Source organism: Magnolia sinica, chromosome 15 (genome assembly GCF_029962835.1).
Source record: "Magnolia sinica isolate HGM2019 chromosome 15, MsV1, whole genome shotgun sequence".
NCBI lineage: Eukaryota > Viridiplantae > Streptophyta > Magnoliopsida > Magnoliales > Magnoliaceae > Magnolia > Magnolia sinica.
The window spans coordinates 58,606,925-58,679,013 of record NC_080587.1 but is presented as its reverse complement, the minus strand read 5'-3'; the positions used below and the strand labels follow the sequence as shown (position 1 = coordinate 58,679,013).

The 72,089-nt window shown below is 40.2% G+C and overlaps 3 protein-coding genes and 1 long non-coding RNA gene across 8 annotated transcripts; 2 read left to right on the top strand and 2 right to left on the bottom strand.

Annotated features, from left to right (window-relative positions):
* Positions 1–6,689: 6,689 nt before the first annotated feature.
* LOC131227849 (CST complex subunit STN1) lies at positions 6,690–7,819 on the bottom strand. The gene is made up of 2 exons (XM_058223675.1): positions 7,427–7,819; positions 6,690–7,049 (listed from the first exon to the last, which is right to left on the bottom strand). Exons 1-2 carry the CDS (start codon positions 7,767–7,769, stop codon positions 7,015–7,017), a joined length of 378 nt encoding a protein of 125 aa, XP_058079658.1. The 5' UTR covers positions 7,770–7,819; the 3' UTR covers positions 6,690–7,014.
* Positions 7,820–10,003: 2,184 nt separating this feature from the next.
* LOC131226725 (DNA repair protein RAD4) lies at positions 10,004–28,156 on the bottom strand. Of its 3 annotated transcripts, none has more exons than XM_058222396.1 (14): positions 28,007–28,156; positions 24,546–24,617; positions 24,296–24,423; positions 23,821–24,117; positions 23,615–23,707; positions 21,252–21,344; positions 21,031–21,132; positions 19,763–19,812; positions 17,127–17,903; positions 14,571–14,973; positions 13,777–13,971; positions 13,471–13,617; positions 11,563–11,772; positions 10,004–10,581 (listed from the first exon to the last, which is right to left on the bottom strand). In XM_058222396.1, the coding sequence occupies exons 1-14, from the start codon at positions 28,047–28,049 to the stop codon at positions 10,171–10,173; spliced, it is 3,021 nt and encodes a 1,006-aa protein (XP_058078379.1). In that variant the 5' UTR covers positions 28,050–28,156; the 3' UTR covers positions 10,004–10,170. The 3 variants fall into 3 exon arrangements, with proteins under 3 accessions (XP_058078379.1, XP_058078380.1, XP_058078381.1); XM_058222397.1 differs by lacking the exon at positions 28,007–28,156 and adding an exon at positions 27,801–27,995; XM_058222398.1 differs by lacking the exon at positions 17,127–17,903.
* A 22,674-nt stretch (positions 28,157–50,830) lies between these two features.
* Positions 50,831–54,516, top strand: LOC131226617 (splicing factor-like protein 1). Of its 2 annotated transcripts, none has more exons than XM_058222199.1 (2): positions 50,831–53,537; positions 54,225–54,516. In XM_058222199.1, exon 1 carries the CDS (start codon positions 50,886–50,888, stop codon positions 53,499–53,501), a length of 2,616 nt encoding a protein of 871 aa, XP_058078182.1. In that variant the 5' UTR covers positions 50,831–50,885; the 3' UTR covers positions 53,502–53,537; positions 54,225–54,516. The 2 variants fall into 2 exon arrangements, with proteins under 2 accessions (XP_058078182.1, XP_058078180.1); XM_058222197.1 differs by having other exon boundaries at positions 50,832–53,537; positions 54,108–54,516.
* A 191-nt stretch (positions 54,517–54,707) lies between these two features.
* LOC131226618 (uncharacterized) lies at positions 54,708–66,761 on the top strand. Of its 2 annotated transcripts, none has more exons than XR_009161947.1 (2): positions 54,708–55,749; positions 66,038–66,761. It is a non-coding gene; the product is annotated as an uncharacterized LOC131226618 (long non-coding RNA). The 2 variants fall into 2 exon arrangements; XR_009161948.1 differs by lacking the exon at positions 66,038–66,761 and adding an exon at positions 55,884–56,966.
* Positions 66,762–72,089: the final 5,328 nt, after the last annotated feature.

Below are 72,089 nucleotides of genomic sequence, written 5' to 3'. Positions count from 1 at the left end.
GCATCCGGGCATGCGGATAAACCAAAACCCACGCGTGCCACACATGCCGATGTGTTACACGTGTGTGAGATCTGGAACCTCCATCATGCAGGCCCTTTGGTGAATGTGTCCTGGCCTAAATCAGGTCATCCCACTATCAGGTGGGCCGCAGATTTAGTTGAATGTGTCCTTTTCATGGACAGTAATTTTTTTATGCAGGTGTCGCTCGCGTGACATGTGAATCAGCGCCATTTTCATCTAAACCGTGAAGCCCACCTGATGAAAGGCTCAGATCTATCACATGTGTGCCACTTTAGAAGATGTAGGTGGCCTGAATTTCATACGTCCAGATGCATAGCTCCAAGAAGCCATCTCCTTCTGTACATCAAGTGGTTGTGTTCAACAATGTAGAAATGATCACGTGCAACATTGTATGTGAAATTCCACATGCGGCTCTCTATTTCCCGCCAACTTTTGGGCCCCACCATCAATATGATTTGGGGCGAAAGTGGGACCAATCTACTCATTAGTTGGGCCCCACGACTACATTGAGTTAGGCCATCGGTAGTCATTTGATTTCAAATGTTGTAGCTGCGTGATCCGAAGACCATCCTGGTGTCTCTTTCTTTATTGTGTGGCCCACCTTTTGCATCGGCTCCAACGTTCTACAAAAGTGACAAATTGGCTGGAAAGAAAGTGTTGTACAGGAAAGTTCACGTCCGCTGTTATATTTCTGAAAATTTTCTGAAGGTCATATTTCATTATATAAGGGCTGTTATTGAGAAAATAACAGCCTCTACTTATATAATGGGCATCAACATAGATGGGTTATATTAAGGAGACCTATCATATTCAAATGAAAAGAGCGAAATGATCCAAAGATTGAAATATCCCAATCTAAGAGTTTTCAACTTTTACTTTTCCCTATCCACAATGGGTCCCACCAAATAAACGGTTTGCAACTTTGCATCATTAAAAGAAAAGCCCAAATGCGAAGGCTGAAGTCGCAACATATCGTATTGTAATAAAATACTGGACAAAGTCGAGGAAATCAGTAGCTAGCCAGCCAAGGTAGCTTAACGAGAAAAAAATTTTAAAAAAATGACGTCCCATTTAACATAGGCTTTATTCTTTAAATGTAACAATGTAACTAAATAGTTATATATATTTGGAAATGAAATAAAATCTCATTTTTAGATTGTTCTCACATCTTATTTGCAATGTTGTTTATCATGGTTAAGGGGAAACACTACTGAACCAATCATTAAAGAAAAAAAAAAAATCCAAGTCACGTCCTAAGAGCGGAGTCCGAGGCCCAGGCTATGCTTTTAGGGCGTAATAAACTTTGGTCAAAAGAAAACAAGCTAGAAAGTTCAATTTAACATCTAGCATGCACTATAATTTCTAATAGCCATAACTTTGTGACTGATTATCCGTTTTATGCATATAATTTATTGTTGGAAAGCCTTCGGTCTCTGTGTTGGCAAATGCCAATAGCAAATAACTCACAAATGATTTTTAAAAAATAGGTCGTTTTAGGAGTTAATTTTAAGTTTTAAGTTAAAATTTGTTATTTTTAACAAGTTACAGGTATTTTTTATTATTAATTGTTTTAAGATTTCAAGAGTTCGATAATTACTTAAAATTCTTTGGGTTATGTGAGAGAGTTTGAGCTAATTTAGAAATTGATTATTTTTTGTAATAGACTAATTATTTTCAAAAAATTTACTATTTTGAGTAACAAATTTGGAATTTAGATATTATATAAGACAAATGAAAGGGCTTTGTAAATAGACTTCCATTAACAATATCAATTTTATTTCTCGTTTTTAGAGATTTCTCTTTCCTTGTGAATTCGAGAATTACGTTTGAGGAGAAGATAGTGATTTCTTCTCTTTATCCACAACCTACTACATTATTTGGTAATAGAGCGAGACCTTTCCTCGAGTCGATGGCTTCTAGTAGCGGATCGAGCAACAAGAATCCCATGGGTGTTGCTCCAAGGAATCAACCATTAATGAGCACAAAGTCTGAAGCGTTTTATCGAAAATTCTATTATTCAAATAAAGAGATACCAGCAAGGATTAAGATTGAGGCCATGGATTGCAAACATATTCAACAAATGACTATGATCACTAAAGAGGCTCGGCGGTCAATCAGTTTGTGGCCAAATGCTTTTCAACCAATCAGATATTGAAGAAGAAGAAGAGTGAACTTACATAGTTCAAGGAGTGCCTCTTGGCGAATATTAACGAGGAAGAAGAGTGGACCAATAAAAATGAAAGAGTGCCTCTTGACGATTCCACTGTTGAATTACTTGACGAATCGGTTGATAGATTCATGGTTGGATAAGAAAGGGTTTCAATAGATTCATGGTTGGATAAGAGTGGACCAAGGCAATGGACACTTTCATGATCAAGCACATCAAAGCTCTATGAAAACCGGCATTGTTATACCTTCTCAACAACAGACAAAGTGTATAGATCAAAAGTCAATAGTAACGATGATAATAATTTGATCAATTGATGTTGAGAGGCAAATGTCAACACTCAGGCAATCCATGATCATAAATCCATTGTTGCAAAAGAGGAGATCAACACACCAAACATTGAGGAATGAAAGGAAACGGAAGTTGAGAATGCATTTTATATCTATTTTGTAAATAAAATCCCTATTGGATATGTAGGCTTTCACCATCGGTTGATGCAAGAGCCAAAGAAGATGTGCTACAAAGGCGGATCTTCATAAGATACTGCTATTAGTCTAAACTTGACGACAAGTATAATTTTTCAAGTGGAGGGGTCTAATGTACGATAAAATCAAGGAAAAACTCAATGGCAGCCAAGATCAAAAGAAAACAGGCCAGAATTTTCAATTAAGAGTATAGCAGGCATTATAGCTTCCGAGTGTCATAACTTTGCAACCGATAATCCATTTTGCGCATATATTATGTTGTTGGAAAGCTATCAATAAAATCTACATGTTCGCCAATGCCCATTTGGCCTCCAAACGGTTTTTTAAGGTTATTTTAAAAAGTTAAATTTGAATTTTAAGATAAATTTTACTATTTTTAGTAAGTTACATATTTTCGCTATTCTAAGATGTTTTAGGGTTTCAAGAGTCTTACAACACTTAAAGTCCTTTGAGTCATGTGAAAGACTTTGAGTCAATTTAGTTGTTTACTATTTGTAATAAACTTACTATTTTATAAAAGTTCACTATTTTGGATAAATTATAAATTTAGGGTTTGTGGCTTCTCTAAGTCATATTAAAGGGCTTTGTAAATAAATTTCATCAATAATATCATTTTTTTAGAGAGTTTTATCTTTTCTTAGCGATTCAAGGGCTATGCTTGAGAAGAATAAAGTGATTCTTTGCTTCATCCACGCACCATCTACATTACAATACGTCTGGATGTAAACTAGAATACCTCTTCCAAATCAGTTTGTCCTCTTTTTTTTTCTGGTTACACACTTGGTATTAAAAAAGGTTAAATGATCGTTACGATCACGTAACAGAAATGGTGGGAACCGTTTTGCAGCACAGGGATACAGCGCCCTTTTTAAATAAAATAAAATAAAATAAAAAGGCCCATAACGGTCCAAAATACATGGCCAATACATTTTCTGCCCTTGAGAAAAGCTTTCACTGTTATAAGACTGTAATGGCCATTATGGGGACCGTAGCGGCTGTTACGGCTCCTATCATAATGGCCATAAGGCTGGCTGTTACAACCACCATTACCATTATTGAATACCTCGGTTACACAGTAGATATTACTGTTATTAACTGGAATGCCAGTCACTGTTCTAAGTCAAAATGCCATTTTGCGTACTTGTTAACACGTAGTTGTCATAGCATGAGTGTGTTTTAGAACCACGTCCAAATGCTACAGGTTGGCAGCTAGCATGAAACTTTTACCATAATTTTCATAACGAAACTTAACAATATGACATTCCAGACTGTTAGAGTGGAATAGCATAACAGGATTCGCATAACCAACCTCAATTAGTTGGGATTAGGCTTAGATGATGGTGTCTAAATGCTACGCTCAAATAAACTAGCTAATTTATCAAAAATCAGGTTTGCTACCATTGCTAGCTATAGATGGTTGCTCACCCATCTCCAGTATCACCACAATCGAAATGCAGCCCCAACATAGAGAAGTGATGGTAATTCGGAGTCCCAAGATACTGTGCTTTTGCATTTTTCTTAATTTCCATGGAATCTAACAAAGGGGGCAAAAACAGAGAGAGGGGGAGGGGGGGGTCGATAGATTTGAAAGTAAAATTTTCGACAGGTTATGGTTAGACTACATTTTGATATCCTAAACTACAACCAAAACTTGAAAAAGTATACTAGCTTGACCATCACCCTCAGATGCTTCAAGAGGATGCAAAACTATAGATCTGTTTACCCATTCCGCATCATGGAACATGAACCATTTCTTTCTTTCAATCGATTATTTCCATGTGCATCTAGCATTTTTGAAATTTTCTTGAGATTTATAATGTGTTGGGATTACAGATGATTAATGGAAGTCAGGTCCCCTTGCACACCTTTGTAGATTACAGGCCTAGGTATAGTAGAGGAAGAGAGATGATTTCTTCCTTAATTAACAGATGGTATGTATCCTAGGCTGTGTTTGGATACAGAGGTGAATCGAATAGCAGACATTCAAGTCCAATCAAAAGGAAATTGCATAAACTAGCAATGTTCCGTAATGTTCAAAACAACAAGTAGACCTCAAATTGCTGTTATGTTTCTTTAACACCAACATGCAAGCAACATGGTTTTAATCCAGAGTCCAAACTCGACCACCATCGTCGTCGTCGTCGTCGTCTAAGCCTTATTCCAACTAACTAGCATTAGCTACACGAATCCTGTTCCACCATTCCACTCTATCAAGGGCCATAACAGATGCCCTAGCACGAGTCTGGGATGTCATATTGTCAGGATTCATGATGAATGTTATGGCATAAGTTTCACGTCAGATGCCAAACTGACATAACCACCCTCTTTTATCTGGGCTGGGGACCATCAATGAGAGAACATAACTCCCATAGGTGCTATGTAATAGTCTATTACATAGGTTGATTAAAAACAACGAGTTGTGAACATATGGTGCTTTTTTTATTTTATTGGAGCCCTGAATTGAAATACAATTCAGAAATTCATTGAATGGAAAATAGAAATCAGCTCATTTGTACAATTATGTCAGCAAAATAGTGAAATATCAATGACCCAACATTGTTTGAACTCATTTCTATTGCTCGGCACCTTGTGGCATCATAAAATGGTCCATCATAGTTGGAGCCCATACACGCCATAAGTCTCATCAATAAGCGATTCTACACGACGAGAACGATTGTTTAAGTACCAAAAAATGGTCTAATCAATGACACGTTGAACGGAAGAGCAAAGATCATGCATATGTCATCATGAATCACAATCTAGTTGTAATTGATCTATTCACTTCTCGTAAAAATTTGAAATCACAAGAAGACATTATCGCGGATATCAGATACAAAAAGGATGTGCTTGGATGCATGAATGAATTGGATTGCGAACATTCAGTTCAATCAAATGGGGAAATGGCAATCAACAATGTCACAGCAAGGAACAAGCCCCCACTTCTGGCCTACTTTAAGCCAATCAAGAACAGCAGAAATCATTAGAGAATGATTTCATGTTAGGATGCATTTGGATCCACCACTAAATCAAATTGCAATTAATAGTCTAATGAACTGGAAATAACCAAGTTTTGATTTCACACCATTATATTCATATGTGTTGCACTCCAAATTGCAATTGGGTTAGTTCCAAGTTTAACATGAAAGAAATGAAACTGCAATTTCTGGGCTATTTTGTATTTTGAGAGCCATCCTCTCTTCTTTTTTTCCCCCAATCTCTGGTTGATTTTACCAAGCATTAACAATTCAATTGTATTGCACATCCAAACACATAACATGAAAGAAATGAAACTGCAATTTCTGGGTTACTTGTATCTTGAGAGGCATCCTTTTTGTAGCTTGAATTACACGACTTGGGTCTTGAACAAGATCACTTCTTCCGTTGTAACTTGTACTTTCATTACTTGAAATGATTTGAAGTAGTTTTTCGTTCTTGACTTGAAGCAAAGTGTTTAGAGAAGTGATGCAATGTCTTGAACATATATACCAATGAGCTACACAAGACATAGATTGAGGTTTTGGCACCACAAAATTTGACAACCAAAGGAGCATAAAATCATAGCACTTACACAAATGCAGCCTAAAATTTCGAACAGCTACAAAACAGCACATTCCTATGGTTTAGGGCTCAATCCTCATTCTATACATCGGTAATATCTTTTTATTCTTTCTTTGTCCTTTCCATTCAGCTTGATTAAACCAAGCTTTTGCAATTCTATTCACTTGTCCATCCAAACAGAGCCTAAACTTTCAAACAACTGCAGAATGGCAAAATTCTGAAAGCTTAGGGTTAATTCCTCATCCTGTATACTGTACCCTGAGAACCAGTCTTCTATCATTTCCTCTTTTGTCTAAACCAAGCATTCACAATTCAATTCACTTGCACATCCAAACACAGCTAAAATTTTCAAACAGCTTTCCTATGGTATAAGACTAATTCCTCATTGGGAATTATCATTTTCTTTTCTTCTTTTTTTCATTTTCCTTGCCATTCAGCTTGATTAAACCGAGCATTTGCAATTCTATTCACTTGTCCATCCAAACAGAGCCAAACTTTTGAACTACTACAGAACGGCAAATTTCTGAAAGTTTAGGGCTAATTCCTCAATCTGCATACTGTACGCTGGGAAACATGCTTCTACCATTTCCTCTCTAACTAAACTAAGCATTCACAATTCAATTCACTTGCACATCCAAACACGGCCTAAAATTTCAAACAGCACATTCTTATGGTTTAGGGCTAATTCCTCATTCTGTACATTTGGAATTATCAATTTCTTTCTTCATCTTCTTTTATTTTTTTGCCATTCGGCTGGATTAAACCAAGCTTTTGCAATTATTTTCACTTGTCCATCCAATCAAAAACCTTTTGAAGAACTGCAGAACAGCAAAATTCTGAAAGTTTAGGGCTAATTCCTCATTCTGTATTCTGTACACTGAGAATCATTCTTCTATCATTACCTCTTTGACTAAACCAAGCATTACAATTTCACAATCCAATTCACTAGTGCATCCAAACACGCTCTAAAATTTCAAACGACTACAAAATGGAAATTTCTTAAATTCCTCATTCTGTTTACTGAAAACTTCTACATCTTAAAAATTCCAAATCACAAACGAAACGGAAAGATACTAAAATCCAAATCTATCGTCATAAAACTCTTTAGCTAACCTAATGCAATCCAACCAATGCAAGATCTCCGCATTCGGATCTCGCTCCGCAATCACATCCCTAACAGTAATCTGAGCCGTACCTCTGTAAGCGGTGATCCGACCACGGACCCTGGCGAGGGCTCCCAATCGGACGGCTGAGGCGTGACGGGCAGCAGCGTCGGCGAGGAGACGGACGTCGGAGGGGGAGTGGCGGGAGAAGTAAGGGGACTCGAGGTGGTTGAGCCAAAGGATGCAGGGAATGCAGCCGGTGCCGTCATCGATGAGGAAATTGAGGAAGTGGGGTCTGCGATTGACGGCTACGACGATGCCGACGAACTCGGCGCGGGAGATGAGAGGTGGAGATGAGGGTTGCTTGGTGAGAGAGATGAATTGGAAGGCCAGGATTTTGACGTGGGAGGTGGTGTTGGTGGAGAGGGTATCCATTCTGAGAACAAGCTGAAGGGGAGGGAAAGATAGGTCCCAGATTTTGAATTTATATGATCATGGGCTTTTTTGTTTTTGGCTAGTGGGGCCCACGGTTGGGGCCTCTCAAACTTGGAAATTGCATGTGTGTCCCACCGGTTGCTTAATCTGTACCGTCTAAGTCGTGGGTCCCCATTTAGATAGATGGATCATAAACGAAAAAGACTCTGATTTTGCTTTTTTAACTGGCTCATTGGTGGACATTTAATGGACGGTCAGAATGAAAGGAAAAAAAATAGTAACAAACAGCTGATCATTAATCAGAGGATTAGAACCGTTCAAGATGACTTTTGGATGGTTATATATGGAAGCTGATCGCGTCCTGCCCCCGCCTGGACAGTAATCCGTCTAGGCAGAGGTTATGTAGGGCCCACTGTGATGTACGGGTTTTATCCACACCGTCCATACATTTTTACTGATCATTTTAGGGTCTGAGATCAAAAACGAGGTAGATCCAAAGCTCAAGTGCACCACAACACAGGAAGTAGCGGTGGTAATGACAGCCACCGTTGAAACCTTCCTAAGGGACACCGTGATGTTTATTTGCCATCCAACCTATTCATAAGGTCATATAGACCTGGATGAAGGGACAACACAAATATCAGCTTGATCCAAAACTTCTGAGGTTCCCAAGAAGTATTTAATGGTGAGCGTTCAATCCCCACTGTGTGGTCCACTTGAGCCTTGGACCTACTTCATTTTTGGGTTCGCATCCTAAAATGATCTTTAAAAATGGATGAACGGCGTGGATAAAACCCGTACATCACGGTGGGCCCCGTAGAACCCTGCCTGGACGGATTAAGGTGGAGGCAGGGGCGTACGCAATCCGCTTCCGTCCATCTATCTACAACGGTGCATCCCACTAAAGAATGACGGTTTAGTTTGAGTTGTTACAGTTAATGAGTTCCAGTGTATCAACCATGGAACTGCCTGTGTATCTAATAACTCAACCACCATAAGTCAATCTATGAGTTCCTGTGTACAGGCTTGACTTTGGATTGGCTGTGGCACAAATTTCCTACTTCGGACAATCCTGACCGTCCAATTGAAGCTTTAATTCCTAATCCGCCATCGTGGCCAGAAATTTCAATGGTTAGCATCAACTGAATGTTGCAACTTGTGGGTAATGGTATTGAAGGGTCCTAGCTGATTTTGAATATCTGCGACCAACCGACCTCCAAATGGCCAGCCACATTGAGATGTGGACAACAATCCAGGCCGTCCATCCAGTGTGCCCTGAAGTGGGGGCCAATACTATAATTCGTATATCCTATGAAGCGAAAGCATTTCATAACTCCACACGATTTGGTTGAGATAGGAGCATTGTTTTGAGTCAAATGCCGTCTGAGTCAAGTCAGGCTCGGTCGGATCAACGAGTCACCTGGACGATTCATCTGAGTCGACTCTAACTCGGTTAGACTTGTCGCAGTTCAGTCACCTGAACGATTCATCTGAGTAGACTCTGACTTGGTCAGACGATGCAGTTCATGCTGAGTCACCTGGAGGAGTCAACCTGATTCAGCCAAGCCAGGCTATTCACCCCTGACTCGGGCAGTCACAACTCATCTCAAGACTGGATGAATTGGTCCAAGTCTTTTAGCCATGGATACAAGTGAGATGAGCCAACCGCCTCAGCCAAGTCAGGTCGGATTCACGACTGACTCGGGTCAGTCAGTCTATATCTTTTAACCATCGATACAAGTGGACCATGACTCAACCAAGACGTGGGCGAGTCACCATTCAACTCAAGACTGGATGAGTATGGGGCAGGTCATGCCAGACTCAGCCAAGTCAGGCTAATTCACCTCTGACTCGATCATGTCACGACTCAACTCAAGACCATATGAATCAATCCAAGCCTTTTAACAATGGATACAAGTGAGACGAGTAAAGCTGGACACAGCCGAGTCAAGCCAATTCACCCCTGACTCAAGCGAGTTACAATTCAACTCGAGACCTGATGAGTTGATCCCAATGCAAGTGTCACCGCCAATGTGACAATTATAGATCATCACAAATCTAGAGCCGCCACAAGGTATCATAAAACAATCCAATTCAGATGCCACATCACGCTGCTCTTACCCAGAAACGTTGCTCTTACTATCTGTTGTTTCACTCACCAACTAAAAAAACCTGATATGGTTTCACATTCTCCGGCCCAAAATCTCATCATCATCCGATCCGTGATCAGACAGTGATCGAAAGTGGCAGTAGACCGTCCATTCAATGGCCGAATTTAAATATTTTCAAACCTTTGCTTACTTATATTACACAACCCAACATCATTAATTCAAGACAAGATTACGAGAAAACCAAAATCTCTCTCTTCCCTTCAGAAAGCCAAAGCAAAAGAACCAAAATGCTACATCTCCTCCACTTGGATTGAAAATCCACATGGGCACCACTTGGTCCGTACACTGCTCTCTTCGTCAAAACTCTGGTTTTCTACCGGAAATACATGTTCATGGTCACTAGCAAATGCTGCTGCTGGCCGATAATCCAACGCAGACCCTCCATGGTCCTGTACGTATTCCTGGTGGAATTCACCTGAAAGGTCACTCCCACGATGATCACAGATCTGGGCCATACATTGATCGTCCTTCTGGTGGAGAAGGTTGTGGTGGGCCTGTGAAGTCGAACCGACCTCGTAAGAGTTTTTCAACCTTCGCCGTGTTACCATGTTTGAAATAAGCTGATACCACCTAGAAAGAGCTTGAGATTCGTTCCATTTCTTCTCCTGTGCTTGTCTCCTCTCTTCTTCTTCTGCATATGCCTGGCACATAAGAACAACAATTAATCATCTGCATCAACCATTGACTTGAATAACTCTGACAGAATCGATCACCTACAACCGCTCTTAGTACTCTATGGCCCACTATCACAAGCATTTCGCCCTTGAAAAGGGAAAAAGTAGACCAAACAAAAACATTCAGAAGGCAGAAGAAAAAAGGCCACAGCCTCCATCGGTCATGTAGATGAAAAGATATCTAACTTTGTTGGTAGAAAGGAAAAGGTCCTTCAACAGGATGTGATATATAGAGTTTGGCCTCCACAACCCCTGTATTTCTTTGGGCCAGCATTCTGGACAGGTTAGGTGCACCTTTCAGAGATTCAGATCATCCATCTGGTGGGCGATGAACTAATCTTATCCATCAAACAAGCCCAGTCTTTCTATTGTTAAGACTTCTCCCACTGCATACGGAACACTAGGATTCAACAACAGGGGAGGTTTTGGTAATCCCCCATCCACCATTAGGGAACCAATGAACAGTTTGAATGATGAAAGGTGGGCTCCACCTCTACTGACTTCTGGCCAAAATAAAAAACACCTTTGTTTAGTCGAACTCTCGTATATCGCTCCCTCAGAAGATACACAGTGCAGATTACATTCTTATATATCAGCACCAAACATCTGGGGGTTACCCTCCAGGTGGGTAAGTCTGATTTATGTGCTCATCCCAACATACACGACACAAGAACATTTGTGCACTAGTGAGAGATTGAATTTCCCAGTCATGTTGCAAATGGATAACATTAGTATACATGAAAATGATGATGAGCGAACGGTTACATAAAAAGAAAAACGACCAAAAGGCTGTTCATGTGGCAACAAATCTTCTCATATACAACCAAACTTACAGAAACCCATCGAAATGTACTGTTTCAAAACACAAACACATGCACACACAAAAAGGCAGTGGCATTTCATGGTTTTGAAAATATATATCCACCTACAAAGCCAGAGAGCTTTTACCTCCATGATAGCATGTTTAAACTCTGTACAGACCACAAGCCCTTCAAAGATGGGTAGTGAACGCCCGTTACGGAACTCAAATCCAACCATGGCAGGTGCAAAATCAATCTCCAGCCTCTTCACAACAGGAACTAGTCTGGGTAACCTCAAGTGTACTGTCCCAGGTGGGAGGCACTTCTCAGACCACACATCAACCTGGCCGCGCTCGTTCTGGGAACAAGATCAAGTACAGAAGACAACTGTAAGAATCTAAATTCATATCCAGATTCATTTAAAAAATAAAAAAAGCTCCTCTTAGTGACTTTATCTAGAGATATCACACCTAGAACCTATATACTAAGCAAGATATTCAATAACGGTAACAGTGGCCATAACGCCCAGGGGCCACCCTTATGGTCATTATGATACAGTATGGTCAAAAAAATTTTAAAATAAAGAAAATGTACCTGCCCCATCTCGGACCGTTACAAGCCCAAAACAGCCATTACGGCCCTTACAGGCCCATTACAGGCCTTTTTTTTCATAACAGGCGTTACAGCACTGTATCGCATAACAGATCCCACCATTACCCTTACATAACTGCTGTTACGTAACTGTTTTTGAATGCCGTGATACCAAGAAGGCCAATGGTCAGTTTTGCATACCCAAAAATGCAGATGGGAGTGCATGTTTGCCGTCAAAATTGAGATAGGATCATGATAAGTCCTGTACAAACTCATCCATTCTCATTTTGGGTGCATTTTGCAGACACGAGCATTTGGTGCATCCTATCATCTGCATATTCCAGGATCCAAGCCCCAAAACTTGGATGTGCAGAAGCACATCTTCTGCTCTCTACATTCTGGGGTACATCGAAACAGCTCCCTAGTCTTTCACAGGAATCATGCAAAGTCCTAGAACTTTGTGAGTTTAATCTCAGCCAAGTCAACTCAAATTGGCCAGAAATCAAGCTGAGTCACTTTGAAACTCGCTGCAGTGCTCAACTCAGTTTAGACTTGAAATGATCGTCAAGTCATCTTGACTACTTGGTCAACTCAATGCAACTTCGCATGACTCGAACAAGTTACTCGTTGAGTTTATCCATTTATAAATAAAAAATGGAGGGGGATTTCAAACTCACAGCCTCATGCTGTAAGGAAGCAGTCCCTATCAACATGCCAAACAACACTTGTTTTCCCAGCCTGTTTTTATACTCAAAATTTCCCAGGTGCTTATTAGTGGAATATTCTTCCTAGTTTAACCTTTTCTCTTTTCTTTTTTTTTTCTTTTTTGAACATTGACTTCCTAGTTTAACTATTGAATATCGAGTCGAATTAAATCGATTCTTTGAGTCAACCCAGCCCAACTGGATATCGAGTCAAATCAAGCTTTGGAGTTTATAAACTATGGAATAGTGCAAGTACATCTCCTTTTGCTCTTCTTCTTTTTTCCTTTTCTCCCTTTTTTTTGTTCTGCTAGTTCTTTGATAAACAACTGTTTGCAACACTATGTTAGCAAAGCACACCTTAAGAAAGGGAATCCTATAGAAAGATTACATCCAAAATTAGACACACGACATCCACACACAGCTCCATGAAAATAATATCCGGTCAAGTTAGCTTAGGGTCTGTTCAGGTAGTCAATCCCACAAAATCGGGATTATACTTAAACCCAGTTTTGACGGGGCCCATACCCTCCATGTCAGATTCTCTCATGCAAAGGAGATTATTTCCACGTACTTACAAACAAACTATAGAGAGAAAACATTGTGATTAAGTGGGGGAAAGGTCTACTCCGCCCATACTATCTGACATCGAGAACATGGGTGCCACCATTGGGTCCTTAATACGTAAAGCAAGCTGCGAAAAATCTCAGACGAGAAGGTTCCAGACAAGCTTGGATAGTACCACATTATGAGAAGACTTTCACCTTTGGTACAATCCCATTTACAGCATGAGGAAGTTGCAATGGTTCCATTTGCCACTTCCCATAAAGCTCAATAGTCCCTTCACCATCATCTTCTTCAGAAATGCTAGGTTCAGACGACATTTTCGACTTTTGGGAACGTTTCACCACCTGAAGAAAAGCACCAAGAAACTCACATGCATGACAAATCATCATAACTATAAAAATAAAAAATAAAAAATAAAAAAAAATAAAAAAAAGAAAAAGAAAAAGGGAACGACATAAACAGAGTAACTGAAGATGTGTTCATGAAAATTCCATTGCCCAGACCTTTGCAGGACACTCGTTTTCTTTAACTTGCAAGCCCTCCCGTAGCCATCTGTGTTTTGTTTGTAGTGTTTGGACACAAGTTCGAGGGTAGACAGGATGCCCAGAACAGTACCCAAGTATAGGACCTTTTGGATGAAGTATTTGATACCTGGTAAGCCATCTTTCAATAGCATAAAGTTGGTGATTTTTGTAGGCCTGGATTTAATTTCAAATAATCATCAACTGGAACATGCTTAACAATGACAAGTCTTGAAACAAGAAACTGTGATGAAAATTAAATGAAATAACTAGTCTGCTTGTACATGCAAATTATATTATATATTAGAGAAATTATATGATTCTCAACTTGAGGACCGGTACAGTATCCTCAAGCCCTCTGTCTGTACAGGTGGGGACCATGATTTGGTGATCTGGACCATTCATCTGACTAACTTCTCCAATGATGGACCATGCCCCAAAAAATCCCACATAGAACATTCTGAACCAGCAATCAGTGGCCAGAAATTAGATGGTAAAGATATATATATATATATATATATATATATATATATATATATATATATATATATATATAAAGCAACAGTCCACATTCAACGGAAAAGGGCTAAATAATATTGGATAGCTTGGATCTCTCAATCTGTGAGATTTTGGGAGGTATGGTCCATACAATGACACCCATCAAATCAATTGTCTGGATCACCGAATGATGTGTCCCACTTGCAAGTACTAAGGGCTTGAGTATAATATACATCATTGGGTCAAACATAATATCATTCCTCCGGACTAGACCATACCAGTTGATTAGTTGGAAGAGGCTCAGTTAAAGCCCTTGTTTCCAGCTCCATATCTTCAAGCGAGCTTCTACTACCTACCCCAGGACTCTGAATGGGAGATTTCACATCTATGTTCATGCCTAGCAATTTAGACGCTTCTATGCCAAAGACTTGAGTCAAGCTTGGAAGATGTTCTCGTGCTGATGAACTTCCGGCAGTCTCATTGGAATATACTTCAAGAGAATCAGATACTTTCACGGCCTTTAACTTATGTAGTTCAGATGAAGCATTCTCCAATTGCATTTCAAGAGGAACTACACCTTCAGTTGCGCCTGACTCTAACTGCTTCAGTGGCACCAACACTTGGCCCCACCATTGCGAATTAACCCGCTGCGATGCAATTGTGTACCACTTCATACAATACCTGAACATTTAGGGAACGAAAATCAACTTACGAACTGCTCAATTATGATATGATCATTAAGTAGATGATAAATCAGAGGTGTGCAATATTTACTGAAAAACCAAAACCTTGCGCATGGCATCAAGCTTAAATCTTAAAGCCAGTTACATTAAACTAAATCGCCACAGAAATTAAAAGAACAAAAAATTAAAGGTAGCCGTTGGGTGTATAACCAAATTACAGCTGTTAGGGCTTCCCAACTACCCTTAACCCATTTGGTGTTTGGCACACAGTGGAAACCAAAACCCATATTATGTGGGCTTGTGTTTCCCAACTACCGCTGCCCCAAATCTTGGCCGAGATAAGAATGTGAAAGTCTCATTCTCATGTCGACTGCAATTTGATGCTAGTGTATCTTCTCAGCCTTCAGAACTGCAAAGGCCCAAACCAAGGTGTTCCAAAACGGTAACGGTGGCCGTAACGGCCACCACTGTTACCATTATGATACGGGCCGGGACGGCCGTTATGGCCCCCGTATCGGCTGTTACAGCCATTTTTTAGTTTTTGAAAAAACAAAAATGTTACTGGGCCGTTACAGACAATTATGGGGCCATTACGGGGCCTTTTTTTGTAACGGCCGTTTCGACCCTGTAACGTGTAACAGTTATGACTGTTACCATTACATAATGGCCGTTACGGCCATTACGTAACCGATTTTGAATAGCTTGGCCCAAACACATCACTCTCCATCATCTCTAAGCTTTAAGTTCTAATCAAGTGGTAATGTATAGCACCTTATCGAAATAATAATAATAATAATAATAACAACAACATTAAAGGGTTCTAGCATGTATCTTTCAACCAAAAAAAAAAAAGAGTTCTTGCATGTTAGGCAGTATATACCACGAACATTTCCCAATAATTCCAAGGAAAACATTTAAGCTCTTTATTCCAAAATTTTACTTGAACAACAACTTTTGTTGGATGTCAATGGGCTGTCAATTTACTTGAACTACTATTTTATTGTTGACAATAGTTGTCAGTGGGCCACACTGGAGTCTGCCGAAGCCTGATCACTTGGTCCATGATAGCCATAAATGGGTTTGGACATGGGATTGTTCTAGGACTCAACAGAAGACCATGGTTTTGAATATCGAGATCAGTAGCGCATCAGCCCAACGGAAAAAAGATATGATATGGGTGTCGCGTATCGATATTGGCCTATATGGGCCCATTTTTTCCTTTTTTTTCTGAGCCAAAAGATTAGTGAAAAATATCAGAAAAGAGAAAAAAGAGATATTCAAGAACCTATCCTTCCATCTTCTTCTTTTTCTTTTTCTTTTCTTCTAAGTGTGTTTTCAACATGTATTCAATTGTGTATTGGACCATTCTTTGGTAAGAATGTTGTCTATTGGGTTGACCTATTGAAAGTCAACAAATGGGACTCAATTGCATGGTTTGGTGAATCAGGTCCCATTACATTGAGATACCAAACATAAAAAGAAGAAGAAGAAGAAGAAGAAGAAAACACGAAAAGAAAAAAAGAGAGTTTTCTTCTTCTTTTCTTATTTTTCCCATAATGGTCCATTCTCACTCTAAGTCTTTTCCTTTGATCCCAAAAGAGGCTTAGATCGAATCTAAAGTGACTTTCTACGCTTCTTCTATGGTTGAAGAGAGAGAGAGAGAGAGAGAGAGAGAGAGAGAGAGAGAGAAGAAAACAAGGGAAATTTGGGCCTTTAAAGCTGTATCAGCCCATAACTGAGCCAACACGCCATATATCAGCTGATACGGGCCGTTAAGGACATTTTTTTCCCTAGGGCTGATACAACCCTGTATCATGCATAGTATCAAGCCTATACAGATACAATATGGCCATATTGGCTGATACAAAGCAGATATTTCAATCCATGAAGAAAATTTGTTAAAACTTAAAATAAGGATAAATGCCTGGCCCATTATTTGGTGTGGCCTGAAAGTCTCGCCCAGACCTGGCCTAAGAGCCTGATGTTGAGAAACAAGCGTAACCCATGGCAGCAGTCTTACCATCAGGTATTGTGCCTGAGGTACACAGGAGGCAGAGCAACCATGAATTACAACATCCACCAAAAGTTCAGAAGCAGCTTTATATTGCCAACAAAGAGTGATAATTCTACACAAGCAGTTGAAGGCTAAACCTGCGAGTCACATCTTTAGCACCATTTCCAGCAAAAGCAACAACATATCTCAGTGACTTTCTACAGACAGCAGCTGCAGCTTCTACCTTTTGCTCACCGTCAATAATTGCATTTGCAGCATCAACATGCACCCACCTTCCAGTCAAGGTCTCTCCGCAACAAAAGACTTCTGCCCAATACATAAGAGGTCCCGCTTTTCTCGACCAAACTGCCCCTGAGCTCCCCTTAGCCGAAACTGGAGAATCTTCACTTTTAATTCTCTTCACTATTTTGAATGGAGAAGTAATCTTTGATGAACTGCCATTTACATCTTTTGAATCCAGGTCTAGAGTACTTTCACAAGCCCCAGCTGCAGTTGCAGCAAGAGCCATTTCCAGCTGTAGTTCAAACTCAACGTCCCCTTTCCTTTTTGATCCTTTATCATGGTCAGTGGCAAGTACTTCATTGCTATCATTGCATGCGTTGCTGGCTATTGAATCTGATGTCTGATCATTCATCTGACAGGTCACAAGTAAACTTTTGGACTTATTGCTCTTGCAGGTTAAGTCACTTTCTCTGATCTGCTGGCCACATCTTTGAGGAGATTCATGACCAATGGCTCCGTTGGTATTTGTTTTCTGCGATGAAGACTGACCAGGATATACAGCAGAAATGTGATTCGAACTGGCTAGCCCCTTAGAAAATATCCTCGTGTCCACCTTATTTATGTCTTGGTTTGAACACTCGGGCAGGTCGGCTTCTGGTTTGAGGGAAGCCACATCCAGAATGGATACAAACCTGAAAATAGATAAATTTGTTTTACTTTTAACACATGTACTTCTACTATGTTCTTTTAGTATGAAACAGAACATTTTCCATGGACCTCATTCCAGAAGCAAGATGGAGGAGGTTGTCATAAATTGTATGAATGAAAATGTGAAAGAAGAAAAGATTTTTACAGATTAGTACACACTTAAATCAAGAAGGGGAAAAAAAAAAGAACGCAAAGCAGCAATTATGAGAATGAAATGGCAAATAACGGGCAGGCATGTGAATGCATCCTGCACTGTGGTTGTCATCCAATGGATCACACAGACATGAAAAAAAAAAATTGAATAGTTAACAAACATTGACCATTGACATTCAACGTACATGTGTGGCCAACCTGATCAACAGGTCAGTCTAATGTCTGAGTCTAGGTGCATACACAGAGCATTCTGCCTGATGAATGGCAGGGGCCCACTCTGTGCAACAACCTAATCACTATTCAATCAATCTGACTTAAACCAGATGCAAGATTTTCCAATTTTCCTGTCCTCCTACAGCCCTCTTCACCAAACCAAATTGGCATATTTCATTTAGAACAGTTTATGCAGAGGCTTTTTATTCTAAATATTGACATCAAAATGTTAATATTTAATCTTTGAACTACTCCAAAGAAAAAACCATACGGAGGACAAGTAAATGCTTTATTTCACCAATCATCATGAGAGAGAGAGAGAGAGAGAGGAAAATGTTGTGCCGCTCAACATGTTATAATAACCGTAGTGATGGAGCTGGGAGCTCATCAATTGTCAGCCAGTGTTCGAAGTATCAGTATCACTACAAGTTTCACTGGTAGGGGATACGAAAACAATATCGATATCATCGATAATATTGCCAATAACCAAAAATGCAGGGAAACCTGGGGAAAACGGTGGAATTTTTCAGTGAAACTTCAGGAGATGCTTAAATACACATATTTGCATATTTAAGAATTAAAAAATTGCAAAAAGAATATATATATATATATATATATATATATATAGAATAAGTTTTCATTTAATGGGGGCCTATAAGCATGTATTGCCGTAAGAAATCAGTTCAACCATTACATCCATCCCATCTATCCATCCAACCTTCCATCCGAACATCCATCAATATTTCAGAATATTGACAACACACAATATTTCGCCGAGAAATTGTCAACAACTAGAAAGGAAACAAAAAGATTGTGATCTCGATATCGCTCATGTTGCAATAATGATAATAGCACGATATTATCAACATTATCGTTGACAAACTGAACATTGCATACAACCATGCGCCCATTTTAAAAAAAAAAAAAATGAAATGAAAGTTTTTTAATAAATAGATTTTTGGTAATATCAGTGCATTGGCGATATTATCAAAATATTGCCAATACACTGGCGATACAAGCGACACCTGGAATTTTACTGAGTCAAAAATATTGGCAATAAATTGGTGATATCGATACATTGGCAATACAAGCGACACCTGGAATTTACACAAACGAAAATATTGGCGATATTGATACATTGGCAATAATTAGCTATACATCGTCGATGCCTGGAATTTTTTATACTACTAGTATTATCGGTATCGTCGAGCTGGAGATACGGATAATATCAGGGATATTTCGATAAAATCGGGGATACTTCGAACAATGTTGTTAGCAATATCTTGAGATTCAAAGACCTTCGTAATACCTTTCTCGAAGCTAGGCCTACTAAGAACAACAGATTTTTTTACCATAAAATCTCAAAGCGACCTTATGTCTTGTAGCAGTTCCAAGCTTAAAGTTAAGACTTTTTAAGTAATATGAGAAGAGAGACATTTCACAAACATATCTTTTCAGCTTTGAAAAAAGATGATACCTAGCTGTTAAATTGAGAGCTCTGAATAGTGCCACGGATAACGCAGCAACCTGCAACAGAGATCCTATGTTATTGCCCGTAGTAGAAATGAAGTGGCATACATAAAGCCATTTTCTTCATATTCTTGCACAAACGAACTTTTATCCAGTGTTTTAAACAGCGATAGCATGTTGCATAGCATTCAGCCCTCTGTAACATGTAGCGTAAGCTACACGATACTTCTAATTTTTAATTTTCTGGTTCATAGACGCCTGATATTCACTTTGCTGGTTAACATAGGCAGTGGCATCCAATTTCTATATTTACAAAAAAGTCTCACTATCCCATTGACTTTCTACAAATCTGAGCTGTAGAAGTCACATGAAACTTTTTTAGTTAAAACTCAAAATCCATTAAAGATCTCCGCTTGATAAACATTAAACGTGCCATAAACAAAATCTGCCTCAATCTATGCAGCTAATCACGGCACTAAAAGTTATCTTTCAAGCCATCTATTTCCCAACATGCCTTGTAGCGCACAGATACAGCTCATCTGCATACTTGATTCAGATATGGGTTCCAGTATACTGCACAGCCTTTGGTGAAATTACTTTCAAGCCATCTCTTTCCTAACGTGCCTTATAGTGCACAGATACAGCTCATCCGCATACTTGATTCAGATATGGGTTCCCTAATATTGGAAGTGTTTGGTGTGCTGTCCCATGCATGATTTAATTGTTTGGTGACCCAAGCACAACCCTTCCACTTAACAGGACTCTTTTCAGGCCTGAACATGACCTGCAGCCTGATGAGTGCAGCCCAAACCCAACTAAGCAGACAGTTGAGGCAGCCATCCCACGGTCCAAGCTGACCCATTGTCAGCCCTACTCCCAACCCCTTGTGCCTGCACAAAATTTATGACGGTCCTACACTTGAAATGCAGATTATATGATGCTGACCCATTGTCAGCCCTACTCCCAACCCCTTGTGCCTGCACAAAATTTATGACGGTCCTACACTTGAAATGCAGATTATATGATGGTTCCGCCACCTAACGAGGTTTTCAAAAGGGCAAAGTTTGATGTCTTGGCTTGGTCTTCTTCAATTGATACCCTTTCCAATTGTTCTTTAGTTTCTGTCTTGGTCTAGCATCTTGTAATTTTCGGTGTAGATATCTCGTCTATTTTCCTTTAATAAAATTGTGTTATATTTCAAAAAAAAAAAAAAAAGGCAATAATCAAGTTTGCATTGTCTTTGATTTTTGGAATCAACCACAGAAAAGTAAATACCTCTTCAGCAGTCCCTTCACGAGTCTCAAGAGCATAAGCCATACTTGATGTAAAGGATCTCTCTGAACTGCTTGCATTTCGGACATGAAAGTTACCATGAAACTGCAAATATGAGCAAAAAGCTTGGTAGAAGCATCGAAAAAGGCCACAAAATGGTAATATCCAAAACAAAATCAATGAAATTCATATCATGCTAGATAGTTGAAGACGGTATGCTGTACCCAATCGACAAGGGCAGTCAATGCATTTGCCTTCATTTTTGGGACCTTTACCATGTCTTGTAACTGTGTTGGTACAAGTGAAAGTAAGGAAGCCTGCCACAACAGAATCTTTTCAGAACCAACAACAATGCTTTTCTTTGGTAACATTGATACAAAAGGAAGCTTAAAAAGCTGATCATCACAAAGGAATCACTCATTGAATAAAACCACCATAGGACTATCACTATCACAGAAAACAAAGAAAAAGGATAACCAAAAGGAAAGATTTCAATATTAAACTAGAAGCCATGCAATCAAACAACATAAATGACCTACCATAATGAAGTAGAGGCATTGGCTTGGCACGAACACTCGTAGGATGGGTTGTAATAAAACATTCCTAGTCCAAGGACAGGCTACAGGAAGCATCTCAAGGATTTACCACAGTTCTTTTCCTCAAGGCTATCAATCAAAGATAGAGATTATAATGATGATAGAGACTTTGAATTGCATTATTAGAAAATGTGGCAGAGGCCAGTTGATACTTGGTGGTGTTTATATCAGTTACCTGTAAACTATAACTCTATCTGGTGATTTGTTACCAAATGGGAGTTTACCATTTCTTTTGAAACTCCATAAATTTTTTCTACCGTCTCTCCTTCTATAAGGATTTCTTCCAAAGATATCATATTGACTCTTCCAACTCATGCATGCGGCCAATAGCATGTTCAGTTGTTCACTCATTATGGTTGCGTGTGTGTTGGGGGGGGGGGCTCCACCGGGTAGTGATCAGCCCGCCAATCCCCAGCACTAGTAAGATTATGAAAGAGTTCATAAAGTAATTCAAATAACAAAAAATACTAACCTACCAAGTAATTAAGAGTAAACAATAGGAAATAAAATCTAATTTAACCTAAATCATATGCCCACATCCTAAGAAATCATATAAATCAATTAAAACTAGGACCGATGGAAGGATAGAACTTCCAATTTAGCATAGGCATGTTTCATGCTCAAGGGATAGATTTGTAAGTTTTATGATTAGGGTTAAGAAGGGAAAAATCTGAAATTTAAAAAATTAGGGTTCATGGGAATTGGGGATTTTGGAATTAGAGTTTTTAGAAATTAGGGAAAGTAGGAAATTGAAGATCTAAGGTTTAAAAGGTTGTAATGGAAGGGAAAAGAGGAAGACGAGAAGAAGAGAATACCTTTCGAAGAGGAGAGAGGAAGGATGTAAGATGAATAATACCTCTTGAAGAAGAGAAAGAGGAAGGATGTACCTTGGAATCCACCACCAAACAAGCTTCTACCCTTCCACAATTTAATTAGAATGAAGGATTTTTATTTTTTTTAAAATAAAAAACCCTAGAAAATAAGGAGGAAAATTCCTTCACACAAGAGAGCTCCACTCTTCTTTTTTTTCTTCTTAATAACACCACTAAGGTTGGATCCCCCCCTCCCCCCTCTGTCCACTTACTTAAGTAAAATGGCCCATCGTAAAAAATAAGAAAACTAAAACATATATTATCAATCTCAACTATCAAATAACTCCTAAAAATAACAGAAACCATAAAGAAAGTAAAATCAGAGTCCAAGGGGCCCAAATCTAAAAGATCTGGTGGCCTGATCGATAAGATCCAACGGTTGGATCGACACGAAATAGAAATCCTATGACTAAAATAGTCTCCTAAGCAGCCCACATGCATCATGCCAAAGTGGGGTCTTGCTGATGCACGACCAATGCATGTGGGATCTTCAAAATGGCCCGGCGGGCCCCATCTGGAACTCGTCTCCCATTCACAAAGAAAGTTGTGCTGATGTGAGTGGTCGTCGCCGTCTCTGGTAGACCCGAGTAGGTCCTTTGATGTCCCCAGTCATTAAATTTTACAGCAACCATCAGAAGACGACCTTAAGTATCCGGGACAAGGCTATAATGGATGATCATTGATGCTAATATTTGTGTTAGTTGTATCACAGTATCACTCATGGACTTGGAGATGCCAAAAGTGACCAAAGAAGATGTCCCTTTGTGCTTACAATCCCCTAACCACTCCGCAAGAACAGCACTCATGATTGCATGCATATGGTCACACATGCTAAAGTATGCATCTATTCTCAAAATCTGAAATATGATGCGTCCCATGCAGGTGCATTTAAGTTTCAAGGAAGATGCTATGTAGGCATCAAGTACGTAACAACTAAGTACAGCTTAACATTTAGCCGAGAGAGAGAGAGGGAGAGAGAGAGAGAGAGGGGATAAAAATAGCATTAATTTCATAATACAACAAATGATCAACAATAAACCTCATGAAGGCAACAAAGAGACAAGGTGAAGAAATTGAAATGATGATTCCATAGTTCGATATGATGATGCAAGAAGGCACCTGAATGAGAGGATCATCGCAAGCACGGTCAACTAACCTTCCTCGTCCTACTAGACACAGCAAATGAACCTTATGCACAAGCTCAGCTAATTCCTGGAGAAAATGATAGTTGTCCAATTTCATATATGTTACAGATAAGAAACCAATAATCAACATCCAACTAAACTACAAATTACAAATGTTCTATATACAACATTATGTTTCACCTTGTCTTCAACAGAAGCCCTTCGAATAACCTTCCGTTTAGCAGAAGACGGTGACTTGCTAAATTCAACAGTCACCTCCCTCTCCAGATTATTCGAAAGATTTTCTCTAACATCTGAAATGGAAACAGAACCATCTTCCCAATCTGGTTCATCTGTTTCTTCTGTCTTTGCAGGGAAACTGTGATGGACAATTCCCTCTGCATCTTCCCCTGTGGGTGTTCTTCCTTTTGCATCTCTTCCAGCAACTACAGCGCTAGAAAAAAGTTCTCCATCTGCTTTTTGCATCTCTTCCTCAATCTGGATCCAAAAAAAAAAAAACCTTAAGTGTTAGAGGATTTGAAATATCAAGCAGCACACTTGGTCCCAATTGAAATAAAAAGAACAGAAAAAAGGACCATATAATGAGGCTAATGTTTCACCCATGCTCCAATAATCATGTGGCATGGTGTCTACTATATGCAGAAACATGACTAACCATGTCATTAGATTCTCCATGAGAGAGGGAGCCCTCCTGTCTCTTCCCACGTGATGCCTTGCGCGAACTACCTTGTCTCAAAAATCTGCCTACGGCCTGCTTTGATATATTGGTGAGAGTGCCTAACACTGCAGTTGAAGTAGTCATTTATTAAACACAGATAGAAATATCAAAAGATGCAACATCGTGTTCCTTCCTGAAGTGATGGTGAAGTCCTCTGAAATTAACAAAAACTTGACAGTGTACAAACCATTTTCGTGTTGCAATTTCATAGGGCCCCTAGTTTCTGAATCATCTAGGCCTTTCACCACATTCTCGCTCCCTGCCCAAATGAAGTATACAAACCAATAACTAGACTGTTTTGAGATAAAGTAATGAATATCATGCATAAAATATATTCTGGGAATCTGCTTTGCAAGGCCAAAGGCTATTTCACTGACTTCTACAGGGCATCAGCAAAGTGGATTTTACATGTGTGTTTGTGTGTGTGTGTGAGTGTGTGCATATGGAAAAACATATTATGAGGTCAACCTCATGGGAACTTCTCATGAGGTCAAGCTCATGGGTCCATCATGATGTGCGTTGGACATCATGCATCAAATGCACCCTTCCATGGAAGGCAAGGGCCCAAAAATAGCCCAACCCATTACTTAGGTGGGCCACAACACAGGGAATAGTTGAGAGTGGATGCCCACCCATTAAAACCTTCCTGATTTTTGTGGGGCCCGTCGAGATGTGGTTCAGATACCGGACCCATCCAATATGTGTGTCCCACTTGGATCAAGTGTCGCACCAAATTTCAAGCCATTCAAAAACTCATGTGGGCCCCACCATGTGATTTTAGATGTTTTAGGCATGATTTCACATCGCTCCAAATGGTGTGGCCCTCTTGAGTTTTGGATACAGCTGATTTTTGGTACATCCCATAACTTGGAGGGACCTGACCCACTAGATGCATAGTTCAAATGTCTAAGACACATCTTGGTGGGCCCATAGAGCTCGACCTTATGGGAAGCTCCCATGAGGTCCACCTCATAGTACCTTCACACGCATGTACAATGTTTAGAGTATCGGTATTGTTACATAAATCAATGATGGGGGATACAAAAACATGCATCGATATTGCCGATATTATTGTTGATGTTGGGAACAGTATCGTTGTCTAAGGGAAGCATTGGGGAAAGGGTGGAATTTTTCAATGAAACTTCAGGAGATATTAAAATACTTATATTTACACATGTAGGAATCAAAACATTACAAAAGACAACTATACATAAGTTTCCAATTTATAGGGGCCTAAACATGTGTTGTCGAAAAAATCAGTGCAAAATTAATATATAAAATTTGTAGCCAATCAATAGATTGGTCGATACTCATTAAATCTATAAAATTTCCACATTAGTCAACTACGGAAAACACATCTTCTAAAATTAAAAATGGAAAATTTAGGATTTCACCAAATTTTCCCATCTTTCACTTAAATGTTATTTTTTTTTTCACCATAAATCCATGTCAATGCATGAGAATCATGCATATACATGGATTTCTATGGTGATCCATGCTAACATTTGAAAAAAAAATGAAGATTCTATGGATTTCTCGTCACCTTTGAGTTATGGCTCATCTTTGTTTTGAATCGAGTTTTCTCCCATATCAATTAACTAGGGTGTTTCAATTAACTAGAGATATTGCTCATTTTCAATAGGGTGCGAAGTCTGTGAGGGACTATTATATGACCCTCAACGGGATATGGCTTGAGCTAAGCCATCATCTTAGGCCATATTGCAATTGTCAGAGGGAAATGGCTTAAGTTGAGACATCATTGTTCCATAAGGCTGCAATATGGAACATCGAGCTGAGATTGAGGAACGACAAATATTTCATCTTCTTGATGGTCTTAACCCAGAGTATGAGACTATTCATACGCACATTCTCAGCAAGGAGTATTCATTATTTCCACGAGAAGAGAGTCATTGAAAAGTCATGTTGCTTGTAGATAATGCTATCCCAGAACAATGAACTCTTGTTGGTTCCTATCAAGTTCGCCGTGGTGTTGGTGGAAGAGGTGATGGTGAGAATTTTGGGGTCGTGAGGATTGTGGAGGTTGCACTGGTGGCCACAGTGATCGGGATAATTTAGGTCATGCTCATAGTAACTTTTCTGGTTACAACAAAGACAAAACTTATTGTAACAATTGTGGGCGGACACAACATAGAAAGGAGAAATGTTGGAATCTTGTTGGTTGTCATCCCAAGAAGGCCTACTCTGCCACTGCCAAAGCAAAGAGGCCTACCCATACTGAATTCCATGAGGTATCATCTTTGGAAATACTCGCCAAAAAACCCAAACAAAAAATAAATCTCCCATAGATGAAATTTCTACGCTTAATCGCCATCTGCATATTCTTGAGGGCGCTTCTTCATCGCTTGGGTCAGTTTCTTAATCAGTCAAGTATCTTTGCCACTACTCGTTTAGTATCTACAGCTTCTACTAGAACATCATGGATTATAGAATCTGACACATCAGATTATATGACTAGTATGTAACTCTCCATTCTTCTAATTCCCCATCTCCTAATTTTGGTTGTGTAAAAATTGTTAATGGGTCACATGCTCGTCTCAAGAAATAGGGCCCATCTTTTTCCTTCATTGTGTCTTCTATTCTCATGTCTTGTATGCATCTACTAATTTATTGTCTTTAAGCAGTCTTACCCGATCTCTTAACTATATTTGACTTCTTTTTCCTTCTTCTCTTGTGCACAGGACCTAGAGACTAGACAAACACTTGGGTGTGTTCATTAATGGTGGACTTTACCTATTTCATTCATCAGGCGACATTAAATCCGCTTTCATTCTTCTTGTGCAGATGATTTGAATAAGGATGTATTCATGTATTAGTATCAAAGATTAGGACATATAGGGAGCTTCCGATTGCCTTGTGCAAAGAAAGACGTACAGATGTTTTCATGTATTAGTATCGAAGATTAGGACATATAGTGAGCTTCTGGTTGCCTTGTGCAAAGAAAGGCATACGTACCAACACTTCTCATCTATTCTCCAATTTCACCTCATAAATATTTCACAATTGCAATTGTTTGCGTTGATGACATTGTTATTGCAATCACAATTGCAATTGTTTACGCTAATGGCACTGCAATTGCAATTTTTTAATATTTCATCATCTCCTCCACACACACACACACACAAAAAAAAAACAATTGACCTTCAGATGCCTGAGAGCTTTGAAATTTCTCATCAACTAAAGCTGCATTTGATTGCACCAAATGTCTTGAATTTTCATGATCAATCAATCTAATGTTTTGCAAAATTCCATGATAAGTGGGGCAACCAAACGCAATCTAAGGAAAAAGTGTTAGAGAGAGAGAGAGAGAGAGACTACAACCTTGAATATGTGAAATCTTCACAAACAAGTTCTATTAGGGATATTCTCTACTTGAATAGCATCTACCGTGAAAATGCATACATATAATATGAAAAGAAATTACCATAAAACAACTACAGTTTGTTATAAATAGTGTTCTGGGATTGAAGGAATTTTCAAGAAACGAGCTTCTAATTGAATGGTCGAAGAAATGGGAGGAGCAGAAAAGGGCAAAAGTGGAAAGAAGAAACGAAGCAGTTCGATTGAAGAAAACCCTAGAAAACAGGAGAGACAGAGAAACAGAGAGAGAGGTGAGATGAGATTGCAAACCAGACGGCTCTTGGGAGCGTTTGGATTGGTTTCGAGTTCGCATTTTTTTGGAGCTTTTTCTTCCTCGACACGACAACGGGTTCGCGGCAAAACAGAAGTGGAAAGAGACGAAGTATAACAGCGCAGTCCGTGCTCCACGTGTGATAAATTATACACGTGTGTGTGATCCGGGACAATAATCAGAGGAGCCACTTACAGATCTGACGTGGCTTGAAAATCAACTCGGATAATTCATAAAAGTGTGCTACACGTGTGCGTATAATGAGACCAATGGTTTTCCTCTTCATCTTCAATGTTGCCTTCCGATTTCACGTCTGGTGAGCGCTGGTGCATCATTACAACCATGCAGCGGGATTCCAACCAAACAACTTTTAAGCATCAAGTTAGGCGGATACGTAATAATCAACCTTGTACGACCGAGATATGAGAAAACGGGCTCCCTAATAAGCTACTCTTTATGACCAAGGTCTGAGAAAACCGACTGCCTATCCAGCCACTCCTAGCCATGTATATGAGTCCAGCTTGGTACAACTCAGCTCGACTCGACAAGCAGCCAACTCCAACTTAAACTCAGCCCGAATTGGTCATCGGGCCTGATTGTCCAATTTGACTCAATTTGGTTAGCAACTCAGGCCTGCTCGGGCTTGACTGGCAGTAAGCAGTCGAACTGTCATGAATAGTGGCCGGTCGGGCAAGAGGAGGGGATAAAGAGAGAGATACAGAGAGACTGAAAGAGTACCTCAGTGCTCACCAGATTGGACCAGAACTTCAGACTGAGAGGGAAAGAGAAATAGCCCAAATGGGCAGGGTCGACAAATGGGTTAAGGTTTGGCGGGGCGCTAGTTGCTACTCGTTCGAGAGAGAGGGAAAAGGGGGGTGGGTTCCCGAAGGGCGCTAATTGTTGATCAGGATAGAGAGGAGGGTTTGAAATTAGGTTAGGGTTCCGAACGACTGAGTATTTATACCCGGTCAAACGAGTTAAACCCGATCCAAGTTGAATCGAGATGTGTTCGAGCCAAGGCCAAAACCGAGTCGAGTTGAACTCGGTCCAACTCAGACTCGGCTCAAACTTTTTTGAGCTCCTAAAAGTTATCTTAACTCGGGCCCGAATGCAATTTCAAGTCGAGTTGAGTTGAGCTTTATCGAACCGAGTCGAGCGAGTTAATCGAGCTGACTCGGTTCATGTACAGCTCTAGCCACTCACAAGATGTTGTTTAAAGTGATCAAGCGATTATTGAAGGGTAGGTGTAACACCCCGGTTTTTGTAACCCGAGTTTAGTATTCGCTTTCCACAAGCTAGAGTGTTAATGAGAATTTCCCTTAATATTCCACACCACCACATTAGTTAAATGTAGTTTAAACAAGAAAACATACAAAATATTTCATGACGCAATCTTATTTAAACGCATGGATGTGTGAATGCACATGAACTAGGGATTCTCATCCAATTAATTTTTGTGCAAAACCCACGAATGAGGCGAAACCCACTTGCAAGTGACCAGTCACCAGTGAAAATATATCAAGTATATGTGTAGTGACTAGCTTACACAAATTGGGTCGATTGTCGGTGGTCTGGGAGCTAGCAAAATATACAACGACAAAGAATACGTTCTACAATATCCAGAATTAGCCACTCGTCATCGCCCATATGCCATGAGTGCATGATTAGCCCAACTGTTACTATTCCAATTGCAAATAGTCATTTTAAGAAAGCTTAAAGGTCACTATAGGGGGCTCGTCACCGAGCATAGGCCGATAACTCGGGCATAGTATCACATACCATTATCCACGACTCATGAGACTCCAACACTATAATGTTTAATGGTAACCTCCTCAACTAGTAGCTAATCATAATTCAACAAGCAGAACTTACCATCATGAGATTATAGAAAAATAATTCATCAAAGTCATATAGGGCAAATGTTTCATCGAAGCCACATAGGACAAATATTTAATCGAAGTCATATAGGGCAAATATTCCATCAAGCGACATAGGCACAAACGATCCACAATATGGTAAGTCTATGACAAAATTTCATTTAATACATTAGACAAAATAGCCGCTAGTTCAAGGGTCCATTGTAATTGCAATCAGTCAAGTTTACATCTCAAATCTGTAAATACATATATAAGTGGAGTTTCCACTAATTGATGTGACAATTCAATATTCATAAAACAATTCACAAGTATAAGAAGATATCATGTGCAACATGTAAATGTTTGTACAAGATAAATGTTGAGCATATAATTTGAAGATCTATCCCAATAATAACACAAGTAATCATGAAATATGTATATCAATTATCAGTCAATAATTAAAAGGAAAAATTATCACTTAAAGTAACTTGAAAGTGGAAAGCCTAATGGGAAAGGTCATCACCTTATGAGTTGAATCGCCTACAATAAGAAGTGCATGCACCTTTATGATCAAATCCTACCACAAATTATGAAATTGTACGGTTAGATCAAAGTTTTACAAACTATATATGGTTACGATTAACGTTAAGGTCTTAATTATGTAATCTAGTGAACTGACCTGCAGTCTAACCTAGGGTTTAGGGTTTTACCAAATTTAAATCCAACAATCTTAAATCAAATTTGGATTTCCACACTAGAATTACAAGTATTACTAAACTCTCAAATGAGAATTGCGAGAGGTTGGCTTGGATCGCAATGACACTAATGCTCCTTAATGAATGGTGGATTTCAATGTAATAAATGGGAGAAAATAGATTCCCTACATACCCATCACCGAACCAACTCAATTAACCCAGCTTAGCTCTAATTCAATTCCAACAGGAAGTTGAGAGATTGACTCACCTCAACTACGATTCGATTCACTCTGCTAAACTTGATTTGAATCAACTCAGCTTAACTTCAACTCGGTCTAAATGACAGATGCCTACACGTGGAATTTAGGTGCATCAGTAAGAATTTAATGACATTGATTTAAATAAAACTAAAACTCTAAAATTTTCACAACTAACTCACCATGTCTAAACTGAGTTAACTTGACTCGGTGTCGAAACTTAGCCCTCTACTCAAACCAAACTCAGCTAATCACCCAGTTAAGGTCCCTTGACATTGTCAAAACTGAACTAAACTGAATTGAACCAAACTAGGTTCGAGTTGGACTGCACTCGATGAAACCCACTAAATTAACTCAGCAGTAACTCAACCACAACAACCCTTATTCAGCCTCAACTCGACTGCGATCTGGTGAGAAAATTTGACATTTCGGACTAGCAGCCAGTTGCTGAAATAAAATTCTCAAAATTAGACTTCAAATAAAGCGCGAATTTAATAAAACTTGCCGAGTCAACTCACCTCAAACATCTTGCATCATCTTTACTCAAGTCGTCCAAAACCAATCTCACTCATAGCTTGTAGCAACTACAATGCACAATTGTGCCTATTCAGCTACTGACTTGGTCAACAACACCCCAACTTACCCTCACAAGAATTGGTGCGTCGGACCACCAGCTGAGTCAACTTGGCAGCGACTTGGTTGTAATGTGGCATTTGCCAAATAATTCCCTCCCTTCCTTTTTCTCTCTGTATATATTCCCTTCTACTCTCTTTCTATCTTTCTCTTTCTCACGACTAGACAGGGTTTGGACTCGACCCAGACTCGAATCAACTCGGCAAGGTTAGCAGCTAACCGAGTTAACTCAGTTGGCTGAAGAAGAACCTGGTCAACAGATCTCCTCCTTCCCTTTCTCTTCTTTCTTCCTCCTATAAGATAATAGAAGAACTAAACCTACACCATGTCAGAATGTCGACCAACTCAAAGAGTTTGCCACCCTCGAACGCTTGACTCGATTGGTTTAGACTTGGCAAGTATCAAACCTGAACTCACCAGTAGGTCCTGATCTCTCTCTCTCTCTCTCTCTCTCTCTCTCTCTCTCTAGAAAGACCCAGACTGAGTTGGAACTCAGCCCAACCATGTTCCGGTTCAGATAAAATCGCCAAGAAGACTCGGTAACTCAGTGTGGCACCAGAAACGACATTTTCCTAATGCCAAGATGATTGGCTTCTTGCATCAGCACAAAGCTTTAGATCTTAATAGGATTTATGTGGTTAGAGAACTATCAATTGGCCCATTTAAATAACATATCAGACCTTAGAGTCGAACTTTAACAAAATCGGATGTGTTCGCCACTGTTTTAACGATCCTTTCTCCAACATGGGTGACTAGTACGAGGGCGTGCCAAAATTGGGATTACGGTTCCAATTCAAATTGAACAACAATGACCCCAAGCGCCAAAGTAGGCAGACACTGAGTATGACCAAGATCCAAGGAGATCGGCCGCCTATTCAGCCACTCGCTCAAAGTGTAAATAGATCGTGTGATAGTCAGAGAGTGGGGTTTGTCCTCTGATGATGGGTTTTTTCTTGCCTTCTGTATAAAAGAAATTGCTTAATGCATGGAGAGCGAAATAGAAAAGGGAAATTAAAATCAACCACTATTGACCTCAAACAAGTGCCTCAATTACAACTATAATTATTAACTACTGCATTTATGCTAGGAATTAAGCTACAGAGAGCAAGTAGCAAAAAATAGAAAATAAATAATTACGGTAAGGGAAAGAATTTACTTGATAAGAGCAGCGTTTACACTAAGGAATGTAAATTTGACAGGATAACTGAAACATAATTGAAGATAATTGACTTGTAGGTTGTTTGGGTTGGTGTGAGATAATTTTTAAACTTGTTTAACTCTTTATTTATATTGATTCTTTGCTATTCCAGACGCTTCTCACGATTCAACGGTTACCATAACTTCTTCCTCCCTCATTCTGCTTCTAGATTCTTCTAGCAATCTTGCGTTCTCTAAATTCTCGACATCTGTCAACATCAATACAAACTCACTGGCTAACTGATTGCTAAGTCGCTCGAACTCGGTTGCATAATAAATGACTACTTATAATGCGCTCAACATCTGATGGCATTCTTTCAAAATTTGGTCGTATATCCTTAAAATAATCTTGCGACCATTAAACACATGCACGCATAATTCACACGAGTTTGACCCTAAATAACCGAAAACAAGACCCGGTCAAACAGGGTATAAACATTGCCCCCTCGTTGTTGTCCTTTTGAAGAAAAGAGCTGCGACGTTTGAGTATTTTCAAATACTACATTAAATATTCACACGTATCGCCTAATATATTCGACTGCTACCGCCGGTATCAATCATATTGATATGAAACGGTGGATGAAACTTGAATAGACATGTATATTCAAAAAGAGTCGTTCTGTTATGAAGAGGCATGCTCTCTAATTAATGTTACCTCTAAATTCCTTATATATGTGGCTTTGTATTCGCATTTCATATAATTCCTTATTTTCCTTCTTCTTCTTCTTTTTACTTTATTCTTTCTATTCGATCATGGCTTCTTATTGATTTGAACCTACCTTCGACCAAAAGGACATCATGTCTGTGATGGATCTCTTCACGAAACATTACTCGGAGGATATAATTTTTAAGTCTCTGATTCACAAAGACGCTTATGGCCTGGTCTTTCATTCTCTCTAGACGTTTCTACAGAATCGCTATGAGTTTCAGATCCATTCTTCCCAAATTGTCCAGGGAGCAATATCTTGATTCAATCTAGAATTATTCATAATACAGTAAATGCATTTAAAGTACTGAGGTTATAGCTGAAACCTCTTCTTGAATGGGAAGATTTGTTCAATAGAGTATCGACCCAACGTGGAGATCTATGGAGAGAACTCGACATCTTCGAACGTATCGAACTTTCTCTCTCTAAATATTTTCCCAATATCCCTCATCTTATAACCTTAACATTGTTTTGGAGCATCTCTACCAATACCTTTATGTTCAGCTATGGACCGATGAGCGTTTCCATCAAAGATATTTGTCATCTGACCAAACTTACCCCTTTCGGGATGACTTATCACGCGAAAGCTAAAGCCGGGCAATGCAAGAATTTTCCTAATAAGAATGCTAAAGGGTACACCAATTTCATAAACTTCTACCGCAAACTCACAGGATCGGTCGAGGAGCTCGAACATCTCGCTTTTCTTCTTTTTTGGATCTATCACTATTAGAGCTGGGCATCGAACCGAGTCGGATCAGCTTCGGTCCAACCCGATTCGATCCGGAATGCTAGTAGACTGATCCGAACTCGATCCGATCCGTTTCGCGCTTGGCCTAACCCGACCCAAGTCCGACTCGGCCAAGGAAACCGAGTCGGATCGGGTTGGGCATGATTCGTATCAAAACTTTTAACGATGAAAATCATTATCCTCACTGCTATTTTCGGTGTGGTCCATTTGAGCTTTAGATATGATTCAACGTTTTTTCAAATGCTCTAAAATGATCACCAAGATTGGATAAACGGTATGTATGTAATAAATGCATCATTGTGGGGGCCATGTTATTTTCATTTCATTTGAGCCGTTCGTACAATTCGGAGCTCGAGACGGACACTCCCCTCACCTTTGCATGACACGTGGTGCAGACGTGCTGTGCACGAAAGCACAGGGCGGTGGAAGCGGATTGCGTACGGAGTAACTTAGTACCCTTAGTGTACTGAGTAAACTCTGTGGGGTCCACCGTTATTTATATATTTTATCCACTTCATTAATCCATATTAACCGATAATTTTAGGGCTTGAGCCCAAAAAGAAAGCATATCCAGAGCTTAAGTAGATCACACCACAGGAAACAGTGTGATTGAACCTCTACCATTGAAAAATTTTTGGAGGCTACGAAAGTTTTGGATCAAGCTGATGATTATGGTTTCTCTTCATCTATGTCTTTGTGATCCTATGAACAGGTTGGATGACAAATAAACCTTACTTTGGGCCCCAGAAAGGTTTCAACGGTAGAACCGTAGAAATCATTATTCCACATTGTTTCCTGTGGCATTGTCCACTTGAGCTTTGGATTTACTTCAATTTTGGGATCAACCCTTAACATTAGCAAAAAAAATGGATGGACGGTGTGGATAAACCAAATACATTCAGAATGGGCCCAACTGAGTTTACTCAGTACGATAAAAGCATACGAGTAACTTAGTACGTAATCCGATTTCCAGGGCGGTGGCTTACTTAGCAAGAAAGCACACCACGTGCACAATGCATTGCACTATATTCACGTTAGCAAGTTATGTGGATTTGATCATGGGGTATGTGTTATATCTAAACCATTCATGCATCTGGCGACCTCGTCTTAAGGCTTGAGACGAAAAATAAGACAGATTAACTATCAAGTGAACCACGCGAATTGTTTAAGGTGAAAATCATTATCTCTGCCACTATTTGTGGTGTGGTCCAGATGATCTTTGGATATTATTCATTTTTTGGGTAATGCTCTATAATGATATCTAAAAATATATAAACGATGTAGATATAATAAAGAGCTTGGTGTGGCCCACCTTCCTACCATCCAATCCCACCCTCCATGATCGATCTCAACCGTTGAAGACCATCCATTAGAGCTCTAGAGGATATCGGCGGAAGAAGGAAGAGAAGATCCTTAGGTGGGTGATCTAACTGTCGATTTGGTTATTTGAGGGCCCACATATAGTGGGACCCATCTTGATGTATGCTTTGTATTTAGGAAGGGCCCATGGTGGCGGGGTCCCTCCCCTTCTTACCGATCTCTCACTTTTTTTCTCTCTCTCTCTCTTGTATGGATGAGGGTGTGTGTGTGTGGCCCACCTGACGTGGGGCCACCGTGTTGCATGGGACCATACATACCGCCCATTCATGTGGGGCCTAATATAGTAGATGGGCCCCTTTTTTTTCAGGCCGTCCAACGTCCCTGGACGCTGGACGTTGCCGCTTTCACAGCTTCACACACACACACACGTATATATACATATGCATATTTAATACATATAAAATATATATATTATATAATATAATATATTATATATGAATTACTGTGGTGGGCCACTGCTATGTGGGACCCACCTTTATCGTGATCATGAATACACCGTCCAGATCCATTTAGACGGTGAATATGGGTAGTCTCCTGTCACAGCAAGGATATATATAATATATAGTATTATATTATATAATATATAACATTACATTGGTGGGTCCCTACATGGACTGCACAATGATGTATATTTCTGCACCATCCAGTTGCTAAACGGTGCAGCATACATGATAGCCAAGCCATCTATCCATTGAGGCGGTCCCACCATGTTGCGTGTGCCACACGTGATGTATGGGTTTTATCCACACCGTCCATATGGTGGGACGGTGGGCCCCCTTTTTGATGCACATATTCTATATTCAGTCGTCCATCAGATTGGATGTGGGCGCACCATGCCGCATGGGTTTTATCCAAACCATCCATTTATGTGGACCCCACCATTACAAAGCTGCTGTATCGACGCAACAAATTCTGTGGGTGCATCACGAGGTATGGTTATATCCTACCATCCGTCCCATTTTTGGGCCCGTCCACCTGTCAGGATGGCAGTGTGGACCCCACTGGGATGTGCGTGTTTTATCAACACTGTCCATCCAAGCTGTTGGATCAGTGGGCCACATATGTGGACCCCACCCTATGTATGTGAATCATCCAAACCGTCCATCCATTTGATCAGCTCATCCTAGGCCTTGGGATGAAAAAAATAAAACAGATCTAGTTATTAAGGGAACCACACTGCCAAAAGAAAAAAAAACAGTGGAGATTGAACGTCTGCCATTGAAACCCTTTTGAGTCACAGAAGTTTTAAACTAATACGATATTCGTTTCTCAGGTTGGTTCAGGTCCTTGTGACTTATGAACAGACTGAATGTAAAATACATGTTATGATGGCCCATGTAAAATTTTATACAGTGGAAATCACTGTCTCCACTGTTATTTGTGATGTGGTCTAACTGACCTTTTAATCATTATCACCACTGTTATTTGTGGTATGGTCCAGATGATCTTTTGATATGATTCATTGTTTGGATATTGCTCTAAAATGATCTCCATAGATGGATGAATGGTGTAGTTGTTGTGGCCCATTTGATATGGCCCGTTGAATGTATTTGGGGCCCACTTGGAAGGGCCCGATGTGATGTATATGAGGCCCTTGTATAAGGCCCAATATGATGTATTTGTGGCCCATTCGTTAAGGCCCAATATGACGTATTTGCGGCCCATTCGTTAAGGCCCAATATGACGTATTCGAGGCCCATGGGTCGAGGCTCATTGAGATGTATTTAGGGCCTATGGGTTGAGACCTATTGAGATATATTGGAGGCCCAGGTATGAGGCCCACTTGATTGTATTAGGCTCATGTATAGGGCCCACCTATTGTGTATTTGAAGCGCATGGGTTGTGGCCCATTGTGATGTATTCGGGGCCCATGGGACGTGGCCCATCCGATGTATATAGGCCCATCCGATGTATATAGGCCCATCCGATGTATTCGAGGCCCATGAGTGAGGCCCATTGTGATGTATTCGAGGTCCATGTGATGCGGCCCATAGTGATATGTATGTAACCCTTGTATAAGACCCATTGCGATGTCCATTAGACCCTTGTGTGGGGCCATGGGCTCACTATACATATGACTCTATGTGGACCACTCCTTAGGAGCAATGTTGGTTGAATGTCCACATTGACAGGCAATGATGATTAGATGTCCACGGTGTGACCTTCCCTTAAGCCTTGTTCGGTCGATTTGTTGAGCTGATTGTATGGGCCGATTCCGATTGTCGAGGTCGATTCCGATTTGTCGAGGTCAATTGTATGGGCCGATTCTGATTGTCGAGGCCGAGTATCAAGGCCGATTGTATAAGTCAATTCCAATTATCGAGGCCGATTCTAATTTGTCGAGGCCGATTGTATAGACCAATTTCGATTGTCGAGGCCGAGTATCGAGCCCGATTTTAATTTATCGAGGCTGATTATATGGGCCGATTTCGATTTGTCGATGTCGATTGTATGGGCTGATTTCGATTATCGAGGCCGATTCTTATTTGTCAAGGCTGATTGTATGGGCTGATTTCGATTGTCGAGGCCGATTTCGATTTGTCGAGGCCGATTGTATAGGCTGATTTTGATTGTCGAGGCCGAGTATCGAGACCGATTTCAATTTGTCGAGAGCGATTGTATAGGTCGATTTCGATTGTCGAGGCTGAGTATCGAGGCCGATTCTGATTTGTCGAGGCCGGTTGTATAGGCCGATTCCGATTGGTCGAGGCCGGTTGTATAGGCCGATTCCGATTGTCGAGGCCGATTCTAATTTGTCGAGGCCGATTGTATAGGCCAATTCTGATTGTCGAGGCCGAGTATCTAGGCTGATTTTTATTTGTCAAGGCCGATTGTATATGCCGATTCTGATTGTCGAGGCCGATTGTATAGGCCGATTCTGATTGTCGATGCCAAGTATCGAGGCCGATTTCGAGTGTCGATTCCGATTATTGAGGCTGATTTCGATTGCCAAGGCTAATTGTCGAGACCTATATGATGTATATACGACCCGTTGTTGAGGCCCATTGTGATGTGTATTCGATCTGTGTGATGTATATACAGCCTATGTTTAAGGCTTAATGTGATGAATATGAAGTCTATGTGATGGGGCCCATTTATGATGTATTTGAGGCTCATGGGCAAGGCACATTGTGATGTATTCGTGGCCTATAAGCAAGGCCCATTGTGATATGTATTAGGCCCATGATGCATGACCCATTTGAAGTATTCGAGACCCATGTGTGTGGCCCACATGTCATGTATTTGAGGCCCATGAGCAGGGCCCACCTGTTGTGTATATGTGGCCCTTGAGTAAGGCTCATTATGTTGTATATTAAGCCTCTGTGTAAGGCCATGGGCCCATTGTATGTTTGGCTCTATATGGGTCATTCCTTGGGGGCAATGTTGGTTAAATGTCTACATTGTCGAGGCCGATTGTTGATGCCAGTTATTGATACCGATTATGAGTATATGACAATATAGCATCATGATACATGCCCATATGCATCATCTGCATATTTATTGTGAGATGTGAAAAGGCCTAGCTATATGTCCTAGAGGGGGGGTGAATAGGATAATGCCAAATAAAACTTAAAACAGCGGAATTAGAAAGAATATGATAGCCAAAATAAATCACAATGCAAGAAAGTAAAATAACCTCAAAATTCAGATCTTGAGAGGTTGATACAAATGTTGTTCTAAGGACAACCTTACACAAAAAACCAGAGTTTATGGTAGGACAACCTTATTTCTAGAAAGATCTTTGTATCAAATCTCAAACCGAAGTGGAATACAGAAATAAATACAAACTGAATTGAAATAAATTGTAATCACAAATGTATTGTTCTAGGGACAGCCATACACCATAAAAATGGCAGGGCAACCTTGTTGGAACAACTTTTAAAGGAAATTGAATATCAAGCCGATAAAGGTATAGCAGAAAATAAATTCTAAACTATTACAAAATTCTCACAATGCTTGAATTAAATGATTACAACATTCACCACCATACATACATCTCACAAAAGAATAATTAAAGATCAGAAGAATAAATCATTCAACCACAACACAAGGGATTATAGTGGTTCGCCTGTGTGTTCACCAACTGTTAAACAACAGCCACATAGAATGCTACTCCACTCCTAATATCCTCACACAGGGGATATTAGCGTTCACTAACAAAATAGATTTTTCCAGGTTCACCCAAAACCTTTACAATTGTGTCTTTGTCTGTGAGCTTACACAATTAAAAAAATCCCACTTCTGAGTTTTCCTGGCTCTCCTCAGATAACCAATACAACAAGATTTTTCTGGCAAATCTTGAAAGAAACCAAAAACAGAAAGGAATTTACAATTAAATGTAAAATACCTGATTATCTCCTTCGTTGTAGCAGCCCGGTAGAACCAAATCAGAGTAGATGATTGAATGTCCAAGTTCAATGTCCATTACTCAATTACAATGGTTTTAATTCTAATAGATTTTAAATTAAACCAAATAGGGCTTGCCTTAATTGATTTTGATTCCAAAGAAGGGGAATAACAATTCCTCTTATCAAATTAGATTGGAATAGCTGAAACAAAATCAATTAAATAAAGCTAAGGAAAGAGAATATTAAATAAGCACACTTAGCTTAGATGGAGCACAGAATTATCTCTCAGAAGTTCGACGAAGATTGGCTTGAACGGATTAATTAATTCAATGATTTCTTCTGAGATTCGTGCACTATTTATAGGTGAGCAGATCGCGTCTTCGACTGGTCTAGAGAGCTCTTCGACTAGTCGAAGTAATAACAAATTTTTGAAAGATCCGGCGGGATAAGCTTTGACCGTTCTATGACTGGTCGTAGGTCACCTACGACTGGTCGTAGGTTTCCTTCGACTGGTCGAAGAACTTGAAACACATCGCTGGATTTTGAGTCAAAGATTTTCGACTGGTCAAAGATGCAGTCGACACTGTTCCTTCGACTGGTCGAACAGATTCCTGAACTAGTCGAAGCCTAACAGATTTTATCCGAAATTTGTAACAAACTCACGACTGATCGAGGAATTTCTTAGACTGGTCGAAGCAACTCTAGGACTAATCGAAGAAGGCCTAGGACTAGTCAAAGAACAGACCAAACTTATGTAAAATAAACATTCGGTTTAAGTATCCAAAATGACCTACTTCTAAGGTCAACCTAAGGTCAGTCAAACCTCAACCATGAAGTAAGGACATTGAAACATTAGGAACTAGTGACCTTGAAGTATGAGCCTTGAAGTCTTAATGTAGTTGAAATCTTGATGTAGCTCAATCTTAAAATCTTGATGTAGCTCAATCTTGAAAGTGTCTTGAGTTCTTTACAAACTGCCTTGTACTCTTCTTGAAGTCTTGCAGCTTGAGTCTTGTCTTGTGAGCAGTTCTTTCATTCAAGATTGATTCTTATACTTGTGAGCTTTGCTTGTTGTGAGCTTAGCGTGTTTATGAATGTTGATCCTTGAGAGAGCTTTACTTATGCAAGTTATATATAACAGTGATTTTGGCACCACAAATTTGATAACAGACAGGGATATAAACTATAGCACTTACAAGATGTGATTGACCCTTGCATATGCCATAGTACAGATGGTTTATGAGACTCCCTGATAGGTGGAGTTATCCCACGTGAGCGCACGGTATGCGTAGGATTGATGCATGATTGGACTACATGACTCATGCATCCTACATTGTGTGATTGTGATTATTGTACGCCCTAACGACATCAAGGATGTGACCTTCACAAGCATGTCGTGAGTGGTCAGATGGGACACTAAAAATATTTAGTTTGAGCATCTGGGCACTTTGGATGTCCGTGAGTGAAAGTTCTTAAACCTCCGAGGCCAGAAGACACCCCAATGTCTAGGCTAAGTGGATACATGAGCGCCCGAGTGCCGAATACTAGTAAGCCACATCTCCCACTGTGTCGTAGTCGGTTGGGAGGGAGTATGGCCTTATCCACCTGAGTGAGGGGGCTATAAGCTAAGCTGAGTTTGACCAGCTCTCAAATGAGTCCGCTATCGACGAGCCGGATAGGCATTGGTATACTACTGGTGTAAGACTCGTATCCTAGTCCGTAGGCTTCTGCAGTCCTTTCGGTCAAATTTCGACAACCCTTGACCTATATCCAACGTTTGCACTCGATTCTAAGATGAGCCTTGTATACCAAAGTCGGCTCGACCTGAAACTTGTACCTTAGCGACCGCGACGCCGCGGTTCCAACGCCGCAACTCGCACACCGAACCGATACCCGGGCCAGGAGATATGGGCCCGCGTTCATTTTGAAGAAACGCCGCGCGTTGCAAATTTTGAGGCAATAGCTACAACATGTCCCATCAATCAATCAATTAAGTACACCCCATACTTCAAGTACAAGCATCCATCCCTCCTTTTTCCACAAGTCAACTCTCTCTCTCCCCACCCATCCCTCTTTACAAAATTTCAAACCAAACCTTACCTCTCCATCTCCTTTCCTTACAACCACCACTCTACTCATCCCTTCATCCATTATTTTTATCTCTCTCTCTCATTCTCTAGCAATTTTTCAAAATCCCATGAGAGCTCCAACATCCAAGCTTTCTCCCAAATAGTAAGTGTGGCTCACCTTCTCATCTCCTATCTCAATCTTCCAATCACCATCAACCTCTATCAAAAGTGAAGGCAAGGAGCATAGGAGTCCAAGGGATCAAGGAGGAGTGCAATAAGTGGGTGATTGACCGTTGGATTATTTTTTTTGGCCCACTTATGGTGGGACCCACTTGATGTATGCATTGTACTTTGGAGGGCCCAATAGTGGCGAGGTCCCTCCCCTTCTCATTTTTCTCTCCCTCTCTTATGGATGTTGGTGTGTGCGTGTGTGTGACCCACCATGAGGTATGTAACTCCTCCATGCCATCCACCTTTGTGGGACCCACCTGATGGATGTGTTGGATCTACACCGTCCAGCCCGATGCCGGGCCTAAACGGAAGGAAAATACAAATATGAATCGATCCAAGCAAGTAGGCCACATCCATGTGGGACCTACCATGATGCCTGTGTTGAATCTATACCGTCCAACGTCTGGGGACGCTGGACGTGGCCACCGGTGGAGTGTGTGGACTAACAGTGAGGTGTGCTAGCGGTGGAGTGTGCCTAATAGTGGGGTGTGGCTAACTGTGAAGTGTGAACTGACCGTGAGGTGGGACCCGTCCACGTCAAACATCCATTTAGATGGGCCACACCATCGTATGTGTAAGGTATTCACCGTCCAGGCCGTCCATCTAGACGCTGGAGTGGATGAATACAATATATGAAATAATATATTATATTATTATATAGTTATATCATATATGAATATATTAATGTATAATATATGTATAATATTATATTGTTTGTTTGGTGGGCCCCACGTGGGACCCATCTTTGTGGAAATCCAGTGGTTGAGGTTGTACAGCAACTAGAGTGCTGCTGTATTAACGATACATCAGCGCCCGTTTTTGTGAGCCGTGCTTGTGGCACGTGCCATATCTAAACCGTCCATCCATTTCTCACTTGTGAGCCGTGCATGTGGCACGTGCCATATCTAAACCGTCCATCCATTTCGCACTTGTGAGTCGTGCATGTGGCACGTGCCATATCTAAACCGTCCATCCATTCATGTGGGGGCCACCGTGATTTATGGGTCTTATCCACACCGTCCAAACGGTGGGCCTTCCCCTGATGTATGTGATAAATCCAAACCGTCCATCTAATGGCAAACAGGTCTTATGGCTTAAATATATAATAATAATAATAATAATAATAATAATAAATCAGATCTGCCATTAAGTGGTCCACACAGCAAAAGCAGCGAGGGGTTGAACGCACACCATTAAAACCCCTCTTGGGTCACAGAAGCTTTGGACCTATATGAAATTTGTTCAGGTCCTTGTGACCTTACAAACAAACTGGATAGAAAATAAAGTGGTGGCCCTGTGAGATTTTAACAATGAAAATCACTATTTTCACTACTATTTGCAATATGGTCCAGATGATCCTTCAATCATCATTTTTGTTGTTATTTGTAGTATGGTCCAATGATTTTTTATCTGATTCATTGTTTGGATAATGCTTTAAAATGACCTCTATAGATGGATGAATGGCTCGGCCCGTTTGACTCGACCCATTGATTTGGCCCATTTGAATTGGCTCATTTGACTCGGCCTATCTGACTCAGTCTATTAATTCGGCCCATTTGAATCGGCCCATTTGACTCGGCCCGTTTGACTCGGCCCATTGATTTGGCCCATTTGAATCGGCCCATTCAACTCGGCCCATTTGAAGTGGCCCCTTTGATTCGACCCCTTTGATTCACGACCCATTTTAATCTGCCCATTTGATGTAGCCCATTTGATGCATGGTTGACCCATTGGGAGTGACCCACATGATGCGGCCCATTGGACGGATGTGAGGCCTAATGAGACGTATGTGAAGATTTTGTGTGAGCCGACTATGATGTATATGAGGTTCGTCGCTATGTGAGATTCCAACGCGATGTGCATAATGATGTTTTGGCGGCCATGCCTTGGGAGCAATAATGGTTTGACGTCCACATTGTAAGAGCAATGATGGTTAAATGTCCACATTGATGGGCAATGATGGATAAATGTTCATATTGTGGCCTTCCCTTAGGCCCTTTGTTAGGCCGATTATCGATTCTGATTATCGAGGTCGAGACCGATTCTGATTGTCGATTACCGATTCTGATTATCGGGGTCGAGGCTGTTCCGATTGCCGATTCCAATCATCGAGGCTGATTATCGATCGATTCCGATTGTTGTGGCTGATTACCGATTCTAATTATCGAGGTCGAATATCGATCGATTCTGATTGTCGTGGCCGATTACCGATTGCGATCGAGGCTGATTATCATGACCAATTACCGATTCCGATTATCGAGGCCGATTTCAATTGCCGATTTCGATTGTCGAGGCCCAATATGATGTATATGCGGCCCATATTTGAGGCCCATTGTGATGTATATTCAGCCCGTGTTTAAGGCCCAATGTGATGTATACGAGGCTTATGTTATAAGGCTCATTGTGCTGCATTGAAGGCCAGGCGATGGAGCCCATTGTAATGTATGTTAGACCCGTGAGAAAGGCCCATTGTGATGTGTATTGAGCTCTTGAGTGAGGCCCATGGTATTGTATATTTAGCCCTTAAGTGAGGTAATGGGTCCACTACATGTTAGGCTCTATGTGGGCCATTCCTTGGGGACAATGTTGGTTAAATGTCCACATTGTCGAGGTCGATTGTTGATGATGGTTATTGATACCGATTTATGAGTATGTGACAGCATAGCATCATGAAACATGCCTATACGCATCATCTGCATGCTTGTTATAAGATGTGGTTGACCATTGCATATGTCATTGGGCAGGTTGTTATAAAACTCCCTGATAGGCGGAGATTGTCTCACATGAGCGCATGGTATACGCAAGGTTGATGCATGACTGGATTGTATGACTCATGCATCTAGCATTGTGTGTTGTGATTGTTGTATGCCCTAGTGACATCAGGGTTGTAGCCTTCACAGGCATATCGTGGATGGCCAGATGGGACACTGGAAATATGTTATTAGTATCGGGCTGTTATAGATGGCCTTGGGTGAAAATTCCTAAACCCTCTTGGTACTAGAGGACGCTCTAACGTCGAGACCGAGTGGATATATATATATACACGCGTGAGGGTTGTATACTAGTAGGCCGCGTCTCCTACTGTGTCGTGGTCAGTTGGGATGGGGTGTGGCCTTACCCGCCTGAGAGAGTAGGCATAGCTAGGCTGAGTTTGACCAGCTTGTGAATGGGTCCGCTATCGACGTGCCGGGTAGATCTTGACCGACTACTGGCCAGGCGGATAGTGAGGTCTTTTCCACTTACCCAGTTGTGCGATTGATGGGGCAGCAAGCTAGTGTAGAGTGTACTAGACCCCGGTGATGATCTCAGAGAAGAACAATACTGATATGTGGACTTATTGGGCAGGAGTTGCGTACTCATTCATTCATTTACTATCCACTCGGGCTGGTTGTAGGCAACGATTTGTTACGTGTGCCTTCGCAATGGCCAGGATTTTGGTTGGGGCGCGCGACTAACCTAAGATCAGGAATTTACCACATTGAGTCTGACTATCCAAATTTAGGTATGGGACTAGTTTGGATAGAAGTCCCTTGTGATGGACCCCATAACCTGCGATACTACGTACTATCATCCCGACTTCACACTCCAGCATGGTCATTCCATTTCCACCACATATTGCATTACATCTATGGCATATGACATTTTAGGTTACTATATTTCTGTATTTATATGACCTAGATAAGGCTGATGGTATTCGTAGCTCTCCCGAATTGCATATTGCATTGCATCCTCGATATCTGATATCTGGTTCATTGTGTTACTCTCTCAGTGTATGACATTGACTTGCTATGTCTTTTCATCGCATATCCTGGATGAGGTTGATGATATTCTTATGGACTTGCAGTATTTCCGTTTACTCTGATTTCATATGATTCATGCCAGTAATTCTGATATTGTATGATTAAGGCATTGTATTGAATGCTTGATACTTATCTTGTGCACACACTTACACCACCCTCTAAACTTTTTATAAGCTTATGTACGATAGATGAATGTAGGTAACGATAGGACGCAGTCAAGCTGGGGCAGGAACATGCAGCAGAGCTTCTGGAGATTTTATTATATGCATGTGTTTCCTTTTCAGTATTGTACTTAAATGATTATATTAGTGGATATATGGTGATGATGTTGTTCTTATGATTTGGGTATACTTGTGGTTATGCTTCTTATGAAATAAATTTATGTTGAAAATCCTTCTTATAGGATCCAGGATCGGAATCTGGCGTATGAACGCTAGGAGCCGAGAATGGGGTACTACGGAGGCTGTTGGCATTGGATTCGGCGATCTGGAATTTTGTGAGCCTGGTTTTCGAGTTTGGGGCGTGACAACTGGCAGGTAGGTAGTGAGGTCTTTTCCACTTGCTGGGCTACGCGGCCGGCTGGGGCGGTAGCCAGCTTGGAGCGTACTAGACCCCGGGGATGATCCCAGAGATGTACAGTACCGATATGTGGACTTATTGAGTAGGAGTTGCATATTCATTCATTCATTCACTATTCACTCAGGCTGGTGGTGCGCAACTATTTGTTATGTGTACCTTCACAACAGCCAGAATTTCGGTTGGAGGGCGGGACTAACCTGAGACCAGGAGTTTACCACATTGAGTCTGACTATCCAAATTTAGGTATGAGACTGGTTTGGATAGAAGTCCTTTGTGATGGACCCCATAGCCTGCAATACTACGTACTATTATCCCGAATTCACTCCAACTTATTCATTTCATTCGCACCGCATATTGCATTGCATCCACAACATTTAGCATTTTGGGTTGTTATATTTCTGCACTTGTATGACCTAGACGGACTTAGCAGGATTTACATGTTGCATTGTACCCTTGCTATCTGATATTTGGCTCTCTTTGACTCCTCATTTGCATAACTGATTTATATTGCTTACTCTGATACTAGGTGACTCATGGACTTGTCAGTATTTCTGCTTAATCTGATATTGTATGGCTTGTGGACTTATCGGTAATTTCGTTTACTCTGATATTACATTCTGAGCAGGCATATTCTGCTTACATACTTTCACTACCCACTAAGCTTTCTCTAAGCTTATGCACGATAGCTGCGTGCAGGTAGCATTAGGTTTCAGCAGCGTGGAGCTTGGAGCATACTGCAGACCTCTGGAGCTTTGATTTTTGATATATGTATTTCCCTTTCAGCATTGTATTCAAATGATTATATTAGTGGATATGTGATGATAATGTTGCCTTTGTGATTTGGGCAAACTTGTGGTTATGCTTCTTACGAGAAAAATGTAAGTTGGAAAATCGTCCTTGTAGGATCCCAGGATTGGAATCTGGCGTATAGACGCTGTGAGCTGAGAATGGGGTATACGGAGGCTGTCGGCATCAGATTCAGCGATCGGGATTCCTGTGAGTCCGATTTCTGGGTTTGGGGCGTGACAATCTTAACCATCCATAATTTACGAGAATGATTATCTGACTCTAATTACTCTAACTTCACAAATTTCAATACGTTCTGCCGTTTCTAGCTCGACTGGCACGATCCTCGAGAGGTTCTGTTCGTGGATGTACTAGAGTTTTAGTACGAATTTTTTCAGAACCTTACAAGGAGAGAACCATAAGAAAGAGTCCAACCCAAGTCAAGCTTAGCCCAACCTAATCTAGAGCCATCAAGATCTCAATTCAAGACACTCAATCCAATCCTTGCAACACTACCGTCCATCCAGCCATTCAAGCTTCAATGTGCTTCATCTAAATCTCATCATTTGTATTGTACAACACCTACTCACTTCTCAACCCCCTTGCTCATTTAATACATCATTTTTGCGTAACATTGCATCTTGCACCCAATTAATATAAACATATGCTATGTGGCTTGCCGACTTAGTCGAATCCTGCTCGTCAAAAAATTATGCTAATTGGTTATTTGCTTTGGCAAATGTAGGAGTTAGGGTGGGTTTATCTAGCCCGAATCTAAGCCAGTCACAAGCTTTGCATTTAACACAACATCACATACACCATTGCGTTGCTTGCGCACGAGAACCAATCCTTAACCCTCAAGAATTGTCAGATCTTGTGAAGTAGAGACCATACAAACAATACGGGCAAAGTGGGTGCCTAACACCTTCTATCTCTGTAACTGTGGTCCCCTTGTCCTGAATCTCTGATTACAGACCAAGAGTCATCTTAGAATTAAGAATCTTCGGATCCTCTCTCCTAGCATTTCTATAAGGTCTGGCCGACCGTAGAAATGGAGTAACAGGTTAACAATGACTATGGCCAGATATATAAGCTCTTGAAAAAGGCAGGTCGATTTTGCCACGAGGATTCAAGGCATAGGATAATACCCTAATATGATATGGAAAAATGTATGGACACGGTGGATACATAATATATACATTATGGTGGGCCCCATGGTAACCCCATTCTAAGAGCTACGCCCTCTCGGGTGAGTGAGAACGCATATTGTCCTGCCCCGCCAATCTCTAGCTAGGAACACTCAGGAGCTTTAAGTGACCACGGTGATGTATGGGTTTTATTCACACCGTTCATCCATTTTTTTAGTATTATTTCATAATATTATCCAGTAACTAGGAACTGAGGTAGGAGCTACGCCCTCTCGGGTGAGTGAGAACGCATATTGTCCTGCCCCGCCAATCTCTAGCTAGGAACACTCAGGAGCTTTAAGTGACCACGGTGATGTATGGGTTTTATTCACACCGTTCATCCATTTTTTTAGTATTATTTCATAATATTATCCAGTAACTAGGAACTGAGGTAGATCCAAACCTCAAGTGGACCACACTACAGTAAGCAGCCATGATAATGATTCTCACTATTGAAACTTATCAAGGGCCCACTGTGATGTTTATCTGCCATTCAACTTATTCATAAACTTACATTGACCTGTATGAAGAGAAAACACAAATATTAGCTTGATCCAAAACTTCCGTGGCCCCTGATAAGTTTTCAATGGTTATAGTTTAATACCAATTGTCTGGTCAACTTGTGTCTTGGATTTGCCTCAGTTTTGAAAATATATACTGAAATGATACGGAACATTAGATGGACAGTGTGGATAAAACCATACATCACGGTGGCCACTCAAAGCTTCTGCCGGTCCCAGTTGGAGGCGGTTGGGGGTAGGATGTATAATACGCTTTAGGTGAAGAGGGTTCTCAGGATTTCCTATGAAAGGTTCAGCGGTAAGCTAAACTTAGGTGGGGCCTACCATGATATTTATAAGAAATTCACACTATTCACATATTTTTTTGAGCTAATTTTAAGACTTTAGCCTAAAAATGAACCAAGTCCAATACTCTACCAGGCCGTGAGAATTGAATGTTCACGGTTAAAATATTCATGAGGCTACATAATTTTTGAATTAGGATGATATTTGTTTTTTCAGTTCATCCAAGTGAAATGTAGTCACGAACGGTATGAATGTCATGTGACCATAACTGTAGACCTCTGGGATGTTTCAACCGTAGGAATTTCCCTGCCCACCTTCTACTTGAGTGATGCCTAGTTAGAGTCCTGGAACTGCTTACTTTTGGACTCCAAGTCCTAAAATGATTTAAAAAAACTGATGGACGGATGAATTTCTCACAACAATTACGGTGGGCACATCTAAGTTTGCAGCGCATGCGAAAGGTTTTCCAGGAAATCCTCGGGCTACTCCCCTGCCACTAGGCAATGGCGGGTGGTGGGTGCTATGTGGACCCGACATAATTAATTATGTGTCTCATCCATGTTGTCCATCCATTTTTACATATAATTTTATGGTATGAACTCAAAATTGAGGTAAATAAACATCTCAAGTGAACCACACAGTGCTGATTTAATTCTCACCATTAAAAACTTCTACGGGCTGCAAAAGATCAAGCTGATTTTTCTTCTTTTACCTTCGTCCATGCCTGTGTGACTTGATCTACAGGTTGGATGTCAAATAAACATTATAGTGGGCTCTAGGAGGCTTATAATGATAGACATTCAATCACTACTGTTTTTCCATGTTCACCTGAGATTTTAATCTACCTCAAATTTGAGATTAATTATTAAAATGATGTGTAAAAATGAATAAACGGTGTGGATGAAACACATAGATTATTGTGGGCCCACATAGCACCAGCCACTCGCCACCTAGCTAGTGGCAGCGTCACTGGCCAAGCCGCGTCCATTCTCGCCTGATGCGCTCTCAAATGCACGCCGGTGCACCTGATGGACAGGGTGATCCCATTCACATGAGGTCGTTCCGTCCACGTCAGCGAATGTCAAGCGGAACGGATTGGCTGCGCCCCATGCCACCAGCCCCGTGGCTGGTGGTCAGTGCTCCGTGGGCCCTACCATGACGCATGTGCTTCATCCATTACGTTCATCTATTTTTAGAGACCATTTTAGGACTTGTTACAGAAAATAATAAGAACATAAAATGATCTAGAAAAACTGTTTCCTGTAATGTGGTTCACTTGAGATTGGGATATACCTCATTTTTACTCTCGTAAAATAAAATGATCTAGAAAAATAGATGGACGGCATGGATGAAACAAATGCATCATGGTGGGGCCCGAAAGGCACCGACCGTCAGCCATTGGCTGGTGGCAGGGGGAGTAGCCAATCCGTTTCCATGTCAGGCGCTTTCGATTCTATACATGCTGCCAGTGACCGAGATCGGGTGCTCCTTCAAGCGAGTGTGGAGGTCCCAATCCATCCAGAGAATCCCGCAAAAGAAAACTGCACCGGATAATCCCGCAAAAGAAATCTCTCTCTCTCTCTCTCTCTAGAAATCCTGATGGAGGATCCTGCAATTACGCCTGCGGAAACCCACAAAACCCTAGATTCCTCTTCCCAAACACTAGACTCTACCTCCTTCCATAACCCTCTCCGTTTCTCTGAAACCCCAGCTTCTCATCTCCCTCCTCCAAATATCTTCTTCTCTGCTCAAACCCTAGCTCCATACGATCAGAACCCTCCTCCTCCTCCTCCTTCTCCTCCTCCTCCTCCAGAAACTCCAGCCTCGCACGACGAAAATCCTCCTCTTCCTCCTCCAGAAATCCCATGCTTCTCTGCTTCGGATCCACTTCCTTATGCAGATTCCGTCGATTCAAACGGTCAAGAACCGCCTCCGCCACCTCCTTCCGAAACCCCGCCTTCGGCAGACACCCTAGCTTCTTCGTACCAACACGGGAATCTGCCATCTTCTGCAGAAGGGCGTGAAGCCCTAGCCCAAAACGCGCTGCCTTCTTCTGAAACAGTCACCCAAGAGAAGTCCTCTTCGGGTCTTAACACTGCTGAATTCGGCAATCAGAAGCCACTGCTATCGGAAAATGGTGTCAACGCCACCAACAGCGGCACTGACAGGGACTACTCCGGTGGGGAAGAAGAGACGACCAGCCGTCGCAAGCGCCGGAGTAGGTGGGATCCCCCGTCCGAATCCGACCCCCAAAATGGAGATGTGGCAGGCAGCAGCGGCCGTAAGCGGAAATCCCGTTGGGCTGATGATGAACCGAAGCCCATTATACAGCTCCCTGACTTCATGAAGGAATTTACCGGAGGTATGGATGTCGATCCCGAAGTTCAAGCTCTTAACATTAGGCTTCTTGAAATTAGTCGTATGTTACAGTCAGGTCTACCCTTGGATGACCGCCCTGAAGGTGCCCGCTCGCCTTCTCCCGAACCCATTTATGATAACATGGGCATCCGTATAAACACCCGCGAGTACCGTGCCCGTGAGAGATTGACATGCGAGAGGCAGGAAATCATCTCTCAGCTGATCAAGCGGAACCCTGCATTCAAGCCCCCGGCGGACTACCGGCCACCTAAGCTTCAGAAGAAGCTGTACATACCCATGAAAGAATACCCTGGTTACAATTTCATAGGGCTCATAATTGGGCCGAGGGGAAACACTCAGAAGCGAATGGAGAAGGAGACCGGTGCAAAGATTGTGATTCGGGGTAAAGGGTCTGTTAAGGAAGGTAGACTGCAGCAGAAGCGTGACTTGAAGCCGGATCCGTCAGAGAATGAGGATTTACATGTGTTGGTGGAAGCCGAGACGCAGGAAGCGCTTGACGCAGCTGCAGGGATGGTGGAGAAGCTCTTGATGCCCGTCGATGAAGGGCTCAATGAGCACAAGCGGCAGCAGCTTAGGGAACTTGCTGCTTTGAATGGGACAATTAGAGACGATGAATTTTGTAGGCTGTGTGGTGAGCCAGGGCACCGCCAGTATGCTTGCCCTGCTCGTACCTCGACTTTTAAGAGCGATGTTCTCTGTAAAATTTGTGGGGATGGAGGGCATCCCACCATTGATTGCCCCATGAAGGGAACAGGGAAGAAAATGGATGATGAGTATCAGAACTTCTTGGCCGAGTTAGGTGGTACTGCACCTGATTCACTAACTACGCAGAACTCAGCATTGGCACTTCCTGGTTCCGGTGGTTCAGGGAGCAATCCTCCTTGGGCCAGTAACACCAGTGCCGGAGGTGTTGGAAGCACATCGCAACCGGGGCTGGCTAATGGTGCTAAGATGGTTAAGGAGCACGATGATACAAATCTGTATATTGGGTACCTGCCGCCAACTCTTGATGATGATGCACTGATTAGACTGTTTTCACCCTTTGGTGAGATTGTTATGGCTAAGGTCATTAAGGATCGGGTGACTGCATTAAGTAAAGGTTATGGTTTTGTGAAGTATTCTGACGTGTCTCAAGCTAATCAAGCTATTGCTAGTATGAATGGGTATCGCCTTGAGGGAAGAGTTATAGCTGTAAGAGTTGCTGGCAAGCCACCACAGCCTACGGTACCTCCAGGTCCTCCAGCTCCGTTGATGCCTACGTATCCTGGACCGCCTCAGCAATTTACACCCGGTGGGCCTCTTGGAAACCCGCCACCCGGAAGCTACATGGGAGCACCAGTTCCTTGGGGGCCACCACCTGTTCCTCCTCCGTATGCTCCTTATACCCCTCCACCTCCTGGTTCAAGCATGTACACCCCTGTTCAAGGTCAAGCTATGCCACCTTATGGCGCTCAATATCCAACTACAGTTCTGACTGTACCTACTGGTGCGCCTTCTCAAAGTATGCTGTCTAGTGAAGCGCTCCAGAGTTTACCCCCTGGAGTGCAATCTCAGAAGAATCCATCCGTGCAATCTGTACCCAACAACATATATGGAAATTCGGTAGCCGCAGTGGCACCAAATGCTCCGCCTGCATATCCTCCATCTTCTTTAGGTTACCCATCTTATTATGGTGCAGTTCCTCCTGTACATCATTCGGTGGTTGACCATTCACAGAGCATGGGAAGCACACCATGGGCCTCCAATCCGCCTGCCCCTCAGCCTGTTTCATCTGCAGAGCCAGTGACTTACGCTACCGACTCTGAGTACGAGAAGTTCATGGCAGAAATGAAGTGATTTGACCAGTTGGTCGTTCTTTTTCCAGCTTGCAAGGTAAGCATCCCATATTCTTATCCATTGCTTCTGGGTTTATTTCACTATATGACAGGAACTGTTGAGTTCTGATGATTTTTCTAAAAGGAGCATCATATCTTCTTCGTCTTCTTCTTTTTCTTGACAACACTAAAATGAGTATTTTATAACTTAGCAAAGATTCAAGAAAAATCGAAGTATGATAGTCATAGGTATGACGGAAGTACACTTGTATAAAGTGACGTTTCTTTTACACAAGTTTTCACTGTGAAAACATGTTCATAAAAAACCAGTCAGTCTTATAGCCATATGTGTTGCTGAATTCTTCTTCTGATGTACTTGGTAAAATTTGGGATTATATATATATATATATATATATATATATATATATATATATATATATATATATATATATTTGTATTTAGCAGAGGGCATTCTCAGCTGCCTAGGATTATGTGAAGATGAGGATAATGTTGCATGGTTCTTTTAATCATGATATTTGTATTTCTTTTTCTCCACAATGCATTTTGCTATAATCATATTTTACCTTTCTTGACCTTGTTTCTGGTTATGATTGAATTTTTTTGGCAGGCTTCAGGTTTCTTGGAGCTCTTTGAACCTGATTAATTACCTGTTGCTATGACTTCAACTTGTTGGACGTTTGGGACTCATAACTTTAACCTTGCTGTACTGTTATGATAATTGCAGAGACATCAGGCTGGAAGATGGTTTATTTGGCATTGTATTGGAGAAATTGTGCATCCAGCTACTCTGTGGCTTCACGCTTTTCCTCTTTTTAGCATGGGGCTGGATTTCGTCTCCATGTGGATGGGATTGCCACCTTCAGTGCATCTTGGATGCTAATATCTTTTGCCCTTAAATTTTTCTTGAACTTCCAGGAGTACCTAATTACTGACAGTTTTATGTTATTATGTTTTGTTTGAGATGACTTTTATATTCTTCCATCTTGGGCTGGGTAATTACATTTTATTTCATGTCCTGACCTCCCTCATGTTTCCAGTAATGATTTTTATGTTTATTTTTCCTATCTGTGGCCCCTATTAATTTTTACCTGGGTACGGTACCATGAAGCCGCTTGATGTGTGGCCCTCCCATCTCCAGAGCAGAAGGTGTTTCTGTGTAAGTATATTGAGATGATATGGGCGCATTGCTTTGGCAACTAAGGTATTTTGATCCCAATGTCTTGACGCTCTGGGTTTTCATGCCAATGTCTTGATGCTTTGGATTTTTCGTTATTAGCTTTGTTAGCCTGATGTGCCTTTCCAGTTCTTACGTGGCAGGTTGTAATACACATTTACCTCTATCGGTAGTCGGTGGTTCCTCTGGTACAATTTCAAAATTATAGACGGAGGACTGGAGTTAGCTTTACTATTTTTCCATCTAATCACCGTATGTTTATTCTAACAGATCACTGCTGCCCATGGGATCTCTACAACTGAACAAGTCTTATAGATGTTTTTTATGTAACCCGTTTTTCTGTTTGTTTGTCCACCCGTCCTTCCTCTCTCTCTCTCTCTCTCTCTCTCTCTCTAAACTCTAACTTGCAGAAAGGCTAACTCTCGTCTCTTCGCCATCACACTCATGGTGCTTTATTGCTGTAAGAAGCAGAAATCATTCAAGTTCCTTTGGGATCACTGTTTTATCTTAAGCCAGCCATTCCATTTTGTTTTGACTTTCACTGCATATTTTTAAATACTGAAACTCTTTAAGGTGAACAGCTATATTTTGTTTTACCTGTAAAAAGAGTATTTATTTGTGACTTTACTCGTAAAAAGAAGTTTTACATTTTACTTAAAAAAAAAATAAAAATTGAATCTTGCAATTTGAACCTCGAGATACTTGAGTTTCTGTTGCAACCCCAGTTCAAATGCTAGGAAAATGATTTATATGGCAATCATAGTTTTCGTTACTACCAACAAAAAAGAAGCTTTTCTTATGATAATCTGAACATTTCTGCACTTGATTATCCACTTCGTCTCTGCTGGGTAACTTGGAAAAAGGTTTTTGATGGCAAGGTTGAATTTTTTGATGGGCAACTTACCTAGGTGTTTCAAAATGATGAGCTTGTTTTATGGCTGCTAACTCTCTATTTGAACATGTTTGATGACCTTCGGAATTTCTCTTCGAGTGCTTCCAATAGCGAAGTATCATCTTCACGTTTTAGCCAATGGACGGCGGTGGTAGTGTTCTCCTTTGTACATTTTCTTAAAAGGTACAGTTAGAATTTTGCATTTTCTGACAATGTTCTAATATGGCTTCAGAGTTTCTGCATGTTGTCAGCTTTGACAAGTTCCTCAATGCTGCAATCATGCTAATGATTTTGCTGCTGGATTTGTATTCCAGAAGAACTGATGCAGCAATTGAAGAACTAAGATCTAATTGGAAGAAGTCTGAGAAATACTTGGAGGTTTGGTCTAGGGCTACGGAGGCTTGTGCCCTGTGGCTATATTTTGCGTTGGGGAAATAGCATAACAGAATGATTTCCGAAGATAAAATCAGCAATAAAGTCAAAATTAAATAGCAAATAATGGGCTTTATAATATTTTGGTCGTTGGCTGGGAGGGTGACGGAGGGTGACACAGGGATGAGCGCGATGAGGTCGATCACCGTTTTCCTCAAGGATAACTACTCTGAATCCACGGAGCTTCTTTGGACTCCTCACAAAGATTCCTTGAATCCACAAGGAGAGAAAATAGAAATAAATTCGAGAAATTCGAAATTTGATTGATTGATAATTGTTTGATATGTATGTCCCTGTTACACTATTAATATAGAAAAAAAAATCCAAATTTCGTAATTACCAAAAATAACAAAATTCTAACTAATAAAACTCTTCTTAAAACCTAATTTCTAAAAATAAAAGTTCCAGATAAAATTTTGCTAGAAGAATCCTAGCATGATTACAAGTTTATAAAAAAGAAGAAAATCTAAAACTCTAAAAGTAAGAAAATATTAAAAATAATTCGGAATTACTAAAACTAGTAAATTTTCCTTAAATTTTCGTTTTTGAGCTGGAAGTGTGTGTTTTTTGACGAAATGGACGTGACCCACTTTATGGGTCGGTTCACCTTGGATGGACCGTTTCAGTAAAGATTGATAGGTTATGCGCTCCGTAACGATACCCGGATCAAAAGTTATGATCAATTTATGGTCCACCTTTTGATGCAACCATGCTAGGAATGTATCTGTGCCATGTTCTGCATTAGGAGGAGTTATCCTATTGTACAGGGTTGAAATGGGAGGAGGCCAAGGCTAATACTGGTTTCATTGTCTGACTCGGTCATTGGTTGAGGTTGTATCATTAGTGTGAATAGGACTTGGATGAGTGCCATCAACTCCCAATGTTGTTTATAATACTGAAAAAAATTTATAAGAACTCAAGAGAAACAAGATAAATTAATAAAAATAACGAAAAATAGGGAAAAAAAAAGAATCTAGTATATTTGATGTTTTATGTCATGTCATGCTTTAAAGAAATATCTTAGGAATAAATCCCATGTAAATCATCACTAATCCATGGATCTCCATGTATCGAATATTTACTAGTGCTGTGAACCCCAACAAGATTCCTGCAAGAAGATAAAGAGTAATTAGCCTTATCTATGAAAGCCACATACGAGTAGAGGTTTTGTCCAGGAGCCAATTTGAAAACATGTGCGGATTAACCCCTTTTTTCTTGAAATGGCTCAGGACATTAATAGATAGTAAATTCTTCCTTGAGAAAACTTAAGGGCTAGCTTGGTTGCACTTCTTCTTGTTCTTGTTCTTCCTCTTCCTCTTTGTCTTCTTCTTCTTCTTCTTCTTCTTGGATATTATATGTAACTATGTATATACATGACATGATATGTGTAGGCACTCAATGAATCACGGTGTTCTGTAATGGTAACGGTGGCCATTACAATGAATCAAGGTGTTCTGTAACGGTAACGGTGGCCATAACGGCCACCACTGTTACCTTTACGATACGGGGCATAACGGCTATTACGGTCTCTCTCTCTCTCTCTCTCTCTCTATATATATATATATATATGTATTTAATTTAAAAAAAACCTTGAAAAACTTGTATATGCCCCGTAATGTTGATTAATGAGTATGAAAAACTTGTACACGCCCCGTAATAGACCATTATGGGGCTGTTATGGCCTTTATAGGGGACGTAATGTGCCGTTAACAGCAATTATGGGTCATTTTTTCCATAATGGCTGTTACGGCCGTTACGACCCTGTAACGCGTAACGGTTGCCACCGTTACCTTTATGTAACGGCCTTTACGGCACACCGTGCAATGAATGGTAACTTGGTGGGCCATTGAGATCATTGTGAGAATTCCTCTTGTTGTTAACCCACAGGGAGGATGTTTTAAATGGGAAAAATCTAATACTCTAGTAGACTAATGGATTGATGGTTCATGTGCATGCTTTAAAACAGAGCACGTAGCATGCATGCAATTCACTTGAGCCATTCGCACATCATAAGAACACTGTCGCTAGGTCATTACCTCAAACTCATGTTGGTTGATGATCTTAACCTCTGATTAATTGACATTTGTGACCTTTTCATCTGTGTAGTCCATTAGATATCAATGGATAGGCAACCATTTCATGTATTTTTGTTTTGTAACTCAATTAACGTGGGACCTACAAATAAGAATCAGACGGTTTAGTTTTGAGCTACATGTATGCATCTGTGCAGTTGTTCAGTGTATGCGAATGAATTGTCACATTGCCAGAGATATACTCTATGCGTTAGTTATCAGATGATATATTGCATATCACATAAAAAAAACTTTCTATTATGTAACAAACCTTCATAATTTTTTTTTAGTGTGGTCTTTTGGCAAATCAAATTACAATCGAGTCAAACCCACATATTACATGAGTCAAATTTGGATTTTAGGATCCATACTCAAGAGGACGGATTGCAACATGTTCATTTTCAATTGTTATTTGCAATAACATGGGCTACTAAAAAAATAATAATAATAAAATTCAAGCAATGATCAGTTAAGTGTCTGCCTTGCTGGCATTGTCTGCTTGAGTTTGATTTGTCCTTGACCATTTAATGGGCAGGGTACTTTTGTTGACAGTTCTGTTGATTTTTAATGTGACTTGTGGTTATCATGTTTACATTTTTCCTAAAAAAATATATGTTATCTTTAACAATCACCAAGTTTTGCAATTTACTGGATGATGATTTTCCTCCTCGCTGTATTCAATTAATGATCTCCTCCTTTTTAGGGCAATCTCATTTTTGTTTAATTGTTTTCTGGTCATCTGGTCTAAAGGGGGGGTTGATTGGCACTTTAAGCCATGACCTTTTTCTTTTTGTCTCTTTATTTTAGTGGTTTGTTTTCAGACTAGTGGCTTAGGTGTAATTCTATCATGGCCTGTTTGGTTATCATCAAGGTTTTGTTTGGATAGGCTACTCTAAACACATCTATCCAGCCAAGGCCTGTCTAAAGAGGCTTATATGGATATACTATTATGTTGTACTGACAGTTATTTGTCAGGCACCCTATTTGGACAGGCATATATGGCTTGTTTACAGTTTTGGCACATCTCGACATGTGGTGTGCTCATAGATTAATACCGACACATTTGACACATCTGGACATGTGCTCAATGGCACATGTGGCATCTGTGCATGTGTGGCTATTGGCACATGTGGCATGAGGAGGTGGGTGGGTGCTAGTAATTGATTGGCACTTAACCCATGACCTTTTTCTCTGTCTCTTTATTCGAGGAGTTGGTTTTCAGACTAGTGGTTTAGCTGTATTCCATTATGGCCTATTTGGTTACCATTGAAGTCTGTTTGAATAGGCTACTCTGAATACATTTATCCAGCTAAGGCCTATCTAAATAGGCTTATATGGATATACTATCATGTTATATTGGCTGTTAGTTGTCAAACATGTTGTTTGGACAAGCATATATGGTTCTTTTGCACATTTGGCACGCGTGCTCATAGATAGATATTGGCACATTTGACACGTGGGTTACTTGAAGATGTACGATGGCACATGTAGTGTATGTGCATGTGTGGGGTGCTTGAAGGTTGGATGCACCACATGTAGGGTGGCCTCACTTGTGGCACCGTTCACACATGTGGCACATGTGCCGTGCATGCGTACAAAATATAGCTACTCATTCAAGTATATATGGAAGATGAGTGGAAATGAACTTTCTATCGAGTTTGTCTTGTGCACATCCACGACTAGTTTTTAGGATAACCTTGTCTTTGTTTTTATTGAAATTTGGTGCCACTATCCAAATGATGGTAGTTGACAAGCCATGGACATTGTATTATCCGGACTAAGCTGTCTGAATAGAACTGTTTCGTAACCAAACAAACCCTTAAGATCTTAATCCATATGTGTTTGTTTGTTTTTGTGTTTCTTATCCGCGAATTTTCTGTTCTCTTGATTAGCTCTTTCTGTGAAACAGTCATCATTTGTGCTGCCATTAAGGGGGCTTTAGCTAGAAGTGGTTTCTTATCTCTGGATTCTTATTTTTATTTTTAATCTCTCAATTAGCTCTTTTTGAGATATGGCCATCATTTATGCTGCCCTTCTAATTAGAGGGGCTTCATATAGACGTGGTTTACTAAATGAAAGGCAAATAGTTGGGGTTTGTTTAGTTATTTAAAAAGTTACATTCAGACGCCCTTGTCCAGATAGGTTCCATGTCCATGGTTTGTCAACAATCATTATTCAGACATTGGCACCAATTGCAATAAAGTTAAAGATAAGGTTGTCCAAAAAACGAGCCGTTAGTGTGTACAAGGCAATTTGGACACAAAGTTAGTTTTAGCCCAATTATACATGCATGGTATATGTTTTACACAAGCTGCACATGCGAATGCATCAGAAGTGGGATTTCCTATCAAGCATCCCACCTGCCACATTAGATCTTCAAGCGTTTCACATGTGCTATGTGTGGTAGTACCCATGTGTATGCATGCTTCTTGCCGCATGTGCTACCATGCATGTTCAAGCAACTGACATGTGCCACTGTATATCAAGTAACTCACCTGTATTGCTATTAATCTACAAGTGTGCCACTGTATATCAAGTAACTCACCTGTATTGCTATTAATCTACAAGCGTGCCACCGTATATCAAGTAACTCACCTGTATTGCTATTAATCTACAAGTGTGCCACAATGCCCTCATATGCCAATTTGCCTAATGCGTACAAGAGCCACACATGCTTGTATAGACAAGATATTTGACAAACAATGGTCAGTTCAATAAAATAGTCTCTCCATACAAGCCTTAGTTGGACAAATGTGTTAAAAAAGATGTCTGATAGAACTTTGATTATAGCTGAGTCCTCATTTCTTTTTTGATCTCCATGGTCATTTGCTTCTTAATATAGGCCCTGTTTCGATGGAACAAAAGTTTTATCACATATATGCAGTACTGGATAGCCTATTGGACACACTACCCTGCATGTTTGTCAAACCCTGTAGAGGAGGGAAGGCTCATTTACCACATGCGGTGCATACATACATTGGCACATGTGGGCTGCTTGTTGATTGATCGTGGTGCGTGAAGATGGAATATGGTACATGTGGTGCATTTGCACATTGTCATGTTGGCACATGTGGCAGAGTGCTTGAAGGTTGGATGTGGTACATGGCATGTTTGGGGTGTTGGAAGGTTGACAGAAGTGCATGTGGTGCATTTGCACATGGTATATGTGAACATTTGCATGTGAGGAATGCACCACATTCAACCCTCTGGCACACGTGTGTACCTTGATGAACTGCTATCTGAGAGATGTTATCCCACCTTTCCAAGGGTAGGCTATTCTCTCACTTTTTGGATAGATTGTCCTCACATCTCTAGGCATCCATGCCCATATGGCTTTTGACAAACTAGGGATAAAGCTCTTACAGGCTAGTTGTCCTTGTAACTTATGCGGCACACAACTTGTGTCACATCCAATTGGGCCCATTAGTAGCTACAGTTGTTTTCAATGGCGATTGTGAAGGAAGAGAGGGTTCCTTGATTGTTACAGGACTGAGATGGTTTGGGGTTCTCTGATTTGGATCAATAGGTTGCAAAGGATTCCAACTAATGAAGAATTAAATCTTTTCATGGATCTATTACGCAGATCGAGGGATGCCCATATTTGATAACACACCCAGTGATAGGTAAGTTTGGAAATGGTTGTCTAATGGGGTGTTGTATGGAAGATGGTGTTTCTTGGGGGTCTCATGTGCCGTGTGGAAGGGAGATAAAATAGAATAATCTTTGAGGACAAAGTCTCTGGGGAAGAGATCTTAAAAAAAGAAGAATCTTGTTTTTTATCGTCAATCGGGATTTATTGAGACTCGAGTTCCAGGGTGTGCTCTTTGGAGCAGCAAGCTTATGCTAGATTGGGTAGGGACTATGGACCTGGATAGCCAAGGCTAGTTGGCATGCATCTAATATTGGTTATGCAGATCTAGTTATCTGTGAGGTCTCTGGTGTTCTTCATTGTATTCACTTGTCTTCTGCTTTCGTTTTTTGCTTCATGATGGTCAATGGCTTATGGAACCATGAGAGTGTCACTTGGCGTTTGCAGCCTTTGTATTGTCTCCCTTTTAAATGAAGTTAATTATTTAAAAAAAGTGACATGACTGGTTAGGAGTCAGTTTAGTTCTTTTAGTTGAGCTAAAGGGCATGTTGCAATTTCAACTAAAGAGAACAATGATACAATCTATTACTTTCCTGAATTGGATCAGAAGTTAGTTGTTGAAAGGTGGATCCAATTGGACCTTGTATATGTTCAAATATTGATTTTAAGTTGAAAAGTTGTTGGTGTGTGCTAATGCTTCTTGACTGGTTTGGCTATTTGTTTAGTATGCTGTGTTGTTACTGATCACAGCTTTTGTCCCTTTTCTATTGCGAACTTTCACACCATGTTGGTGTTATGTCATTTAGTGTATGCATTAATTAAGAACCATAGGACACCAATGAGTGCCTGAAAAGAGGTTTATTGTTGTGGGTCTCAGAAATGAGGCTTGTTACCTTTCAACAACAAAAAAGAAAAAAGAAAAAAAGAAGAGAGGAGAAATTAAGCTTGTCAATTGATCCCTGGCCTACTGATCATTTTCTACATAACATAAGCCACTTTCTGCTAGAAATTGATGTAGTCTATTTGGAGTGTTGCTGCTAGATTTCTTTCCCTTGCCCTCGTTCTCTTTTAGGGACTTGTTGTAAGATTTGATTTGGTGCCAAATTTTAGCATGGAATAGAGCTTTTTCCTGTGGCCAAGTCAATCTCATGATGTCTAGGGTTTGCACATGGTTTGTTTAAGATCTTTCTGTCAATGCTACAATATATAGGGAGATGTATCTGCTGATCATCATGCTTTTTAGGTCTCAGCCGATGATACCTGATCAACACTGTTAAAGCAATGTTAAATTAGTATTGAAAAAGGTATTTTCATTGTACCGTATCAATGGCATGGATAAGCTTGTCTGTTTTTTGTGACGACAATATGATGAGAGCCTTTTCAAGTGATAGGACTTGAAATTTGTGCATGTTGTTTTAAGCACCGTTCAACAATACAACTCGGCATACTTAGAACCCTGAAAGTATATTTGTTTAACTTCATTTTGTCGAAGTTATTTTGCAACTTTCTTGTTCACTTTCCAGTTTTATCTGTGTCATCCAAGCTGAAATCCTTAGATCCCTCCAAAATCTTTTCAAAATTATTAATAGTGTATTCTGGACCATCAAATTGATTGCATGCTTGTTATTCTACTAAATTTAATTGTATAGGTAAGATGATCCCAATTACTTGCTGTGCCAGTATGTGCTGGTGCACAAGTGAAGCGCGCATCAGCCACATTTTCACCCTCACGATTTTTATCATATTTGTTGGCGAAGATGCATTAAAGAAAGTGCTAGGACTTAAAGCATCCATTATCAAGTTGTGCAACTATTGAAGGTGTTGATGTCATAGGAGATGTTTTTTGGTAGATTCACTTGAGTCTACATATCATGAGGTGGGTGTTTCATCGGGAACCAGTTGTTATGCTGGAGCCATGTGGCTTTGGATACTATCTTGATTGATGGGAGCTACTAAGTTAAGCATAACTACTATCCAATGTGTTCTCATGCTCCTGCTCCACCTCTTGTTTGCATTTCCTGGGGCTACACAACATTTCTCATACTTTTTGCAACTATGGTGGCTGCAATTCCTGTATATGTTCTATTCAACGTCCTCATTGGGGACATTCTTTAAGTCAATCACATCTCTTTAATAATTCTCATTTGAGTGAAAATGCATCAAAAGGAAGTGTGTGCCTTGAGTTCCCATGTTAAGTTGTCTGTTTCCGGTAGGGATGTCAATGCTGGTTAGCTCAGCTCATATTTGGAGGTCTAGGGTTTAAATTATATCCTGTGGGCTGGGCTGAGTTTAGAAATCTACCAGAATTTCTGTCTGGGCTTGGCTTTACCAACAGGCTGTTTGGCTTGTACTATATAACAAAAATTTGCATGTGTATGTTGATAAAATATTATGTTAGTACTAATGTAGATGGAATTTAGTTAGTTCATGTGAGCCTGTTAATTGTGATCTTGCTGTTGATTAGTTTACATGTATGCATTTTTGTATGTTAGTTATGAAGGCGATATTGATAGCCATATTTTAGAAATACTGAAGACAATGGTGCACTGAACTCTACTTGGTGCCGTGTACTAGCCAGCTGCCAGCCTGGGGAAGAGGGCTAATGTCAGGCAGGCAGCCCTGTATTCATGAGAATTCAGCCAACCCTAATAGTTTGGATAAGGCTATGATGATGACCCGAGTAGTTGGGATAAGGCAATAATAACAATGATGCCTGTGAATACACGCATGCACGTATGCATGTTTATTACTATAATCTTGTGAGATGGCCAGTGCTGTTGTCCATATGAATAATAATCATATGTTATTGCCTACTGTAACTATTGTATATTTCATTCTTTTAGTACACAATGCTTCAGAGTCTTTTAGATATAGCTTTACTGATTTTTTATTTTTTATTTTTTATTTTTTTATTTTTATTTTTTGTGTTGCATTATTGCTTCTTTTGTTGATTTGTTAATGTTTATGTTGATCCAGTGAGTTTTGGTACTATGGTTGTCTGCAACTCCTCACCTTTCCCCTCCCCACTCTAGTCAAGATGCAGATGGTGTGTTGTTTGATTATGTGGGTGGAGCTGGTGGAACCTTAGCATTTTGTAGGGCTTAGTTGCCTAAGGCTTTCCTGTTGAGCCGCATTGGGTGATAATATGGGGTTGAGGGTCTCCAGTTCATGCACCATGCAGTCTGCCTTGCAAATGGTGTATTTGTTGCTATGTTGGTGGCCTTTCGATTAAGTGAAGCCAACCTGGCTGTATGTATCTGTAGGCCATGTAGTGGTGGCAAGAAGTGAGGTTCCTTTCCTATCGTACATGTTTGTGTTTCTTTGTTTTTCTCACTGGGACAGAAAAGATGCCCATGCCCTAGGAATTGGGGGTTGGGGGTCTCTAGTTCATGCACCATGCAGTCTGCCTTGCAAATGGTGTATTTGTTGCTATGTTGGTGTCCTATTGTCTGTTTTAGTTTTCAAGATTCTTTACCTTTCCTGGTGATTTTTATTTAAGTGACTGTTCTGTTCTTTTAATTGATAATCTATGTTCTACGTTTGGCATGTCCAAGTTATTATGTGTCAATGGCTATTTTATATAGTCTTTTTCTTTTAATGCTGTCTGATAAAAAGGACATAAATAAAAAATAGATGTTTTTTTTTTCTTTTGGGTGGCAAGAAGTGAGGTTCCTTTCCTATCGTACATGTTTGTGTTTCTTTGTTTTTCTCACTGGGACAGAAAAGATGCCCATGCCCTAGGAATTGCAATGATGCCATGGGTAGAGATCAGTTGGAAGGGTGAATAATAATCCTGCATGCACTGGGACAGAAAAGATGCCCATGCCCTTTTGTTACCTTTGGTGGTGGGGCCCACATCAGAGCATGATGCCCTTTTTCTACCGTGAACCTCCAATATACTGACAGGATTACCATTTTTATACTTGTGTGTTGATTCCCCAATCCGTTTCCAAACACCAGTTTAGATGGAGTAGAAGGTAGGAAATTTATAGGAGTGGTAATTGGTTATGAAAGGAGTATGATATTAGCTTATTTGATTGCCTATGCACATTATCAATCATCTGGTTTGATTTTAACTGCCTAAGTGCTGTTTTGTGATTTGACCTTGTTTATATATAATACTCATGCTTGCTAATGTAAAGATATGTCCGCCTTTTCTCTTCAGCCTTTTGCTGACATTATTATTATTATTATTATTATTATTATTGTTGTTGTTGTTGTTGTTGTTGTTGTTGTTGGAGCTAGAGTAAACTTCCAAATTTCCATTATCCGATGGTGTTTTGTCTCTTTAACTATATTTTTTTTTTTCCTGCTTTTCTCCTAGAGGAATTGAATAAACTAACCGTGAACATTTCTGTTATTATTTTCTTTTTTCAAGCTAACTGTGCACATGAGATGGTGTTTCAAAGAGGGGGACCCCATCCTTGGTAGAAGGCTTACATGATGAGGCTGTGAGTCTTTAAGATGTACCTTTCATCAAGAAAATTGAACTCGGGGAGTGGGTTTAATGAGAAAGCATGGTGGTTCTGGACAGCAGGGTAAAAAAAAAGGTGGGGAAGCTATCATTACATGTTCCTAGTCTTTATGGGGGAGCCAGGGGTTTCAAAAAGGTTGTGAAGGAGGATATTATCTGGGTTAAGTTGTAGTTAACCCATGTGGATCATTTCAAGTCAAAAGGTTTCGAAACTACTTTTCCTTATTGCAAACGGGAATCCGATCTCAGGACTCTTATGCTTCTAGACTTGTGAAAGTTTACAACATTTATTCGTTTGTCGATCCATGTAACTTTTGGTTTGAGAGAAACTGTGCCATCGAAAGCTGGCTGACCATTTGCTCATGTTGACTGCCACTGAGTCCATGAACAGTAGATTGATGCAAAATCAAATAGTAGCCACCATTGGTTGAGTTGGCGATCATGCCCCTCATGGGGTGGGAACGTCTGAAAGTGTTTGTTCCAGCAACAGTGAATAGTTTTTCTACCTTTGTTTTGTAAAGCCACATTCAAGCGATAGCTTGGAGGACTTGCATTGTGGAAGAATTTGAGCAGAAGTTCAATGGAAGTGACTGTGCTCATGTCCAAATGGAGTGATTTTGCTCATCAACGAAGACTGCATTTTGAATTTGCTTGCTGAGTGAATTTCAACTACCCTTTGGCCAATTTTACTAGCCCTTTTGGTATTTCGAAATGCAGCTATGCTGCCTGCTAATTAGTGTCTTGAAAGTTTGTGCATTTCGAATTTGTTGCGGTTCCATTTGGGAGCAATGCATTTTGAACTAGTTTCTGTTTTTTTTTTTTTTTTTTTTTTCCCTTTTTCTTTGGCCATTTGACAATGGAAATTCGGCACACAAGGAGGATTCCCATCAGACATGGATTGAATGTTTATTCTATGGTTTGAGATCGGAGTTATTAGATATTCTGGCAGTGTGTGATTGTTGATGGGCAGGAACTAACCTACCGTCCACGTGTATGTAGAAATTAAAACGGGGCTACGTTTGTGGTTGACAAGCCATCCAAATTGGGACCACCACCCTGACCTTTTGATTTAACCTGCAAGTTCTCAGTGCCTTGTGTATCGAGCTAATAGACCTTTCTTCTTTTTCCTTGTATTCATCAACTTTGCATCCCAAAGAATTGCATTTCTATGCACTTCTTTGGTTGGCATGAATAGAAGCTTTTAATAGGAATAGCCCTATTTTCCCATGAAAAATCTTTCCAGTACTCGTGAAAACGTGCAGACATGCATTAAGAGCAGACCTAATAAAGTTAAGTGCGTCCTATCAAGGAGATTTGGGCTGTCAGATATATCAACAGCTTTAAGTAGTCTAATTACTAGACACATGATCCTTAGAATTCAAAAATGTGTATACCGTACAAAGAGGCCACCATGTATAAGTCAGGAGATAGGAGGAGGAAAAATATTAGGAGATATTCTCAAGCTTTATGATCTCTTATGTCTGCTATATTTGTCACGAGGAATTCCATTCAATTAGTGAGGCGATTCTTGGCCTTTTGAGATTTTATAATGTATTAAATGAGATTTTAAATATACATTACGAAGTATTTACGAATTTTGAAAATTTGTGTGACTATAAACGGATGGCTTGGATTTTAGCCATGTCAATTATAAGAGGCTTACTTCTATATCTTCTGACTGGTTGTATTGGTTGTAAGAGAATCGGTGGTGGAAGCTTTTGTATTTGAGTTGATAATGGATCTAAATAGATTCTGGACTTCTGGAGGAGCTTTGCTACATGGGGTAGTGTCTCCTCTCTCACAAGCTAAATGCAATTTTAATCGATTTGTTTTGTTTGCAAATTATTTTTCACATATTGCAACATTATATTTCTATCATGGGAGCAGACTCGGCTCTATAATCCCAAATATTTGTCATTGGATCATCTTCAAATGGAATATCTATAAGTGCGAATTTTGAGAGACAATATTTGGTTAGGTTGAGGTAATATAAATAATTAAGGAATGAAGAAAAAAAAAAATGCAACCAGCCAATTATATGTGATTTAAGCAACATTTAGTTATTTAAAAGCATAAATAAAAAGAGAAAAAATATAAAAAAGAAACATTAAAATACATAAGCTGATAAGTGATAAGTATAGAAAATATCCATTTACTCATCAAATGTTACAAAAGTCTACAAATAATAATTGTCAAATAGTTATAAACAAATGCAAGAGAAATAGAAGTCATCTTCTCATCCTGCTTTATGCAATTGTTACAGGTACTGTCTCATCTCGCTTCTCATGATTTTCTTTCTTGAACTTCTCATTAATAGAGTTTATTTTTCCTCAGATTATATATAGCCAATCATGTCTACAAATGAGTGTTTCAACTGATTCCGGTAGAAGTGAGCTTTGATACTTGTTCACAACTTTACCCATGTGCTAAAAGTAGATTACAACGACACGGTTGAAATTGGAAATAATAATATGTCTCGTTTAATTAATGGGAGCACATGGTACTGTGATTCACGAGCTTTCGACTTCCACCAGTCTAAAACATCAAAATTTTCGCATTTGTACTTTACAAGTGACTCTTTAAGATAATGGTTAAGTTCTGTTTGAGTTGTTTGCATTTGGGTCTTGACTCGTGCCATGAAAGACACGAAATCGTCGATCATGTTTCGTTGTGCAGCAATATTAGAACTAAAATCCACTTAAGGAGTCTGACCTGCAGTATTATTTTTTGCAGCTCTCAAAGTTTCTATATAAAAATTGTACAAATCTTCAACTGCATTATGAATCTTATTGACCTTAATGGCACTCTTCTCATCACATAACTTTTTAAAAATGAATATAACAATGAACATCTTGTATCGAGGATCAAGAACGACTGCAACGGTCATTATCAGATTGTACTTAGACTAATACTTATCAAACTTTAACTACATACCTATAGTTATTAATTGTTGAAAGTCCGGTCATATACAGCTTCTGTACAAAACATCTTTTATTCTCTAAAGTTCTGATAGAAATATACTTGTTGTTGGATGTTTGCTTTCTGAAAAGATTTACGTTGTATCGTAAAAAACTGAAAGGAACTTGTGAGTTGCTTTAGATATTGTCTAATTATCATTAGAAGGCAACCACTAATACACACTATCACATTATGCATAGTGAGAGAATGAATCTTTGAAAGCTATCACTGTATTTAACATTTCATAAGTTGAATTTCAACGTGTCATGATATTCGGCTTCATTGTTCTTTGAGATGGCAAATTCAACCGTTTCACGATCTCATTATATGTATTTAATCATGAAGGTGACCCCGTATATACTTTACACTCTCCCTTATGTTTTCAATTGTTGGCTTAATTGTTTTAAGCCTATCTTGTACAATCAAGTTTAGGATATGGGCACAACACATAATATAAAACATTTTCTCATCGAAATACAAGTCACTGGTGACCCTAAACCGGTTTCGCAAATTTGTTATCACGTTATCGTTTACAAGGACATTATCTAAAGTGATTGAGTAGATTTTCTTTTTAATGCTCCACTCTGCAAGGCATTTGTAGATGCAGTCTGAAATTAACAAATCAAAGTGAGGAGACGCAAAATAACGAAAGTTTATAACTTTTTTATAGAGCCTCCATTCGATATCAATGTAATGGGTAGTTAGTGGCAAATACCCATTTCTTTGATTGGATGCCGTCCACAAATTTGATGTCAGACTAATTCAGAAAACTGATGCTAACTGGCAACTGTCCTTTCAACTTGACCTTTTCGCTTGCTTACATTTTCATACACTCTCTCTTTATTGTTGTACGGGAGACTTTCTCATATCTATGGTTTAGGCCCCTAGCTAATTTGACGAAAGATAGACTCTTTACTATATGAAATGATTTTTATTTGCAATGAAAGTGTCTGTTAGCCTGAGGTCTGACTTCTCATTTTATTTTTTTAAAATGAAACTTTAATAGGTATTTCTTCAGAGTTATGGCCGACCCATCTACTTATTTAGCATATTGAGTCTTGCAGTACTTGCACTGTATCTTTATCGTGCAGTTCTTTAATGTTACTTATTCAAAATCTTCCTATACTACCGATCTTTTTTTTTTTTTTTTCATTTTACTGAACTCTGTGACTGTGAGGTACCAATCTCAATGGGCACCTCTTCATCTTATAGACTTAATCCTTCAGCCAAGATCATCAGTGAAGTGACTAACAAACTATCGAGGGTATTGAGAATTTTCTTATTAGTCATCTACTAATTGAAAGATACTAAATCAAATTAGCACTATAATGCCTTAAAAGTTTAAACTAAACCCTAAATTAGTCATTCATCTAAGTTTGGATAGATTGTAATACTTTCATATTCCATTTAAATGCCCACACTGAAATTTTGGTAGCATCTCTTTGTCTCTCCTTATAAGTTGATCTTCCATTTTATTCTCATACCAAATATTTAAGCAATGTGAAGATATTCAACATGAGAAATAAAAAGGAAGAAACATATCCAGAGAGAAATGAGGAGATGTAGCACAGAACAAGCATGAGCATTTAAAAAAGTTATATGAAAGCATAATATCTATCTAACCTTGAACTGTTTAAAATATGACAATTTGAGTTATTTCTATGTCATAAAAAATATATTATATTTATGTTTAGCCACATAGAATCCTCAAATGAGAAACTAATTGTCTAATTCACAAAAATAAATCATATTAGGCTAATTGTTTAATGCACAATAATAAGCTGAGCAATAAGCAATATAATACATAATTCACAAAAACAAACCACTAATTGTTTAATTCATTAAAAAAAAAACACACATTAGCCGTTTAGGGTTTAGGGATGAGATTTAGGGTTTAGGGATTAGGTTTAAGGTTTAGGGATTAGGTTTTAGGTTTAGGGTTTAGGGTTTAGGTTTTAGGGTTTAGGAGTTAGGTTTATGGATTAGGGTTTAGAAATGGTTCAGCTTCAGCCAGCTCAGACGCACCACAACCATCTTGACCTCACTCTACCCAGCCTGGACGCACCACAGCCAGTCCCATTGCACCCGAGCCAGCCCGGATGCACCACACAGTCCACAGCCAACCTAGACGCACTCGAGCCAGTCCAGCCGCACTCGAGTTAGCCCAGATGCACCACAGTCCACACCCAGTCCGAACGCACTCGATTTCAACCATACTCGACCCAAATTTCACAAACCCTCCCAAATTAGAAATTAATAAAACAAAACTATAGAAATTAGTAAATTCCCTCGATTAGGCAGAGTTGGGTGGTCGGGTGGGTGCAGATCGTCCGAGCGGGCTGCTATGGTGCTGCTTGGGTTAAGATGAGCGATTGTCGGTCTCGAGAGATGGAGGGAGTGGAGAGGATACAGAGAGAGGAGGAGGAGGTTGGCCTGGTGGCTAGTGGTGGTGGGTGGCTGTCGGGCTCGAGAGAGGAGGGAGGGAGAGAGATCGGGTCAGGTGCGGTAGTGCGGTTGGTAGGGTTTAGATAATTAAGTTACACACACACGCATTACCCGAACCTAAGTTTAGTCGGGTTTTGGGTTGAGTTGAGTCAAGTTAATGGGTAACTCGGACTCGACTCAATTTGAGTTTAGATTGGGTGCAGTCTACTCGGTTTAAATCATCTCACCCACTCGGTTCAGGTTGAGTCGGGTCTGAACAAGTTGGACGAATCGAGTTATCCTGTGCCCAGCTTTACATCCACTCGACAAACCTGACTATCTCTGGATACCTTGTCTCGCATCTGTATGCCAACTTCATTGAACGCATCTGCGCCATATATGAGTCGGACGATATCCCCTTTGTGGCCTCATCAGGCCTCCCCAGTACAACCGATAATGGAAAGAAGGCCTACCGGATATGAGAAAATGACGAAAGTGTTCCTGTCCCCCATCCATTGGAAGAAGATAATCTGGTTATCTCTACCGAAGGTACACCATTCGCCCCTCAAGAAGG

What these genes read in the sequence shown, in the direction of transcription:
- LOC131227849 (XM_058223675.1), bottom strand. Translation starts at nt 7,769, where the DNA reads ATGGATACCCTCTCCACCAACACCACCTCCCACGTCAAAATCCTGGCC. An exon ending in TCGGATCACCGCTTACAGAG is followed by an intron (nt 7,050 to 7,426) that starts GTACGGCTCAGA and finishes GCTGTTCTGCAG; the next exon opens with TTCTTCAAAAGGTTTTTGAT.
- LOC131226725 (XM_058222396.1), bottom strand. Translation starts at nt 28,049, where the DNA reads ATGCGAACTCGAAACCAATCCAAACGCTCCCAAGAGCCGTCTG. An exon ending in GCGATGATCCTCTCATTCAG is followed by an intron (nt 21,345 to 23,614) that starts GTGCCTTCTTGC and finishes CTGTTGTGGCAG; the next exon opens with GCTTCCTTACTTTCACTTGT. An exon ending in GCTCTCAATTTAACAGCTAG is followed by an intron (nt 17,904 to 19,762) that starts GTATCATCTTTT and finishes ATCTATTTTCAG; the next exon opens with GTTTGTATCCATTCTGGATG.
- LOC131226617 (XM_058222199.1), top strand. Translation starts at nt 50,886, where the DNA reads ATGGAGGATCCTGCAATTACGCCTGCGGAAACCCACAAAACCCTAGAT.